General features: G+C 47.5%; 4 protein-coding genes across 6 annotated transcripts in view; 2 read left to right on the forward strand and 2 right to left on the reverse strand.

Annotated features, from left to right (window-relative positions):
• HMBS (hydroxymethylbilane synthase) overlaps window positions 1-10,503 on the forward strand; it is a 16,036-nt gene extending 5,533 nt beyond the window's left edge. For all 3 annotated transcript variants that reach the window (XM_065417277.1, XM_065417276.1, XM_065417278.1), the window contains 11 exons: window positions 169-218; window positions 306-361; window positions 2,144-2,221; window positions 2,783-2,860; window positions 4,634-4,709; window positions 6,574-6,687; window positions 7,292-7,330; window positions 7,798-7,917; window positions 8,165-8,218; window positions 9,795-9,881; window positions 10,115-10,503. In XM_065417277.1, coding sequence (XP_065273349.1) covers window positions 169-218; window positions 306-361; window positions 2,144-2,221; window positions 2,783-2,860; window positions 4,634-4,709; window positions 6,574-6,687; window positions 7,292-7,330; window positions 7,798-7,917; window positions 8,165-8,218; window positions 9,795-9,881; window positions 10,115-10,288 — 926 coding nt within the window. In that variant the 3' untranslated portion in view covers window positions 10,289-10,503. The remainder of the gene's footprint in view (window positions 1-168; window positions 219-305; window positions 362-2,143; window positions 2,222-2,782; window positions 2,861-4,633; window positions 4,710-6,573; window positions 6,688-7,291; window positions 7,331-7,797; window positions 7,918-8,164; window positions 8,219-9,794; window positions 9,882-10,114) is intronic.
• Window positions 10,504-13,805: 3,302 nt separating this feature from the next.
• LOC135889292 (histone H2A) lies at window positions 13,806-14,237 on the reverse strand. Its single transcript, XM_065417141.1, has one exon. The coding sequence runs from the start codon at window positions 14,235-14,237 to the stop codon at window positions 13,806-13,808; it is 432 nt and encodes a 143-aa protein (XP_065273213.1).
• A 978-nt stretch (window positions 14,238-15,215) lies between these two features.
• DPAGT1 (dolichyl-phosphate N-acetylglucosaminephosphotransferase 1) lies at window positions 15,216-21,976 on the reverse strand. Its single transcript, XM_065417096.1, has 9 exons — window positions 21,310-21,976; window positions 20,026-20,146; window positions 19,564-19,777; window positions 18,806-18,952; window positions 18,397-18,481; window positions 17,783-17,971; window positions 16,593-16,680; window positions 16,020-16,175; window positions 15,216-15,427 (listed from the first exon to the last, which is right to left on the reverse strand). The coding sequence occupies exons 1-9, from the start codon at window positions 21,462-21,464 to the stop codon at window positions 15,362-15,364; spliced, it is 1,221 nt and encodes a 406-aa protein (XP_065273168.1). The 5' UTR covers window positions 21,465-21,976; the 3' UTR covers window positions 15,216-15,361.
• A 6,628-nt stretch (window positions 21,977-28,604) lies between these two features.
• On the forward strand, window positions 28,605-52,112 carry C2CD2L (C2CD2 like). Its single transcript, XM_065417174.1, has 14 exons — window positions 28,605-28,922; window positions 34,696-34,791; window positions 35,340-35,459; window positions 36,728-36,838; window positions 37,798-37,914; window positions 39,764-39,878; window positions 40,089-40,212; window positions 40,673-40,737; window positions 41,428-41,555; window positions 42,219-42,390; window positions 43,653-43,754; window positions 48,827-48,960; window positions 49,732-50,014; window positions 51,889-52,112. Exons 1-14 carry the CDS (start codon window positions 28,605-28,607, stop codon window positions 52,110-52,112), a joined length of 2,109 nt encoding a protein of 702 aa, XP_065273246.1.
• Window positions 52,113-69,919: the final 17,807 nt, after the last annotated feature.

Below are 69,919 nucleotides of genomic sequence, written 5' to 3' on the forward strand. Positions count from 1 at the left end.
TGCAGAGTACTGCTAGAATACTCCTGCTACATGGAGCTTGCATTCACACCTGCACTAGAATGCAGCAGCCATGTACCCCTTTGCTGCATACCGCACAGAGACTTACAGAGTCTGGGCCTATCCGATCTCTCTGTATCGCTGCTCTTAAAAAGCTCTCTCTTTGAACAGTTGCCATGTCAACAACTGGAGACAAGATCCTGGACACTGCTCTTTCCAAGGTAAATGACCTCTTCCTCCTTTGAATTGAGTGAGGCTATATGTGACTACGTTGGTAATATGCTTCATGTTCCTCCCTCCCTATTTAGATTGGAGAGAAGAGCCTCTTTACCAAGGAGCTGGAAAATGCACTGGAAAGAAATGAGTAAGAGCTCTGAACCTTTCTCTTGCTTACTGCAAGCCATGGAATGGCCCGGGCAGTGCTGCAGATTCTGTCTGCATCTGAAATCAAGACAAGCATTCACACTCTAGTGCAGGCCTGCACAACTCGTAAAGCGGCGAGGGCCATATTACTCCAAAGAAAACAGCTGAGGGCCGAACCCCCCCGAAACACAACACACACACCCCCAGCGCTGCCCGCCCCGCGGAAACAAACCCTCCTTCCCCAGCGCCACCCCACCAAAACAGCGGTATTGAATCTTTGTAATATGTTATAGCGGGCTCCTAAGGTAGTATAATTAAGGTAAAAGAAAAATGTCTTTTTGCTAGAAGTAGAATAAGATCTTCCCCCCCACTTTGTAATCAATTGCCCTGTTGAATGAATGAGGTGTGAATGTGGAAGGCAGGCACCTCCAGACAGCTGCAACCCTTGGAGAGGGGATGGGAGCCAGACCAGATCAGTAGACCAGGTCAGCCACCAACTCACTGCTTGCCTCCTCAGCCCCCCTCCCCCACCGCCGGCTCACCTGCACCTCTGCCACTGCCTGCCCGCTCGCCTCCTCAGCCCCCCTCCCTCACCCGCCACTTGCCTACTCACCCCCCACGGGCCACACAGTGAGCCCACGTGGGCCGCACGCGGCCCCTGGGCCACATGTTGTGCAGGCCTGCTCTAGTGGCTTGCTTGTAATTCAAATTTATTTTAGAACATTTTAGAGAATGATAGGCTTGTGAAATGTGCTATCCATAGTCTCTGTCTCCTTCCCCTGACTGTTTTAGTTGGGCTTACATGGCTGAAGGAAAAATGTCATGTCAATCAGTAATGTTTGTGTTGGTTGAACCGATTCCCTGCAACCTGTGGTATTTTTAGAGCAACAGTATTATTTGTTACATACACACCACTGAGTGGCCACATACACTTTGAATTCAGACATTTCAGTAGATGCCTCAGATTCACAGTTAGCATTAAACAGTCTCCAAAGCCCCCTGCCTGTTAATTGTACTCACTACCAACAGTGCAGGAGAACTGGAAGCATTAGGGTTAAGCCTCTTTTGGGGTAACTTATTTCTGTGGGAAACCTGGGTTCAGATGTCAGTTGTGACTGAGGGAGACTGCTGTTTTTTACCTCATGTTCCAGCTAGGGTATGGGATGCACATGGATCAAGGGACTTTTCTCAATTTGGATTAAAATTAAAGATTCCCCTTTGGGTCCTCGTCATCTAAGGGCTGATCTAATTCCCACTGAAGTCAGTGGAAAGACTCCCAGTGAGTTCAGGCTCTAAGGATTCAAGCCCTTTTTTGATGGCCATGTCAGTGGTATGAAGTGATGCAGGCAGCTCGAGCTCTGGGCTGCTGCCAACTGAAAAGTAGTTATTTAAATCTGACTGGGCTGTCGGATCCACTGAGCTCTGTGTCCTGCAAGGGTGATGGGTGTCTGTGCAATGTGCCCAGGGGTCTTCAGCACCCACACCAGGCTCTTCAAATCACTTTGCAAATATTTATGATGTAGCACCCCCGGGAGATAGATAGACATAATGTTACAGATGGAAAAACTGAGACACAGAGAGATGAAGTGACCTGTCTAAAGTTGCACAGTGAATTAGTAGAACTGGGAATAGAACCCAGGATTCCTAATTTCCAGCCCCCCTTTCTAGACTAAAGTCCAGTGTGGAATTTTTATTTCTCAGATCATTTGCAGGCATCTTGCAGGTGCCCCATGGGCTCCTTCACCCACACCATGCTCTGACTTTTCTCTCCTCTGACTTGTAGAGTTGACCTGGTTGTTCACTCCTTGAAGGACCTGCCAACTTCGCTCCCGCCTGGCTTCACCATTGGGGCCATCTGCAAGTAAGTGTGCATTGAGAGGCCTGACTTCCTGAGGGGTTTTAAAATCCCCAGAAGGACCATTTCTTTACTGTTGGCATCCTGTGTGATGAGTTTGGTCGGTCTCAATCTATTTCCCTTTGTGTAGGTAACTGTATTGCACAACTTGCCACTGTGCTTGTCATCTTGTTGCCTGTCTCAGGAGAGAGCGAGAGCCCAAATACCATGGGCTGTGAAGACTGAACCCCCCCCTCTTTTTCTTAAAGAGGGGTTGGGTGGGCTCCAGGTCAGGATTAAGCATGTTGACAGAGGGTGGTGCCTGTGGGAAGCTTGCCCTTCCGCGGCTTGTGCTGTGCCTGCTCTGTAGATGAGTAGAGAACCGACTGTCTAGAATTGTCAAACCAGCACCTTCACCAGCTCTAGATTAATTGGAAGGAAAAATGGAAAAGGAAAAAAGAGGCTCCCCTGTATTGGACTAAGAATAAGGAAGTTAGAGGCACCTCCACTAAGGACCATGAGCAGAACTGTTTCCATTTAACCACATCCTATGGAATGATGTCTTGTCTACACTGTATTTCTTTGTAGAAGGGAAAACCCCCATGATGCTGTCGTTTTTCATCCCAAGAACTATGGGAAAACCCTCCACAGCCTTCCTGAAAAGAGGTGAGTGGATGGGAGAGTTGTTATTGAAGAAATGGGGTGGTGAAAAGGGATAGGCTTAGACTTCTCAATACCAAAACTGCCTGCTCTTCACTATTTTTTGTGAACTCCCTGTGTTAATACAGTTAACATCCAGACTTTCATCTGTCCTTTGCACAGATTAAGAGGTGTTTTCAGTGTGTGTTGTCGTCTTTTTTTTTTTTTAAAGTGAACCATTTGTAGGAATTAGCAATAAAGGAATAAAAACTTAATAAGAATCCCAGGAACCATAATTATCGCTATGGGAAAGAATTGCTGCTGTTGAATAAATGAGCGAGAGCTGACCTCTCATCTCTCCAGTCATGCTTTGAGGTCTGACATTTTCTAAATCCTCCACAACCCCCAGAATGAATTCTTAGTACTTCATATCTTCAAAGCACTCTGCACACTAAAATCCTCCTCCCTCTCCTGACTGACACAGAGGACATTCAGCTTTGTTGGATCTCCACTGAAGTCAAGGGACTTAAAGCAGGGTGAACTTGGCCCAGTGTTTTTGTGACCCACACCACAGCCAACTCCCTCTCCTCGGTCTTTTGGCTTCTCCGGTTGCATTCACCTACTCCACTGTGATGGTAACACGACTCAGTGGGAGCAGACTTTTCTGTCCATGCTTCTTGACTCAGACTAAGGACTAGTCTACACTAGAATCACTATAGCAGTGCAGGTCTACTGATGTAGCTGCACCGCTGTAGCGCTGCTAGTGCAGACAGTCTATGCCGATGGGAGAGAGCTCTCCCGTCGGCATAATTACTCCACCTTCCCAAGCAGCAGTAGCTGTGTCGGTAGGAGAGTGTCTCCCACTAACATAGCACTGTCCACACTGGTGCTTAGGTCAGTGTAACTCACGTCGCTCAGTGGGGTGGCTTTTTCACACCCTGAGTGACTTAAGTTATACCAATACAAGCACTAGTGTGTACAAGCCCTGAGATGGGGGGCTAGTTCCAGAAATTATTTACTTTTCAGTCCCTCTCCTTAGAGGTTACAGGGTTCCTTTCTCTTTGGGGATGTCTGTGTTGAAATTACCCAGATGTCCGTAATCTTAATTAAAAACACAGAAAATAGAAATAAAAAAATAAACTGTTTGCTTCAGATTTAGATTTACACAGATGTAGATTTACACTTCACACAGGCTAAACTAGAGATGACTTGTCATCTTTTTTTATGGGATAAAAAGAAAAGTGAGTAGCATACATCCCTTGAAAGTAGTCCTCTCTCTGGTCAGACTGGCAGCTCCCCTTGCTGTCCAGATATACACGGTGCTGTCCAGAGCTCTCCCCCTGCACTTTCCAGGACCTATTTATCAGACCTCACCTTGCACACCCAGACATGTGTTCCGTGATCCAGGACTGCTATCCCTGCTTTCCAAACCAGTTTATTCCAGTTATCAAAACAGAAAATAGGGCTTGGGGATTGCTACATTCTGTAGATGGTGACCCACTGAGGAGTCAGAGATCCGTAACAAGGATTAATGGCTGCTTTGCAAAGGCCTAACAACCTACCACAGAGACTGTTTCACCGACTAGGTAGTCTGGTTATATCTAGATTTAGTTAGGCCTCATGTTAAATCTCTCCATTTTTCCTTCTGCCAATATGAATGATGGATAGATCCCCAAATGCTCTGTGACTAGTTTAAAAAGGTAGTGTGTGTTTCCCTGGAAGCTCCTAACCTGTCCCCAGCTAAAGGTGAGTGAATGAATCCAATTCTGTTTCACTGGGTTTTTTTTGTTTCCTCTGAAGCGTGATTGGAACCAGTTCACTTCGGCGAGCAGCTCAACTCAAAAGGCGGTTCCCTCAGCTGGAATTCAAGGATATTGTATCCTTTCCTGGCAGAGTGCAGGCGTGGTATCTCAATAAATAACAGTTGGCTTTTCTCTAGCACTTTGGTGCTATGATTAGAACCCAGGCTTCCTGACTTCCAGTCCTCTGCTCAAACTAACTTCATGCTGCCTTCCTAAATCACTATGAGAGAGGAGTTTACTCTCCCTGGCCCATTCAATCCCTGTATTTTCCGCTGAGAAAGGGCCCAATATTAGTCTAGCTTCTCAGAGGCAGATACACTTCACAGGAGGAACTGGCATAAGAGACACAACTCATTCCAATTCAGTCACTAATGGCTTGGGTGGGATTCAGACCAGCAGTGAAAGGCTCTGTTGTCCCAGTCTCTGTCCCTTTAACTTATTTTTTAATTCTGCACAATTTTTATTTGTCAGCTGCTGACATGTTCAGTGCTACATGAGACATGTCCACAGTCCCAGCCCCAAAGAGCCAGTGTCCAAATGATTACTTCACAGCTCACAGCAAAATTCCATCTGCCACCATCTGAACAAGTTTTCCAGGATAGTTCCTCAACTCAATTATGCAAGTGACTGGAGACAGCTAGGGCCCCACAGGGCCTGTTGGCACGTTCTGGTGAATGGTACTATTTTCAGGCTGTTCTTAGAAGTCCACTCTCCTTTGGCTCCTGCCTTCCTCGTCCCATTTTGTTACATCATGGTGTTGTATCGGTACCTGGTGATGCTTTTGCCCCAAACTGAAAAACCCTAGGAGAGCACAAATATGCATCAACCTTGGGAAAATCCATCTTACAGCAATGCTGGGAGAGCCCCAAATGTTCTTGAAAAGCAAGTTAGTGTGGCGTCTCTCTGAACTTGTGGAGTCCACTGCTTACTCTCCTCCTTCCCCCCCCCCACCCCCCCACCCCCACACCTCAAACTCCCCCTAATCTGTTGGTGGCTTCTTTAGGTCTGGAGGAAATCTTGGTGGCTTCCTTCTCTTCAAGTGATCAGTACTTATGCAGTATACTGTGTATCAGTACTTTTGCAGTGTACTGCAGCAGTCTTGCTCCAGGAGCAGATGGCAGGCCTGCTTCCCCCAGCCCCACCTCTCTTGAGTTCTCATTCTTACTAAAGTTCCCCCTTTCCTTTCATTCTGTGGGGGAATCTTCCCCTTTTCCGTAGTGCTTTGCTGCATGTTTGGAACACTGTTATACTGCTCAGCCAGTAGGTGGCCCCATGCATAACATACCTTGTTTAAGCTAACCCAGCCATACCTGGCAGTGTATTTAAAGGATCTTTTTGGAAGACACATCTGTGGTGTCTCTCTCAAGGCAGGTCTACAGTACAGCAGGGATCCACACTCTGAGATTGATCCACTGGCGGTCGATTTAGCGGGTCTAGTAAAGACCTGCCAAATCGACTGCAGATCGCTCTCTAGTCGATCCTTGTACTCCACCCCCAACGAGAAGAGTAAGGTAAGTAGACGGGAGATTTTCTCCCGTCGACCACCCGCGGTAAGTCAACCTAAGGTATGTCAACTCCAGCTACGTTATTGACGTAGCTGGAGTTGCGTAGCATAGGTCGACTTACGCGGTAGTGTAGAGAGCCTCAGAGAAGGAAGCTCTGTAGTTGATCTATGTTTGATCCAGAAGCCTGACCTACTTGTATATGACACTGCATGCCCCATCCCCTGTGGGGAGTAACTGATGCTGCTGGGGGACGAGAGGTAAGGGAGGAAAGGCCCAAGCAGAGAGGAAGGGAGCAGGCTGATTAGCTGCAGGAGTGACAGCCTTTGGTGATTGCAGCAGTAGCAGCCTCTAGTGGCTGAGTTAAGATCTGCAAGCAAAGTGTCCCAATTTGGAGATTGCTGTTTCTGTGCTTCTCACTTAACCCTTTATGCAGAGAGGAAATTTAAACACCCGCTTGAAAAAGCTGGATGAAAAGGAGGACTTCAGTGCCATAATTCTGGCTGCTGCTGGACTGAGGAGGATGGGTTGGGAGAATCGTATTGGTCAGGTGAGGAGAAGCACAGTGGGAAATTCGACTCACTTCCAGATCCTTAACCCATTCCCTTTCAGAAACCTTAGCTGCCCCATCATGGATGAGCATAACATCTGCTCTGAATCCATATATGCATTATCTTGAGATTAGGCTGCATTGGAGTGAGGGTTCCACTCACTGCATTTCCCTTCCAAAGATGCATTCAGCACAATTCTTTCCATGTGTCAATAACATTTGTCCATCTGAAAACTTCAGAGCCCTTTATAGTGCCCAAATCCTTCATGAACAGGCACTTTAGAAACATCTGATAATTTTGATAAAACATTACAATCTCCAATGAAATAAGTACCATTATACCCATTTTATGGATAGGAAAATTGAGGCACAGGGCTGGGGCATGACCATCCCCAGATAGTACATACAATAGCAGAGTTGGGTATAGAACCCAGGAGTTGTTACTTCCCAGTTCCTTGCTATAACCATTGTACTGCACTTCCTTTATGGAAATCATTTCCGTCTCATCCTGAATTGCTGCTCTTTGGAGCATTTTAAATAAAATTTTTACATAATCTTGGATTTAGCACTGCAACATATTAACTAATCTTTGCTTTTTCTCCAGATCCTAAACCCTGAAGATTGCCTTTATGCTGTTGGGCAGGTATGCGATGAAAAGCCAGCTGAGTAGCCAGTTGCTGTGTTACAACCAAACATTTCAACTGTGTTTTCAACTCTGCACCTTTTCTGGCTGCTGTTCTGTAGGCATGCTGCATTTGGGAAGCGTACTGTGGTTGTTAATTAAAGGCTAGCACGTCATCACTGTTATAAGTGATCATTCTACTCCTGAGACGTGGCCTTTCAAGAGCATACTAATGAAAGTAGGAGTCAGCATCTATATAGAACAAGCTGATAAGAATCAGTCTGAAGCTGTGATCCTGCAGCTCACTTGTTTAGTAATGTGCAACTTTTTCTTTCTGCTTTCATCTTGTTGCCATGTGTGTTATAGCAATGGGATTTGCGTGTGTATAGAGGGTAGAGCACTACAGTGCAGGTTTAGTGGTTTGGGACTAACAGACTGCAGACTAGAGATGCATGAAGACTGAGGACAGTGTTTCTCTCTTCCTTCAGGGTGCCTTAGCAGTAGAGGTCCGAGCTAGAGACGAAGAGATACTGGATATGGTATCTGCCTTGCATGATGGGGAAACGGTGCTGTGCTGCATTGCTGAGAGAGCCTTTATGAGACACTTGGTAGGTTTGGTACCATCACTTTTCTGTCTACTTCCTTCCTGGGAGAAGAAGTAAATGATTACGTAGTATTGTTAAACACCATGGTATCAGAAACCTGCTAGATTTCGTTACCTCAACTGCTAAATACAGACTAGATTCAAGTGTCTGTTAACTGATTATGTGTGTACGGATATTCTTCTGTACATGGCTGACTCTGTGTTCTACAGGCTTTTCAACTTTTACCTGTTTGCTGTGCTTTTTGTTTCAGGAGGGTGGATGTAGTGTTCCCGTAGCAGTCAGTTCCATGCTGAAAGACTCCCAGGTGAGAACTTAATGTATTTTATTTGGGTTCATCACTGAGCATTTTTCCAACATGCACTTTTTCCCTGCCACATGAAAATAGTTCCAGCAAGCATACTTGGCAGCTGAGGATAGCCTTGCTATCTCCACGCTGAATCCACCAGAACAACATTGTGTAGGGCAGGGTCAAACAACCAAGGCCAACACAAGTGTAGCAATAACACAGCTAAGAAAAAAAAAAAAAAATCCCTGTGTCAGGGAAAACATGATGGAACTTTGTGGACAAGGCTTAGCAATCTTCTAATTTACCCTCTCAATAATTACGAGTGGTGATTCTCATCCCCTCTGTAGATAAAACTTTTTCTGGGGCTATTATTCCTTTGATAAATAATAGATAAAACTTCCCCAAGATTAAATATAAACACTATAGAAAGGAAGCCTGACTTAAATAGAGGGCGCTGACATGCAGGAAAAAAGTTACTCACCTTCTCATAACAGTTGTTCTTTGAGATATATTGTTCGTGTCCATTCCAATCAGGTGTGTGTGCGTGCACACGTGCACGGTAGCTGGAAGATTTCCCCGTAGCAGCAACCGTAGGGTCAGCATGGGCACCCCCTGGAGTCACGCCTTCATGGCGCCCAATATAGAGCCCTACCGAACCGCCACCCCCTCAGTTCCTTCTTGCCGGCTACTCCGACAGAGAAGGAGTGTGGGTATTGGAACGGACATGAACACATCTTGAAGAACAACAGTTACGAGAAGGTAACCATTTGTTGCCAGGATACAGAGTGTCGGCCATTTATGCACACTGGAGACTTAAGAAATGCAGGGGAAACTGAGGCACCCACACAGTATTCAGAGGAAACATTAAGAACAGTCCCACATCGTCACAACAACTAACTATACTAAATTACACTACACTATCTGAATAAACAAGGTGAGTACAACAGGAATCAAACTGCTAGGTCACTTGCCGGAGCAAGAGCAAGGGAAGTTACAGCTACCGTCACTGGCAGTAAGAAGGAACTGAGGGGGTGGCAGGTCGGCAGGGCTCTGTATTGGGCGATATGAGGGTGCGACTCCAGGGGGCTCCCAGGCTAACCCTATGGTTGCTGCTAGGGAAAAATCTTCTGGCTACTTGCACGTACGCACGCACACACCTGATTGGAATCAACATGTACAAGCACTAGAAGAAGAAATCATGGTTTCAAACAAATGGTACTTGTCTCCTATCTCTTGGGCAAGGAGGGTTGTGGAGGCAACATGCTTGCAAGCTTCCCATGCCAGAACAGCAACCCTCTTTGGCCCATTAAGGAATGACAACAATTGGGTTACATGGATTGCTCTGCCATGATGATCAATGTGATATGACTAGCCCCTTTAAGCATAGGATCTTGGTAAGCCCCAAAATACACCTGTAGGCCTAAACTGAGCCAGAAAGGAAGCATTTTTTCCAACGGCACATGGGAGTTAATGGCAGAATGGTTTCCCCAACTCTTACTAGTTTCCTCCTCAGATCAGAAACCTTAATTTTTAAAAAGGGGATGCTTGGGTTGGTCATCACAGATGCCACGTACCTTTATTGTGTTTTGCCCAGTTGTATTTGACAGGAGCTGTCTACAGCTTGGATGGATCAGATAGCCTGAAGGACACTATGCAGACTGGTGTTAACTACCCACAGCAGGTAAATAAATAAATGCCTCTTAATTTCAGTTGGTTTTAACCTTCAAACTTCAAGTCAAATGAAAAAGACAAAACCAGGCCTTTTTACCATATTTTTTTCAGTCCAGTCCTTAATCTTTAGTCGTCTTTACAATATTCTCTGATAAGGCTTATAAAAATGTATATGGCAACCTACTGTTTAACCCCAGGTTTTCCTGCTGTTTTGCCGTCAGTATCTTTTTTTTTTATTTTTAGAATGAAGAGGGACCCAATGATGATACACAGTATGTTGGCATCACAGCCAAGAACATACCTCATCATGCTCAAGAGGCCGCAGAGAACCTGGGTGTTGAACTAGCCAGCTTACTGCTGAGCAAGGGTGCTAAGCGTATCCTCAATGTTGCAAGGCAGCTCAATGATGCCCGATAGACACATCATTCCCACCCACCAGCAGCTCTTGCAGTTGGCATGATTCCTGTACGGTCAGAAGTTTGACAGAAAAAACATGGACTTGGCTGCTGCACTGTTATCCTTCCTTAGGTGGAGTCTCTTAATTTACACTCGCATCCCATTTTCCTTGTGGATCTGAAAACAAAACTTAAAATATTAAACTCTGTAATTTGAGTAGTTATGCCTGTTCAGAGGATACAATCCTATTTGGAGTTTCTTCTGTGAGCTATCTCTTTGGGTGGTTTGTTTCAGCAACTTGTTTACCCAAAGCGTATAAGCAAGCTCTTTTGAATACAGTAACAAGAATAACTCAATACAAGAAATAATGCTAAAATGGTAAGGGATATAAGGTGCCCTTGTCTACACTTACTGGGGATCAATGTATGGTAATTGATGCATCGGCGGTCAATTTAGCAGCTCTAGTTAAGCCCCACTAAATCGACTGCAGATTGCTCAACTCCTGTACTCCGCCTGGCCAAGAAGCACAAGGGGAGTGGATGGGAGACATAGTGCAGTGTGGACCCCCTCGTAAGTAGATCTAAGCATGTTAACATCTGCTACATTCTTCATGTAGCTGAACTTGCGTAACTTAAATTGATTCTGCCCCCCTCCCCTCCCCTCCCCCCCCATATAGTGTAGACAAGGCCTGAGTTTAGTCTAGCCTACACATACCTCCTTTGGGCTTAATCCTGAGCCCTTCAATAACTGGCAATTGATTAATAGGTGCCAAATAAGGCCCTTAGTGACTCCCATTGTATTTATATTTAAACAAAAGAACAAACATTTCCGCAAGTAAGGAATCTTCTGGATGACGCTTGGACAAGTGTTTATTCACTGCCATATAAATCAATACTAATTGAATTTATTTAAAAACTCATTAGTATATTCATTGCCAGACTCAATTAACCATAACCAAGCACAGATGTCTATAAGTGTAACATAGCATGAACTTTCCTTATAAATATCAACTGTGACTTTTTAAAATAGGTTTGAAATAAGATGTTCCCTTACACCAGTGTGGGCAAACTTTTTGGCCTGAGGGCCACATATAGGTATGGAAATTGTATGGCAGGCCATAAATGCTCACAAAATTGGAGTGGGGATGTAAGGGCTCTGGTTGGGGTGCAAACAAAAATGAGTTAAGGGTGCAGGAGGGGAGTTTGGGGTGTAAGAGGGTGCTCTGGGCTGGGACTGAGGGGTTTGCAGGGTGGGAGGGGGCTCAGGGTTGGGGCAGGAGGTTGGCTCAGGTGTGCAGGCTTCAGGCGGTGCTTAGATCAAGCAGCTGCCAAGAGAAGTGGCATGTCCCCACTCCAGCTCCAATGTAGAGGTGTGGCCTGTGGGGCTCTGCTGTGCACTGCCCTGTCCACAGGCACCACCCCTGCAGCTCCCATTGGCCATGGTTCCCAGCCACTAGGAGCTGCAGAGCCCCCTTTGCTCCTGACCCTGCTTGCTGGTGGGAGAGCCAGAGCAAGGCAAACCCCAGCTTCTGCTCCCTAGTGGGAGCTTGAGGGCTGAATTGATGCGGCCTGTTGTTTACCTACCCTTGCCTTACACCAGGGATGGGCAAACTGCAGCCCGGGGGGCCATATCCGGTCCTCAAGCTCCAGCAGGGGAGTGGGTGTACTCAACTCTGTGTGCCCTGGCTCCCAGACACAGTGGCATGTCCCCATTCTGCATGGGGATAGCCAGGAGGCTCCTCATGCTGCCCCTGCCCCAAGTGCTACCCCCGCAACTCTCATTGGCTAGGAACCACCTCCTGCACCAGGCCTGATCCCCGTCCCGACCCAGAGCCCTCTCCTGCACCCCATCCCAGAGCCCTCACCTCCCCCCTTCCCCAGCCTAGAGCCCCCTCCCACACCCAGAACCCCTCACTTCTGCTCCCACTCACCCCCAGTTTCATGAGCAGTCATGGCCTGCCATAGAACTTCTGTACCCATAGGTGGCACTCGGGCCAAAAAGTTTGCCCACTCCACCTTACACTCTAATCCGTTCAAGCTCAATAGCCCATTCCTTTTACATTAGTAGAATATTCATTTGAACTAGTGATTCATCCCCTTCATCTTTCAAGCCAATACTAGTGTCCCTTTCAATTGTAAAATGCAAGGGGGTGTTTTGTAAATGAAACAATGGGTTGTTTCAATGTCTATACAACACCCCTTGACTATTCTTTACTTATGAAAGGAATTGTTTCCATGCCCATTTAAATCCTTGTTCTTCTTTAGGCATATACATATTAACAATTTCTGGCCACTGAACTAGCAGTGCAATGAATATAATGCTACAGAAATAGCAGGTCACCCCATATTTTATTCCACAATATCTACATTTTCTGGGATGAGAGGAAGTTACAAAGGCTACTACAGCAGATTTAGCAGTGTCCAAGTGAAAGAACATAGCTGAAAGAGAAATGGTTGCTGTTTTGTTAACTAAAAGTTTATACTAACCCTAGAATTTTCTCTGGTTTGATCCTGCAGTGGCGGTACTGAGCTTCTGGCTGCAGATGCTGTCTGTTGAAACAGGTCAAACAAAGTACGGCTTCACTGCAGAATCAAACTAATAAATAGTTAACATTTTAGACAAAGAATTTTACAGCACATCAGTAAAGAGTCACACCACTGCTGAGATAAGTGAAAGCCGCCTTCTACTCAAGAGGGTGAGGGCTTATTAGTTTACAAACAAGATATGTAGATATACATCTTTCAAAACAGTGGCACTTTGAAACAGGTAATTAAACAGCAAGCATGGGCTCCTTTAAAAAAAAAAAATTCGGGAAAGTATACAGTGAGGCAGCTCCACAATTGCATTCTGATGTGTTTCCTTTCAGTCCTCTGTCGGTACCACATGAACAGTTACTTAAAAGGATCCAGGGGCAGTTTTTTTAAGCTTCCCCAGCAAAGCTCAGGGGGCGACTTTTGAAGCTATAAAAAGGTGGACACCGCTTGGCCCCCGTACGAATCTTTGTTACGGGTCAGTTTGCACTGCTAATGTTGAAGCATCTCAGGTAGGCAGGAGTCAAGTGGGTATCAGCGGAGGGCCAGGAAATTGCAGAGCAAAAAGGACCCCGCAGCAGCTTCCTCTGCCACTAGGGCTTTGCACACAGCAGCTTCACCCGAAGGGCACAACACTAGGGTTCGAGGGAGCAGCTGAGCTTACTATCAAGGCACGAGTTATGCTCTGTCCCGGGCACGTGCGCAGCGTTAGGCTGGGCTCCCCCCGATTCGTACAACGGGCAGCCGGGCGGGAGGACCCCAGGCAGCTTCCCCACTCGAGCCCAAGGAAATCTTCCGCCCCCCACCAGGCAGTGACTGTTGCGCCTCCCCGTGCGGGAAAGCCCGACTCCCTCAACCCAGCTTAAGGCGCCGGGGGCCTCGCGCTCTCCCCGCCCAGGAGCCCGCTTTTGTCTCGAGCGGGCCACGGATCCGCAGCTCCTGCGGGCGGCCCTGAAAAGGGCCTTTGGGGTGGGGGGTGAGTCTCCGCCGGCGGCGCGTGGCCGGCCCTAGTATTCCTGCGATTGCTGGCTGCTACCCTTCTTGCCGCTCCTGGCCGGCCCGGCTCCACCACCGCCCGCCTTCTTGGGCAGCAGCACGGCCTGGATGTTGGGCAGGACACCGCCCTGCGCTATGGTAACGCCGCCCAGCAGCTTGTTGAGCTCTTCGTCGTTGCGCACCGCGAGCTGCAGGTGCCGCGGGATAATGCGCGTCTTCTTGTTATCCCGCGCCGCGTTCCCAGCCAGCTCCAGGATCTCCGCCGTCAGGTACTCGAGCACGGCGGCCAGGTACACCGGGGCGCCCGCGCCAACGCGCTCCGCGTAATGACCGCGCCGCAGCAGCCGGTGCACGCGCCCCACCGGGAACTGCAGCCCAGCGCGGGACGAGCGAGATTTAGCCTTGGCGCGGGCCTTGCCGCCGCTCTTACCGCGGCCGGACATGGCGGGAAAGGGGAGCGACGCACGCGGCTCGGTGACCCGCTCTAGCGGCAACGCTGACACCGCTGTCTGAGAGCGAGGTGAAGCCCGCTTGGCTTGAACCGACCCTACACCTCGCACGTTTTTGGTTTTTTTATAGTCTCCGGCGGAGACCTAGACCCAGCCCCCTGGACAGTGACGCTGCGCTCTGCCATTGGTTGGCCGCCCAGACGAATGTCTCTCCGGGATTGGTTAACCTCACGACCCAGCGAAGTTTTATGCGTGTATTGGCTGCTAAAATAAGCCAATCGGAAGGCAGGGCGCCAAATTCAAAGGGGGCACAGAGGCCAAGGCGCCACTAACGGAACGGAGGAGCCTCGTTCTCGCTGCTTCCCCAGCCCCTTTCCCCTAGGCTGGGTAGTAGCGGCCTTAGGCCTTCGCTGCTGAAGGGGCCGGTACAAAGCCCCCCCCTTCCCTCGGGGCGGAGACCCCACGCCATTTATCTGCCCCATGAACAGCCCCCGCCTATTGCCAATGCTCCTCCCTAAACTCCGTGCTTGGGTGAGAGCCAGCAGGGCCAGTGAACGCCAGCTAGTAACTCCATTCCCCCCTCAGCCCCCGCACAGGGGTCATTGCCTGGAACTGGTGGTGTACCTGCCCCCTGAGCAAAGTGATGGCAATGGATAGACAATAATTATGCGAAGTAGGATGCTGGGGGAAACAGGCTATATCCCAATAATAAATCATTTGAATGAGAAAACAAAAATATATTAGGGGCAAGGGATGGCAGGGGTGCCTGGGTCCTCTTCCGCCCCTGGCCTCTTTCCCAGCCCCATGGACAAAAGATTCAAGTCATATTTGCATATCTTCTTTGTGCAGATTATTCCCAGTAATGCTAATGTCTACAGGTCCGTGATGCTCATGGAACATTAACACCACTATCAGACAAATTACCTCTGTGCCCAACCAAAGCAAAGAAAAAAAAATTCAGCAGAGAGAGACCACTGTAAGAGTCTTTACTCACATCTGAAAAGGGGTCTTGTGATTCACAGAGAAAGCAGGATAATTGCAGCCATTTGGAGGGGAACCAAAGAAAGTAAAAGGTGGATCACGAGGTGCTGGCATTTCCCTCACCCCTGGCAGCTCAGTCAAACATCATAGAACAAGCGTACTAGCTGGTACCGGATCAAAAATGCAGTGGTGCTGCCCACTACCTAGAGAGGGAAAAACAAGGAAGAGAATTGGAATCCAGCTGTGCTAAATGCTTTACAGAGTGGTATGAAGACAAAATCCCTGTATCAAACAGCTTACTGGTACTTCTGCATATGACCAACCTCTGTAAGTAACACAGGGAAATATTTTAAATTAACTCATGTCTTTACTTACATGGGAGGTGGGGTGGAAATGAGAAGACTGGGCAAGATTATTCTCTCTGAGGAGCATAAAATCATAGAAGATTAGGGTTGGAAGAGACCTCAGGAGGTCATCTAGTCCAACCCCCTGGTCAAAGCAGGGCCAACCCCAACTAAATCATCCCAGCCAGGGTTTTGTCAAGCCGGGCCTTAAAAACCTCTAAGTAGGGAGATTCCACCACCTCCCTAGCAGCATGGTTCTTTATAGCAGAGCATAGCTACCCTGGGGAGGTGAGAATCAACCCAGGCAATAGCAAGCTAGTTGGTGTGATAGAAAGGAAGAAGTAAAGATAAGTACAGGGGTAGAATCAAATGTTCCCAACCCCTGAGAATTTTAGTGTGGATCCACATCCCCTGCGGATGGTCCTCCTCCCTGAGCGAGCGGTTGCCTGACCTGGATGAGCAGCAGCAGGACAGTGAGGGTTTGCTCTGGAGCTGGTCCAATAAGCTTTATAACAAAGTTAATGAGTGTCATGTTATTGCACTCTGTGTATTCTTCATCTTCATCCAATTCCTGTCTCACATCCACTATACGTAAGGTCTCTGATACCTGGGGAAGAGAAGTGTGTTAAGCACCATTTAATTAGATGCATTAGTTGTTTACTACTTAGAGCCTAATATGGTGTAGTCAGATGTACTGAAAGCTTCTTCCACAAAACCCTGCCAACAATGCCTTCTGTTGTTCCACTCCTATGTTCTGATCCAAAACTCAGTGAAATCAATGGAAAGACAGATCAGGCCCCTGGCAATCACTGCTAATCATGCTTCATTTTGCAAGGTTTTAGTAATGTGGACAAATGTCCACCAGAGATTGGGATGAGACTATACTGAACTTGTTTCTTTTTACTCAGGACTTGACCCCAGGTGCCCAGAGGCATGGGGTGGAGAGGGGGTTATGCACTGCCACCAATTCCCGAGTGTACGGTTGCTATCGGAAGGCAAATTTTACTTGTCTTTCTCAGGTTACCTTTAGAATATACTTTCCCAGTGCTGAAAGACTTTTGGTTCTGAATTTAGAGTAGCTCATCTCCAACTTCCCTGTACCAGGATTGAACCTGAAAAGAACATTGAAATATTAGTCCAATTGCAGCAAAGAGGCAGCTTAATCTCTGTATAAAAGAGATGGGGTTGTTTAAAAAGTGGATGGTGGAAAAAGCTGGAGTAATTGTATGCACGTAATAGTCCCAGTAACATTGGGAGTCTCAGGTATGTTGCCACTCAAATAAGGCAGGGGCAGGAGAATTTGGGGGGGGTGGTAAGGAGGGGGGCGTTAGTTGGTTGTATTTAAATTGCCACAACAACATTCTGCAAAGTAGAAAAACCACACACACACACACACACACACACACACACACACACTGCAAGAACTGTCAGGATCTTCTGATAACAGCACCTCAGGGATGGTATAAACACTTCAATCTCACCTGTGCGGTTAGGAACAACCATTTTATAACATTGTTAAGGAACAGTGTTACAGCTCTGGTCTTTACAAGGCTATAACATTATTTGTTAACGTGGTTATAACTCAGCCTACAAACCATTACCCAAGCATATTAGGGACAGGTGCTTTGTAACTAGATCCCCCAGCATGGTTGATTTTACATCACAGACAAACTTGGTGTGCATTAAGCCATGCTAGTAATAAAATATGGCCACATCAGGACTCTGCAGTTTCTACCTTCTGGGAACCAGTAGGAAGGACATTACTATTGAGTATCAGAGGGGTAGCCGTTTGGTGGGAGACAATTTTCTGCTGGGCTGAATTTACAGGGCAGCAGCTCCTCTCTTTACACCCTGCTGTTTGCAACAGGAAAGTTTAGATTTTTTTGTTAAGTTTAAATGTTGTGGAAAACACTGGAAATCATAAAATCATGGTGTCCACAGTTTTCTCCTGTCCTTGGGCAAGAAGATGGCAGTTGTTGCCAAGTGAAATTCCCCACATAGTTCTGGTAAAGCCTTTGTCCCTAGCTGATGACTACGGTCTACATTTCACTTCTCATTCCCTCCTCCAGCCACAGCAGATGAGGCATGTATTTTATCCTTTAGGGAAATCTGCAGACACCCTCACCCCATTTCAGACCCAAAACAAAGCCAGATCCAAAGGCAGCTCCTTGTTCCAAATACATTGCATCTCACAGTCACTTACACACTTGTTACCTGGGAAGCCGATGACGAGGACAAGGGATGATGTGGAAGAGCTGAGGCAATGAGTAAAGGAAGTTGAGCACTTGAGGGATGAAGAAAAGCAGCATTGTCTTACTGAAGTGCCCAAGGATCCCCACCACAGCAAACGTCATACCAGCAAAATAGCAGAAGGTGTCACCTACAAACACGCTGGATGGATACCTGCAACCCAGATAGAAAGAATGGGGATGGGGCATAGTATTAGTGTTGAAGATCACGTATGGGAAAGCATGGCATTCACAATCTTACTGCAAGATTTTAAATCTAGTGCCTGAGCTATTTGTTGGAGAGATTATTAGTGAGTAGGGGATGGGAGGACAGATTGTCTTGTGATCAAACCACAGAACCTGGAGTCAGAAGTCCCTGTTATTGTGCAGTTTTCTGGTGCAGTCAAAGGCTTCCAATGGATCAATGCGCCAGAATCTTTGTGCTCCAGCCAGAATATATAGAATACTTTGATCAGCCGTCCATTGTTCTATTTCTGAGAGCTTGTGAACGTCTCATTACTTGTCTCCTCTCTAAGTATAAGGGGGAGGAGGGAGACTTATGATACTATGAACGCTTGTTTATTCCATGCAGTCTCTTACCAGTTGTGGTAAAGCAGCCCCAGAGTAGTAAAGAAAAAGGGAATCATGAAGTAGAGAGAAAAAATGTGATCAGCTCTATAGTCTCCTGTAGAAAAGAGAAAGAACAGATTACTGACAACTCAACATCAGCCACAGTGGTCCAGAAGTATGTCCTGGAGTCAGGGTGTGGATCTGTCCATCTTAGGTTTGTATACAGTGTCTGTCAAGAAGGTATCTCAGGAGAGTTACACTAATACAATGGACCAGATACAAATGGGTGTCATGGCCCCACTTGGTACATAAGCATTATCCTCATCTGAAGATCTGTTCATCTTTCTAGACATCAAACATTTCCAAGTACAGGCACCTAGCTCCCTTGAATCTTTGCACTGATTCAGAACCCCAAAAAAGACACACACATTTTCCTTACCATTTAATTCAACAACATTGAATGTGATGATGGAAGCAGCTATCACCAGAGACTGTCCTGCCTCAAGCCCATTAATTCCAGCAAGAATGTTGATGGCGTTGGTGCAAAACACTGCTAACATGCCCATGTACACATAGTACAGGATACCTGCAGATCAGACAAAGAGAAGGGCCTTCACATCCAGTTTTAAAGGGGGTCTAGATTCAATTTAGTAATATGTACCACTTTGCCTTAATTAATGATCACAGCACATTTCACAATAGTTTAATAATAAACATCTCTTGCTCACAAGAAGTTGGTATTCCATACACACACGCACACACGCAAGCACCAAACACAGATATGGAAACAGAGGCAAAGACAGATGATGGTGCAGAGGTCACAAAAACAAGTCAGTGACAACACTGAGAACAGAATCCAGGCCTTCAGATTCCTAGTTCTGCGCTTTGGTCAATTTGCCATCCACATTTAAGCACCAACAGCATTTGGCACTCTATGAACTTAGAGCCTGATCCTGTAAAAGTATTGAGTGCTTCTCTGGGCAAAGCTGAGAAAAATGATAAATTGCTGAACTTGATAAGGCTATTAACCCAGTTCTCTGGTACCACAATCTATGTTCCAAATAATGATCTGCATTGGAAGGAAACCTACAACTGTGCACAAATTGCCACCTGCCACCCTCAGGAACTGTGGCTTTGGGTCGCCTGTTTACCCTTGTGGCTAGTGTTAAGCTGATGATCTTGTGCTCCGTCACTCACCCAGGTCCAAGTGCATCCCCAACAACACCCGGAAGGGCTTGGGCACCACAATAGTTGTGTTCCCAAAGTTAGTGAAGTAGACCATAAGCAGAGGAAGGGAGGCCATGGTAGGAAGTAGCAGCTTGTGTCGCCAGCGCAGGTTCAGAACATCATCTGCAAAGCCCAGGAAGATCATGCAGCAGATGGCAAGAAGGGAGCCAATGAACTCCACAAACTGCAAGACAGAGAGATGACCTGACCATGGTTATTAGATACATAGCCACCAGTCCTCCTTTTCACATGCCAAGGAAATCACATTTGGCTTTGAGATATGATACATTTGAAGACCCCCAACAAAATACGAGTGTATTTCACGCCAAGTCTTAACTACACGCAAGCGATCCTCACAGAGACTTGCAGGTCCTCATCCCATGGTGGAGAGCAATACAGGCTTTAAAGAGCATCATGGAGGGAGACACTTACCTCATGGTGTGGAAATGCCTTGCACTGCTCCTCTACAAAACAGCTCAGAAAGGGCACGGGAATAAAGCAGAAAAGGATGATCAAGAACACAGCCCCACTGATCACACCTTGGGATTCAGGACTGAAACACAGAAGGGGGGTGGGGAGGTTTAAAAAGATAATCACTTTATACCCAAGTACAGTATTGAGAACTTTGCAGCTAGTCCTGCATTCTCACTGCTTCTCCACTGGAATGTCATAATACAGGGAATATCCAGCTGTAACAGTGCAATGTTTTGAGCCCAATACTCCTGATATCCAACAGCAACAAAGCTATTAAACCTCACAACAAATTTTTAGCCTCTTAACATTCATTGTATAGTAGCCGAGAATGAAGATAAGCCCATCCCCAACAAGATAGCATTCAGGTACTGACCTAGCAATTTCCCTTTACCGTATTTCTGCATTCACTAAATCTTTCCTATTGATTAGAATATAAATTCTCTTGATAAATGCCAGTGCCCATGCTGCTGCTTAGCCAAGCAGCTTGTAAGTGACTGTACAATAAATAAGATTATAAACAGAGATTGGGTTGAACCAGAATTTCAGATCCTAACTCTCACAAAATATGAGGAAAGTCAGAGGTCCAGAGCAAGAGAATCTATTGGCATAGGTAGCATCTTCACTGAAGCACTACAGCAGTGCAGCAGCAGCTGTGCCGCTGTAGTGGTTTATGAGTATACAAGCCCAATGTGGTGCCTGGATTGGTTTATGTTTACAGAACAATTAAAGGGAAGATAGAAGTGATTAATCAACACAGGAACATAAGACAGTCACACTGGCTACTGAATATAAAGCACAGGATTTCACACAGTGGTATGAGATCAGTTGCTGGATTTGAAAGAAGTATCCTTTATAAAGCAGGACCTACTTCTGACAGGTCTGAATATTGTTACTAGAAAACAGAGGGACCCAAATACCACTTAATAAATAATATGTGTACAGTAGTTTGGACTGCTCTGGCACCTTCCAGCAAATAATTTCAAGGTACTTTATTGTTTAAAACTGAATTAGTTAAGTCTCACAACAACCCTATGAGGTACAGAAATATCCTAATTAAATGGAAGGAGAGACAGAGGCAGAGATGTGCATAAGAGCATACATCAAAATCAATTCCCTTTTCATGCTTTAATCAGTAGATTATGCTTTCTCTTTATTTTAGTCATTTTAAAATGTCAAGCAATTTGTAACTACCATGATTATTACCACACAATAAAACTTAACGAATCAGTAGATGTTACTCACATGGGCTGTTTAGAAGTTTTGTTCAAGTCTATCCCGAAGAGCTTGGCAGCAATGAAATGATCCTTGAAGGCTGGGATCAGCGTCAGGGTAGCCACGAACCCCAGGAGAGCACCACAAAAATTAATCAGCAAGGGGATCACAGGTAAACCCCACATATCAGAGACACCCTCGAGGAACAAGAGGATTTTTAGAGGGGGGGGGGGAAAGCAGCAGCAAAACCGATCACAAGAGTCACTCAGTTGCTAAAGTCAATGTACTCACTCTGTATACATGTGTTTATATACTGGTTACAGTATGTGTGTCTAGATATACGTTCCACTGTTTGAATGTGGATGTACAGCTCCAGGATCAGCTGCATTCAAGTCTGATTCTGAATTTGACTACTGAGCCTCATAGCTTAAAAAAAAAAATGTAAATAAAAAATGCCTCCCCTGCTTCAGGAGTGCGGTGCTTCCCAGAGGAGGGCGTGGGTAAATCTTCTCCTTCAGGTTGGGCCAATCCAAGCTCTTTGCTTTCTGATAAAATATACAAATAATAATAAACCACAAAATAAAATCACATTAAAATACTGAGCTTCTTCCCTTACCCGGTTGGCTTTAAAAAAACAACAAATCCGGAAGCTTTTTTTCTCTCAAGGTCTTCACTTCCCTGAAGATGTTTCCAGTCGGACTCTATATAACATGGCACCAACCTCTGCCCTTTCACTACGCGCTCCCGCAGAGAGCCGACCGAGTACCTGACCGCCATCTTTGATACTGGCAAGGGAGGCTAAACACCACTTTAGGATTCTGACTAGCGCAGCTGTGGATCTGCGCCCGCACTGCCTCATCCGTCATAGCCGTTCAGGTGCTGGGACTGGATTGGCCTAATCTAGGGCAAGGGGTGAATCCGAAAGTCCCCACTTGGCTCTGGGAATTAGTTCATCAGTGCCTCTCCAGATGCAGCTGGGTTGAGGTTTACAGTGAGAAGAGCTGCACGAGGTAAGTGCCAAATTTGGGGGTTAATGTAAATTAATTGCATTCTAATAGATGCCCGGACTCCCATTACCCACATCAAAGATGGCTACCTGCAAGCGTCATATGATGCCTGGTTGGCCATGCTCCTGCTTTTAACTACGCGTCATCTTCTTCTGATTGGACCCAGTCTAAGTGCACCGACCCCAATGGCAATTCGAAGTGTCAGTGACGTGCTGATGAAATACAGAAGAGGGTTCTGGTCCCTTAGGTGCAGTATTACAGGGGTTGATCCTCAATCCTATTGTTATGAGCCGTCCCTAGTTTTCTCCAAAGTGGTTTGTGTTTAAGAGACTTTCAGGATCACTCTGTGGGAGTCAATGAAGTGACTCTTTGCTGCACTGTAGCATTATGATGATTTGCTTCCTCTTATTGCAACAGCCAGGGTAATTCTGTAGTGCTGCAGAGGGTAACTAATATTATTGCTACTGTAGAAATATTTAATTATGGTACTTTTTTTTCCCCAAGCGATCAGCAATGTATTTGTGTTTAATTATTGTCATGCTGCCAGTCAATATTACCTATTGTCTGCCTAACTGGAGGGCTTTGCCTAGACTCACCTGTTTCTCTGCAAGATACGTCTGTTTTCCGTCCTTTCCTGAGAAGAGAGATGGTGATTGATAGGGGAAATATGTCAAATGAGGGTTGCATGGGTAAAGTTGTTTAGGATTAGGAACTTTGGGGGTATTATCTTTAAGACCCATTAATATATTCCTTTTTCCTCTCTTTCTAATTTGTTCTGTAGTGGAGTGTGTTTTATATAAACTACACTATGCTTTTATCATGAAGCTTTTAAATCCATAAATATGCTGACAACTAAAAATGGTATTTTCAACTATACTAAGTGTAGTAAGATGAGGCCCTGAAACATAAACTCTTGTGTCAGAGGCCCAGTCTGAGGCCTGAAGCCTGAACCAAAGTACTTCCAGGCATTGCTAAGCAAAAACTGGGCTGTGAGCCAGAGGCAGGCCCCACTCACAGAAGTTGGCAAGAAGAGGGCTGCTAGAAGCAGGTGCATCTTAAAGGCAGGGTCAAAAGGACAGCATGATGGATAGATCTGTTTGAAACAACATGATCAAAGGAGGAGACAGCCCCCAATGAGTCAAGGGGCTGTACTTCAATACGTCAGTAGGGATGAGTAATCTGTCCTGTAACTGTATAAAAGTAGGTCCCGGAGTGCACATCTTTGTCTGGCCTAGGGGGCAGTGGAAAGTCCCGCCACTGATTGAGCTGGTCCATTGCCAAGGGGCACAAATTCGTAGTATGTCTTGTAGAGTCTACGGGAAACTATTACTGTGCTTCGTTTGACAATAAACCTGTCTCGGGTTCCTTCGTACCTTACTAGAGTCTGTGGTCATTGGGGGGTTCTCTCGGGGTTTGCTGTGTCAGCTATCTGCACAGAGCCGGTGCAGCACACAGAGGGAACATGCACGCAGCCGACTGTTATCATCATCAAACAAGAGCAGAGCACCACACCGGTAGCTACTGACAACACTGAGTTAAAGCTTCCTCCTTTGAAAATCCTAGTAAAAATTATTGCATATTGTACTTATTTTCGGTTCTCTGCTAATTCTTTCAACTCCTGGTTATGAGTTGCCACCTTTGAGTTCATTCCACCACAATAAGCCATTCCCTTAAGAGACCATGATGCATCACAATTACATCAGCACTGTGTGATGACTTTGTATTAAAACTTCAAGATACCCTGACAGGGCATCATGCATTAAGTCCCAGAAATTACTTCAGGACCAAGAAATTCCTGCAACTGGGATATGGGATTGTCCTGGTACTGTTAAACTCCCTATTAGAGGGAAATGGAGCAGGATCACTACATGCTTTGTGATTAAGTATGTCCTTCATTGGTTTAAAATTTACCTACTATTCTTGTCATTGAATGACCCTTTTTCCTCTTACTATAGGACAGTGTATAAAAGAGTATAGCATCTTCTTTATTGGTACAGTACCTAGCACAGTGGGGTCCTGGTTCATGACTAGGCCTGCTAGGTGCTATGATAAATAATAAAACAACCAATGTGACGATACTCTGTGATTTTGTTTGTGATTCTAGCAATTGTCAGAATCACTGAACTCTGCTGCAGCAGGTGCAAGGCAATGTTCTGTGTAGTAAAGTGTAATAGAGGCTGAATTTGATATTGACACACTGCACCAATCCAGAGATTTAGGTTTGGGCATTTTATAGGCTTACCCCTTTCCAACCCCCTCCCCCCCCAACTATGGGCTGGGTGAAAGGCAGTCTTACCACCTCTCAGTATCTGGACTGGAATGACAGTCATGATTTGGATGCATCTCCTAAGTGGGAATTTGTGGCTGCTCAATCTCTGGAGACCTGAGTGGCTGAACTGGAGGAGCTAAGGGAGAGAAAAAGGTACATAGATGAGACTTTCCGGGACACAGTAGAGTGGTACCACCCCAGTCTGACAGACTATGTGTTGTTGAGGAGGCTGAAAGTCTCAGGGAAAGAGAACATCAAACTGGAGCAGAGAGAAACAATCCCATAGTTGGGACCCTCCTTCCAGATGATGTTGTGGTATCCTCTCGCACTGAGGATACCTCTCTGGGGGAAAGAATCCCAGTTATTAGGAAGGTAATAGTAATGGGGGATTTGATCATTAGAAATATAGATAGCTGGATTTGTGATGACAGGGAGAACAGCATGGTGAATTGCCTGCCAAGTTCAAAGGTTACAGATCTCTTGAGACAGCTAGATAGACTTATGTACAATGATGGGGAGGAGCCAGTGATCATGGTACATGTTGGTACCAGTGACATAGGAAAAGATAGGAGAGAGATCCATGTGCAGGGCCATTTATACAGGCAGAACTGCAGGGTCTCAATGCATGGATGAGATGATAAACCTAATGCCCTCCTACCTACCCTATTAGGAAGTGGAGAACCTTTTGGGAAAGGAGGAGCCTATGCAGGAATGATGTGCTCCACCCAAACCAAAACAGAACCAGATTGGTGGCATGTAAAATTAAAAAGGTCAGAGAGGAGTTTTTAAACCAAGGGCTGAGGGAAAGGAGACAGGTGTGGAGGGGCATATGGTTCGGACAGAGACATCCCGTAGAGTAGGATAAGTTAACAAGGATTTTCTATATCCTAGTAAAGAGAAGAGGATAGAAGTTGATAAAGTACTGGTAGGAACTCAAGAGAAACAGTCAAATGAAAAAAAGTCCCATTCAATTATATCACATGAAGGCAGGCAACTAAAAAGTGAGAGATTTTATAAGTGCTTGCATACAAATGCTAGAAGTCTAAATACTAAAATGGGTGAACTTGAGTGCCTGGTATTAAATGGGGATATTGATATCATATGCATCACAGAAACTTGGTGGAATAATGACAATCAATGAGACACTGCAATATCAGGATACAAAATACATAGGAATGACAGAATAGGTCATACTGGCGAGGGAGTGGCACTATATGTGAAAGAAACCATAGAGTCAAATATAGTAAAAATCTTAAATGAAGCAAACTGTACCATAGAATCTCTTTGGATAGAAATTCCGTGTTTGAATAATAAGAGTATAGCAGTAGGAATATACTACTGACAACTTCACCAGGATGGTAATTGTAAAATGCTCAAGGAGATTAGAGAGGCTATAAAAGTACAAAACTCAATAATAATGGGGGATTTCAACTATCCCCATATTGACTGGGTTCATGTCACCCAAGAAGGGATTCCGAAATAAAGTTTCTAGACACCATTAATGACTGCTTCTTGGAGCAGCTAGTCCTGGCATCCACAAGGAGAGAGGTAATTATAGATTTAGTCCTAAGGGGAGCACAGGATCTGGTCCAAGAGGTGAATATAGCTGACTAGACCATTATCTAATTACATTTAACATCGTTATAGGAGGGGAAATACCAAAGAAGCCCACTGCAGTAGCATTTAACTTCAGAAAGGGGAACTACACAAAAATGAGGAAGCTAGTTAAACAGAAGTTAAAAGGAACAGTCACAAGAGTGAGATGCCTGCAAGCTGCATGGAAACTTTTTAAAAAAACACCACAATAGAGGCTCAAACTAAATGTATACCTCAAAATCAAAAGAATAGTAAGCGGTCTCAAAATGCCACAATGGCTAAATAGAGTAAAAGAAGCAGTTAGAGGCAAAATGATACCCTTTCAAAACTGGAAGTCAAATCCTATTGAGGAAAATAGAAAGGATCATAAACTCTGGTAAGTCAAGTGTAAAAGTGTAATTAGGCAGGCCTAAAAAGAATTTGAAGAGCAACTAGCAAAAGACACAAAAGCTAACAACAAAAAATGTGTTAAGTACATCAGAAGCAAGAACATTGCCAAAAAATCACTGGGGCTACTGGATGAGCCACAGGCTAACGGAGCACTTAAGGAAGACAATACCATTGGGCCATACCCGAGCCATTCTTTGTAGGTTGAAGGAGAGTCTCATACCCGAGCCATTCTTTGTAGGTTGAGTTTTCCCCAAACTATCCCACCAACATGGGAAACATAAAGAAAAGGAGGAAACCGGGATCTGGGCCTGAGGATTTGTCTGTTCTGGAAGACCACTGAAGATATTGTACATAATAATACTTCATTATATAACTCCTTTTGAGGGTCTGAAAGGCTTAACATACATAATTCATTCAAGCCTCACCCTTCTCCTCTTCTCCCCATAAAGAAAGTCAGAATCATTTGTTTCACAGATGGGGAAACTTAGGTGTAGAGAAGTGAAATTATTTGCCCAAGGTCACACAGTGAACAATGGTAGAGTTGGTATTAGAATTCAGAGGTTGTAACTCTCAGCCTTCTGTTCTAACCATGAAACTCTCCCTGTAAGCCGGATCTGGTACACCCTTATGTATGTGCTTAATTGAAATTACATGAGTAATCAATCCTATTTACTAATCCCCAATTAATTAGGCTTTTCACCATATTTGAAGCTGAGCATATACATACTTGTACATTCAGTGCCTGTATCTCCTTTTTTAAGAACGGGTTTGCCATTTTCCAGAATTTCCCCTCCCCTTGTACTTGCATGTTAGATCAATGACACCCAGCACAGACGTGATTGCACTTCAGTGGCGCTGTCTTTATATTGGTCCTGCTTATCTACGCTCAGGTATCTTCTGAAGGCACTTACAGCTGATTGGTTGTAAAATGCCTCCCAATCACAATTCTCCACTCACATCGCAATAGCATTTCACATCCACAGTACATGACTATACAAAATGCAAGGCTTGGGAGAATCAGACTCTAAAGAACTGTTGTATAGAAGCCATTATATAAATATAAAATCTTATTTCTCTCACTACCACAGTACTACTACCTGTATGAATTTGAGCAGTTCCCCATCTCTGCACTTCAGTTTCACCACCTGTATAACACAGGGATAATCAAGTATGACTACCAGCAATCCAACATGCCAATATCTGAAGCTCCCAGAGGGAAGGGACCGTCTCCTTGCCTATCTGCTCCCACTTGTACCAACCCCTGATTATTCGAACACATCAGTTGAGACAGTGACACCCATCCGCCCTTCTTTGCCTCTCCTGTGCTGGAGGGGCTGCAAGATCCTGTCAGGGACGAGGCTTCTTTCTCATTTGGCCTCAGGTGAATGAGTGGCTGGGTTTGCAGTTTTGCAACAACAAAAACAAACGCTGCCGCGGGGGTGGCAGGCACCTGCTGGTATTGCGGCAGCAGAGAGGCCGGGATCCGTGCTCTCCGTGGCTTGTGGCGCTGTGGGGTCATTGAGCGAGCGCAGAGGGAAGGCATCCTCATTTCCTCTAGAGGAGGCGGAGCGGCGCCTTGAAGGAGCCAGCCCTGCAGGAGGCGGGGCGCCCCAGTTCCCTTGTCAGGATTAGCTCTGCGCACGCAGCCCCGGTTGGTTTTTCCCCGGCACAAGCTCGGTTCCGCCTAGGTCGGAGAAGCAGCCCCAGGGAGAGTGCAGATCCGGGGAGTATATGGAGCCGCGCAACATCGGCTCGGCCAGCGTGGAACGCGGAGCAGATACAATGTAGCGAGTGGAGGAGCTGGGGAGAGACCGGGAGCCACAACCCCCCCCGTATTACAAGGGAGACCGGGAGCGTCTTTCCTTCCGCCCTTTTCCCGGGAAATCAGTGTTTATCCCTGGAGTAGCGACTGAGATTTGGGCAGGCCCCGGCCTTTAAGCTGCTCCCGTACAACTGCCGGAGCTCGGGGTGAGGCCCTGGGCGGCTCCCCTCCCCCAATCATGCCTCCCGGACCCCCGTGAAACCCTGACTGGCCTCCCCGAAGTTGCTAAGCAGAGAGCACCATGGAGCTGGAGCTGGGCTGGGCGGCACTGGTGCTGCTCTTCGCCGCCTCCCTGCTCACCGTCTCGGCCTGGCTGTTGCAGTATTCCCGGGGCGTGTGGAGCGGCCGGGGAAAGCCGGAGACCTCGGGAGGAGCTCTAAGGGAAGCCGGCATCTGGAAGTCCTTACTGAGGCTGCGGGTGGCCCGGGACGGAGCTCCTGAGGAGGCGGTAGCGGGGGCCAGAGGGCTCCTTGCTTCGCTCTTTGCCTTCAGATCCTTCCGGGAGAACTGGCAGCGAGCTTGGGTGCGAGCTCTCAACGAGCAGGCCCGCAGGCACGGGGTAAGAGGCAGGGAGGGGGTGCCGGTCCGGAACCGGTCATGGGGCAGTAACTCCAACTGGATTATGGGGTCAGCGTTTAGGGGGTGGGGTGTTTGGGCACCTCACAGAAATGCCACTTGAATAGCTGCTAATAGTTAACCCCATTCTCTTCCTCCCCCAGCTTTTGTGAATTTGGCCCCCAAAGAACAAAATCGGGGTTGCCTATACAGTGGCGAGTGGAATGAAGGGGGCGGGGGGCTTTCATCCCTCTCAGATTAACTTTAAAGTGCTCTGGAGAAGAGAAATTGCTGTGGATTTCCCTGACTCCTGCCCAAATAGTCTTTGAATGGACAAAGGGGGAGGACCCTTCTGTAGCCCGAGTAAACTGGGACATTGGAAGCTGGGGTCTTGGCTTGTCCTTAATCATGCAATGTTAATAATGAGAATTTAAATGCACTGAAACCAGAAATGGAAAGTAAAGTTCTCACACTTACTGTAATGGAAGTTAGATATGGAAAAGACCTTTCAGCTCATCCACACATTGTGCCAGGTCTCTTCCTTGCGGGACATCTGACCACTTGTGTATATGAAGTTTTTTGTGCTATCATATATGATCTGTTAAATGTAGTGGGATATGTCAGAATAAAATAATCTACAATAGTCACTTTCCTACTAATGCCCATAATTACTAAAATTGAGCATACTTTAAAAATGAGAATTTTTACCCTTAACGTTTCTGTTTTTACATTCCACCTTTTGCTCATCTGGAACAATGATAATAGACTGGATAATTTCATTTTCTGGCTTTCATGCACTAGCCTAATATTACAATGCTACGGTTGTAAGCACTGCAAGCATTTAAGAATACTTAAATATAAACTATTTTTGTTCTAAAAAATACCAAGATTTCTATTTAACAGTAAGTTTTGTAAAACTATTTTTCTAGCCCCCAACTCTAGGTAATGTAAAATTATCTGACATTGCCACTAGAAGGTTTCCACAGTTATCTTAACTTCTGAATTTCCTAGCCAATGTTCACTTTAATCTTTAAGCCTTAATGTTGCATAATACTAAAACCTATGATAAAATGTCCTAAAAAGAATATTCCCAACTGATTTCTCATGGAAACAAATGTAGCATCCCACAGTACCTGCAATGTGATGACTTCCATCCTGCAACCAAAGAGAGTACAGGTATAGTGGGTCCAGTATTTGAGGCTGCCTCCTGTGGTGGAAAGGTTCATGGACTTCCTGGCCTTTCTAGAGTGTTAAGAGGTTGCTATAGGCTTCTAAAAGGCTGAGACAAAATTCCCCGAAGGCTAGTTTGAAGTCATGTTCACACCAAAAAAGGAGATTGACAAGTTTATTATCTTTGTCACATCCAGGACTTTGCTGCCTCAATGAGAGGAGAAGATGGATATAAAATGTGTGTGTATTTTTTGGAGAGGGAGGGAATGTTTTATACAAGGGGGAAGCCCCATGTTGTTGCTGATTGCATTTGAAATGATAATGCATAACTATGCTGTGTGGAAGTGTAGCCTGATCAGTGGAGGTTTGAGGCCTAAACTCGCATGTTTCCATAATTATCTTCCATAGCATAAAACAAGTAACTTTCCCCTGTAATTCTGTTATTAATTCACTTGCTTCAATGTAGATCTCAGGTGATTAACCTGCTGACATACACAAAACAGACTGGAGGGAAGGCAAGTTAGTCAGTAACATTGAATGTAGCAAATCCTGCACAGCACAGGAAGAAACACTTGTCTTGTAATCTCTCATTTACATATAAAATTACAGTAATATACCACTGATTTTTCAAATACAAAGTGAAACACAGAAATTCAGTGTTCAGAAAGACAATCTCCTGATAGGATAATGAGGCTGACTGTAGACTTTGTATATGTTTTAGCTTATTATTTATGTATACAGTATATTAGGGCTACACAAATGTGGCATATTTTTTCATGGAGGAAATGTTACAGGAAGTGATTAAAATGACTTTGTTGTCTAGACAGTAACGGTTAGCCGAATAGGGCTACCAAACTCAGTACTGACTGCCTTCCACAGTTTATGTAGCTGAAGTAGGGTTTAACCTGGCCAAGAAGCAGAATGGAATAAATGAGAAAGCAATGTTATGAAATAAGGAATATGATGAAAGTTCAGACCACATAAGTCTCTCTCAGCCTAACCACAAAAGATGATGTCAAAGTTGCTATCCAAATTCAGGGTTTGTGAAGTCTAACTTTCACAAATGCTAAGTTGAATAGAAACACTCCATTGAAAGTGTGTTGAGTAAATATTTCCTGATGTTTTTTCAATCTAAACATTGCACTTTTTAGTGCAGTGATGCACAACCACTGGCAAGGAAACTCATTAGCAGCTACTACTCTTGCTTGCCTTGTCCAAGCTGAAAGAAACACAGAACCTAAACAAGCAGCATGACTTAAAAATTCTTTCTTTTAATAATCTCAAGTGTTACTAGGTAAGGAATGTTAAAAATAATATATTTAACCCAGCAGTGCCCTAGCAAGAGATGGTAAAAAGCATTTTATAAAGGTTAACAGCCTTAAAGCAGTATGTTCCTGCCCATTAACTGCCCTGCTGGGCATTTGGACTCTGCATCACAGAGGATGCAAGTACCTGGTGTGGATACCCATTCTGTTGCTGTGTTGTGGGTTCCTGATGTGGTTGCACGGCCTGTCATATGATGCTATATCCAAAGGGTGAGAGAGAAGATATTATCTGTCGGGGGAATTGTATGTTTCGACGTCTTCAGCACTGGTTTTAATCTTGTAAGATACCTGTGGAAATGTAACTAAAAGTGCCTGGCCTCCTCCCTTTAGGTTTGGGGGTCTTCCCAGCCCTTCCTTTTGGGCTGGGGATTGTCTGTCAAGCAGCTCCCTCCTTGGTGCAGAGGCCCAGGGCCCCTCTTGTGGCTTTCAACCAGCTTCTCCTCCAGCAGGCCTGCTTCTCCAATTAGTCCCCAGGCTCTGAGGAGTCAGCAGGGAGGCAGCCTTCTCCTGCTAATGTGTGTGTCTGCTTTGAGGGAAGAGGCAGACTATATACAGCTCTCTTTCCAAGACTAACTCTACAAGACTCCTGCTCGTGGGCCCTTAGAAGAATAGCAGCACAAGTTTTCCCCAAACACAGACTGTTTCTCAGGACCACTTCCTCTCGCCCCATATCTACCTTTGTGACTTTCCTAGATCCTTGGGTACCTCACCTTAAAGGGGCCACACCATGGGACAGGAGTAGGATGCCTCTAGTCCCTACTACCTTTAAAGGGATGGACTACCCCGTCAAAGAGGTGTTTTGATGGGAGGGGGGATTAGCTAAACAGAGACAAAGGGTGGAAGAGGGACACCAAAAGGCCTCCATGGTGCAAAAGAGTTAAAGCACCAGCTTTTCACCTCAGGACACTTTGGTTCAAAATTAGGTCTCAAGTGAAAATTACTTTTTCACTTCTTGTCTTAAACACTTGTTCATGTTTCAGATTGGCCATTTGCATCACAGCTATGGCTCTTGGTTGGATGAACTCAGAGCTGGAATTGCAGGGCAGCTCCAGGTTAGGACAGAGATGTGTCAGCAGACTAGTGTGTCGGGAGCCCATGACTGAAAGAGCAGGGGGACTCTGGGTTAGGATGGAGGAACACTGGCAGAATTTTGCCTCAGATCGCAGGACTGTTATAGCAGATGGTCTGCAGATTGGAACTCGGGGAGCATTTGGCTCATGCTCAGGTACCTTTATAATTGGTGAGATTCTGCTGAGTGTGAAGGTTGCATCACGATTAGGTAGCTGCAGCTGGAATCATTTTTTTTCTGAAGCTGCAGGAAAAGCTGCAGTTTGGCTCTTGTACTCTCTCCAGTTTTTCATTCCCCTTATAGGGGGGACATGTCCAGCCTCATGCTGACCTCTGATAAGGAGCAGCATCTGAACCTGCCTCCCAGCAGGTGAGCTCCCATGACACTGTAATGCCCAGTGTTTTATCTGCTGTGCTGTGAAATAGAAGCACAGGTCTAGGCATCGTGCTTTCTGTCTGTCCTCTCTTCAACCCTTGTCATCTCTGCAGGCCCAGAGGGGGATCACTCCAAAAGCACAGAGCAGCTCACCTCTCTCACCCCCAGATAGGCTGCGGATGGAAATCAAAGTGAGGCATCTTTCTGAGTGGCAAAAACAAATGCAAGGACAGGGATGCTCAGGTTTCTCCTGAGAAGACAGAAATTAAGGTCCAGAGTCCCCTCTTCTGCAGCAAGCTGGGGGTGCCATAGCTTGGGCACTAAAATAGTGGGATGTTGATTCTCTGGGGAGAGGAGAAGCAGAACTTGAAGGTGGTGGCTGCCATATTTACTCAATACGGTGAGATGTCAGACATCCTGAGGGTATACTGCAAAATGCAGATACAGGTCTAGCAGCTGTGCTTGTGTGACAGCATGCTTCCCAGAAGCAGGTTGCAGCTGTGGAGCAGGAGGTACTTGCCTACTGCCACCTGGAGGCAAAAGCTCTGGGAGTGGTGCCCATTTTGTTATCTCAGTACTGGACCCCACCATCACTTGTCTACTCCATATTTTGCAGAGTTCTCCCTTGTGGTTGGAGTATCGTCTACATTAAATGATCTGGGTTCATGAACTTAAAGCTTTCTCAGATCCTTTTTTTTTTTTTTTTTTTTTCCCCTTCACTTTTCCAAATCTGGAGACAGGCAACTAAACTAGAATTGATGCGGGGGGCGGGTAGAATCAAACCCAGCTTGAAATAATTTGGCCCCAAAACCAAATTGTTAAAGCAGATTGGTATCAGCCACAACCCCCCCACATGATCTGACACTGCCATCTCTGTCATTGCAGTCCCTCTGTCTTTGACACAGGTTTCTTTCACGTGATTTGTGTATTCAGGAGGCTCATTTCTCTCTGCCTTCTGCCACTTGGAACCTGTCTGTCTTAGTTCTTTGCCCGAAACCCTCCTAGTGTGAATGCAGCTCCTATCTGTTTCTTGTTTCCCTAAAAAATCTTTGCTGCTGCCCTTAGTGAGTTCATGGGGTAACAAGCAAAGAACTGAGCAGATGTTCTTGTTGATGCTATTTCTTGAAAGCCACTTTGCCATGTGAGATGTTTTGGGATTTTGAAGTGTCTCTGGCCCCAAAGAGAACTATGTGGGGTAACTTTGTAGCTGAGACTGGGTTGCCAGACTCTATTCTGAAATATTGGTTTTGGGGATGCAGCAGCCATGGATGCTTGGGTTCAGATATCATGGGTTGCTATAATTTCCATCCCTGCTGAGATCTGTGTTTAATGGATACCTCCTGAGTGATACCTTTATGGTCCTTTTATAACACCCTAGGGCTGACTGCATAAGGAGCTGTTCATAAACAAAGCCTTTGTACCCTCTCCCGAGGGAATTCCTCTCCCTATGCTGTGTGCGCAGCGGGGTAGTGATTCCTATCTGAGCCTCCAATGGTGAACTTGTACCCTTCAGCATGACGCTGGCATAGCTACAGATATTATTTGTCATGGAATCCTCTAGCCCTCGTTTAAATCTACCAGGGCCCCCTCAGGCTTGGAATTTCACAAGCCAACTCCATGCCATGCAAGGAAGGCTTTCCTCTTACTCATTCTGAATGTGCCTCCTCTCACTGTCACCCACTTGTCTTCTTGTATGGCTGCTGCTCTGCACTCACTGTTCTCATGTGACTGCCATGTAACACTTCTGGAGGCCTCTTGTTGGAATTGCTATCATTCCTTGAAATGGCTTTGAGATCAATTGACCTTGTTTGGGGACTAACTAGATTCTCTTACCCCAGAGTTCAGTCCAAATCACGTTTGAAGAGAGTCCTCAGCTACCACCAGCGGTGAATATAAGTCACGTGACCTGCACAGACCAGGCAGACCACAGTATGGTAAGGCACTGCCATTCTGCATTTTGCTGTGCTCTGTATCTTTTCACTGAGTGCTAGTGTATATTCTACAAGGATTATCTTGGCCTTTAAGACTTGGATAATGGATGGGGGAGTGGGGCTGCAGGCCAGGGTTGAGATGTCAGAGCTATGAGGAGAGGGCCACTCAATACTGGAATAGCTGTAGGGGCAAGCTCCAGTCTGGGATAGTAGTGGGGGTGCAAGTCAGGAGTTGACAGAGCTGACTGGGGAAATTGACACAGTGCTTGCATCTTGCACTATTCTTGGCTCTGATCAGTGCTGTTGGACTCTCAACATCATGGCTTTACAATTCAAAACAGAGGGGACCTTGTAAAACTGAGGAGATTCAGTAAGCATACATCAAAGACTTAAGCAGCAAATTATTGAGGTAACTATGGTCACACCATGAGGACCCCTTGACACTCCACTCCAGTCATGAGTATTTGCATTCCCCTGACTTCTCTGTTTCCCGTTCAACCCAATTCTCTCAGGGAGGCTGCTGCAGACTGTCTCTTCTCTCTTCTGTCTAGGTGTTGCACTGCCATCTGGCAGCTGATGCTGTGAAGTTCCCAGTCTCTGTCACTCAGCAGTCTCCAGCTGCTGTTTCCATGGATACCTATCATGTCACCTTAGCTCTGCTGCAGGCCCAGGTAATAATGCTAAGTTGCTGGGTTAAAGACTTCCTCTTTCCCTGTCCCTTAGCCATTCTTCCAGTCTGCAGGAGGAGGGGAAGGGCTGGCATGAGAGTCATGTTAACAATCCTCCTGTCAAAACTGTGGGGTTAGCAGAATTTCCCTGAGCTGTGTTGAGGGAGCTGCTGTCTGAGAATCATGCTATAAAACTTGCTATAGACCGTGTCTATGTAGGCATAACAAAATCCAGTGACTGGATTTCTGAGGCATGGTAATGGCCTATTTGTGTTTTTGTAACATGCTGTTTTTTTGCCAGGCTGGACAGGAAGCATGGAGTCCACATAGTCCGGCTCTACTGCAAAATGTGAAAGAGCTCTGTGACCCATCTGTGTTATAAACAAAGGATTTTCTTGTCTGCGTGAAAAGAAATCCATAATTGGGAAACTGTGTGTTTAGCTCTGTTGATCCAGGGTTCCTTACCTCACTCATAAGAAGTTTTCTCCCTTTTGATTGTTTCATTTATTGGGCATCTCCAAACTTTTCCCAGAGAACAGCCCTTTTAATCCCAAATTAATTTAAAAGAAAAATAACTCCCAATAGCTTCCCGCTGAGTTGTTGTTTGATCCTTCTTGAAAGCCTCCAAGGTCTGGGCTCCTTCTGAAGAAAGCATTGTTGGAAATGAATTTTCACTGAGACTGTGTTGCTCAGTGGGATTGGGGAATGGAGCAATGGAGCCTTCTGCATTGAAGTTACAGATTCAAATCCAGCCCAGGTTGTATTTGCCCATTTCCAGGCTATTTGGTGGCCCAGTTGGTTCTCAATCTAGTACCTCCTAAAAAGTTATCATTGCTATAAATGTCCATGCTCAGAACTGGCAATGGTTGGTTAATTGGTCTCAGTGGAGGTCCTGTTTTAATAGCCAATTTGTTCTTCGTTGTGTCACCTGCCAGGCAAATAATGAGACCTGTTATAGGCTTGTTCTCCTCTCCCCAGTCTCTGTGCTTCACATAGAGGTGAGAAATCAGGATGGCTATTACTGATCTTTCTTTGGGACAGTGAGGTTTTCTGGGATGGTTCTTACCTCTCTGAACTCTGGATATCATGCTGGCATACCATAAGCAAGCCCTCTGTTTACAAAGTATTTGGCACAGATTGGTTTGTGATGGTCCTCTTTGCCCTTTCACCGTACTAAGTTACATGAGGCCCTGTTGGTGATTTAATCCCAAATCAATAAACCGGGCATCTAATAAGTTGATTCTTAATGGTCCTCTTTTGGCCTGAGCCAGGTGGAGATCCGTTTGGAGGAGCTGCAGAATGAGGGCCTGCTGGTGTCATGGACATTCAAGGACAGACCAGACTTGAACCTTTCAGTTGTTCCGAAACTTCAGCCTCGTGAAGTGAGCAAACTGGATGAGCAAAGAAGTGGGGCTGGGGCTGAGAACAGGCATGGTGGGCTGAACCCAGTACTGGGCTGTTACTTGGGAAAGGCGAGGAGCTGTCAGCCTTTCCTCTCTATAGCCTTGTCTATATTAGTATCTTTTGAATGATTGATGAAAGGGTCAGGGGTGGGATCTTCCACTCTTGAACTAGCATTGGTGTAGCACCACCAGTGGCTGAGACAGTGGAAGCCTTGCGTCTGATGAAGTGGGCATTCACCCACGAAAGCTTATGCTCCAATACTTCTGTTAGTCTTAAAGGTGCCACAGGACCCTCTGTTGCTTTTTGAAAAAAGTTAGTGGAGACACAACCCACAATATTAACCGCTTAATGAAGTGGACTCTGGCGCACTTGTGCCCCCTACAGCATTTCCTGTTTAATCCCTCCAATCCCATAAATCTTAATTGTGTGATGTGTGTGTATTGAGAATCTGGCTTCCCCCAGCTTCTTCTTTCTGACTCAGTGTAGCAATCCAACTGCTGTCTCCAAAGTGCAGCAGGTTGGTCACCCATCTGTCTCACACACTTGTGATGGTGTGGGAAGCTCTAATGACTATTGTCATGATTTGGAGTGAATGCAGCTCTTAGGGAAATTGCAGGAACTTGGCCTTAACCCATTTGCTTTGAAACACTGAGAGAGTGTGGATGTATGTGTATGTACACTGTATATAAACTGTACTGTGTACGTAAGATGTGAGTGAGACACCTGGCTTACCCCTTTTTAGGAACCCTAGAGGGAATGCAAAATAGACAAATGGAATGGGCTGAGTATGATTCTATGGGAGGTGGACTGGGGCCACCTTAATGGCTTTGATGAGAAATCAGGACAGCAAATTATCTTCTATGGAGGAAACTATTCCAGTAACTTGTCTTGTTTGGTTTTTTTGGGGGGGTCTTTTTCATTTTGGTTTGCTGGGAAGAAGAATGATGGGAAAGTGGATCTGTCCACCATAAAGGACCTGATTGAGGACTCAATTGTCAGCACCCAGCCTGCCATGATGGTGAATCTGAAGGCATGCACTGCTGGTAGTAATGTGGTAAGGCTCTCCTCATTTTCAGCCTGATTAGCCTGTGGAAGTCACTGCAACAAGATTACCAAGGTTGAGAGCATGGCAAGAATCAAAAAGCGTTAGATGTGTTTGGAGAGGGTAATACTCTCCATTATACTACTGGGATTAAAACTACATGGCTTTTAACTCATTTTTCAGGACATAAAATGGCTATTAACTGCCAGGAATTAGGAAGAAACTTCCCCTATGGGTTAAATGCATAACGGTCTATTATAGGCTTTTTCTACCTTCTTCTGAAATAGTGGATGCTGGCCGCTTTGAGATGGGAAACCAGACTAGATTAGAACATTCGTCTGATGTCTGGTAATCCTCTTTTCTTTCCCTGTATGCCTTGAAAGCAGTGGGAATTGAGGAGGATCACTGGCAGGCTCACAGATCTCTATTAGAGCGGGTGTGGGCAAACTACTGCCCCCGGGCCGCATCCGTCCCACCAGTCATTTTAATCGGGCCCATGAGCTCCTGCTGGGGAGCAGGGTCTGGGGCTTGCCCTGTTCTGGCGCTCCAGCTGTGGAGCAGGGTCAGGGGGCGCTCTGCAAGGCTCCCAGAAGCAGCAGCATGTCCCCCCTCCAGCTCCTATGCGGAGGCGCAGCCAGGGGGCTCTGCTCCACATCCTGCCCCCGCCCCATGCACCGCCCCCGCAGCTCCCATTGGCCGGGAACCGCAGCCAATGGGCGCTGTGGGAGCGGTGCCTGTGGATGGGGCAGGACGCAGCAGAGCCGCCTGACTGCACCTCCACGTAGGAGCCAGAGTGGGGGCATGCCGCTGCTTCCGGGAGCCGCATGAGGTAAGCACTGCCCCTGAGCCATCCGCCCCCCCCTGCCCCAACCCCCTGCCCCAACCCTGATTTTCTCCCCCCCTACACCATCCAAACCCCTTGATCCCAGCCCAGAGCACCCTCCTACACCCCAACCTCTCATTCCTAGCCTCACCCCCGAGCCTGCACCCACAGCCGGAGCCCTCACCCCCAACCCTCTGTCCCAGCCCTGATCCCCCTCCTGCCCTCGGTCCCTGCCCGGAGCACCCTCCTACACCCCAAATCCCTCATCCCCAACCCCATCCCAGAGCCCGTGCCTGCAGCCAGAACCCTCACCCCCCGCACCACAGCCCGGAGCCCCCTCCCGCATCCTGAACTCCTCATTTCTGGCCCCACCCCGGAGCCCGCACCCCCTCCCACACCGCAACCCCAATTTTGTGAGCATTCATGGCCTGCCATACAATTTCCATACCCAGATATGGCCCTCGGGCCAAAAAGTTGCTCACCCCTGTATTAGAGTGTTAAAGGAACAGAGGAAATGGAATCTGGGCTGAAGAGTGGGGACTGGATGTGCAGGTGAGTGCAGAGGAGACTACACAGAAACAGTAATTAACAAGCTAATAGGATATCCGACTTATTTCACCCATCCTCCATAGGCAGTGCAGACTTGTTCCCTATAGTCAATTCCTCTGTTTGCTTACAATGTCTTAAGCAATGGTGCTCCCATAATCACTTCCCTGTGCAGACTCCTCCACAGGTTAATAGGCTGTGGGCTGCTGTGGGACCAGCTCAGGTTCATGAGTGGCTTCTCTGCTGTATTCATGCCAGATACCATGAGTTGCCACAGGGCAATCAGGGATGCATATCATAATCGTCAGCACTGCATTTTGTTGATTGGGGTTATTCAGCCTCTTCCTTCTCACTGGGCTATGTCCTCTCTTTTAATGTTCCCATCTGGCCTGCTGTGGCCCCTTACTCCAATCTTATGGTTGGGGAAAGGGATTAGTGGGGGTGTTTCAGTTGGGCATCGTTGATCTGTCTACCTCCCATTTTGTTCCTCAGATGTCCTGTGAAAAACTGTCCCAAGAGTCCCCGTCTAATATAGTGGCCCCTACGGTGTCCAAGTTGCTTCTCCGGCATATGCAGGTGCTCAACTTGAGCTGTGAGGAGGAAGGAGGTAAGAAGGGAGAAACCAGTCGACCTTTGGGGAAGGGGGTGTAAGTGTGTTTGACTTCAGAGGATGAAAAGACACTTTGCTCTGATGGTCTTCCAGGTTTGGGCTGGAGGGATGCCAGCATGCTGAGCAATATCCTAATAATTCACACTGTAGAATTCCAGTCCTCTCGTCCTCATTTCCATTTCCTCTGATCTGTTCTCTCTATCCTAGGAGGTGGGAAGCTATGCTGTGTAGCCGAGCTAGACAGTCCTCTGCAGCAGAAATGGACAAAGCCAGCGAGAGCAAGCATCTCCAGCGCTGCAGCAGCGGTGCAGTGGAATGAGGAGCTCCAGCTGTAAGGAGCTGGTGTTTGCTTTTTCAGCTAAGAGAGGGTTGCAGCCAGTGTGCCAGGTCTCTGGGGTTCATTAGGGATGGGTATGTTTCAGATGCCAACTATCCTAGATGCGAATTCCTTTGTATTGAGAGAAGTTAGTGTTCATATCCCTGCTCTTCCCATCCTGAGTACCCATGCTGTTTTCCTAGTGCACCCCAATCCAGATAATAATTTCACTTCTGATTTGTAGCACTGCTGCTCCACCTCCCCATGTGTTCTTTGCAGCTGTGCGAGTGCACCTCACATTTGGAGCAGGAGCTCTCTTCTATCCTCATCCACACAAAAAAATGTGCGCTAAATTCTGGGCCTTGTGAAGAGGTGGAGGCGGGTGAGGAATAGGGTCAGTCAGAGGAAAGGAGTTCTTGGATGGAAGTCTTTTGACATGTGCCGAGCACCAATCCTTCTGTTTCTATCTTGGCAGGGAGCTGGGGCCACGAAGTAAAGAGTTGAAGCTGAGAGTACTGGGGAACAGCAGTAGTGGGGAGAGTGAGTATGATCAGCCATAAACAGGATCCAGTAAGGCTCAAAATCACAGAATTCAAGAGTAATTCCTGGTGTTACAACAGCCCCTGAGATCTTTACAAGTGAAAAGATCATGAAATCGTCTCCTTGGAAAAAGGCTGGTCAGTTCATAAGACCCACATATTGAAAACAGAGTGTCTTAGTGCAATGCCAGAATGTTTGGGTTGCAAATTCTGCAGGGAATGTTCACATACCAACCCAACCTTTGACTTCATGAAAAACACTTACTATAGTTCTCAGGTTTGACATCTTCAAACCTAGATTTTGGGCCAGATGCTTTCCTTTTCACCCTTCTGATGCCCAGACACCACCAAGCCATTGCATGTTCTGGCTGAAACGGGGAGCGGGGCATGCTACTCGATGCCAGATGAGTATTACAGAGAGCAGTCGGATTTCGGATCAGTTGCACTAAGCTATGCACTAGTTGCAGGACCTGAGTTTGAAGGAACTTGCAAAACTCCACCTTATTTTCACAGAACGAGGAGACTCTCAATTGGTTTGTGGTGTAGTACAAGCATAAGGCCCCATTGAGCCCTCCTGTGGTTAAGGAGCTACTGCAACTCTGAGGTGCCTTGTGGGGGCATGGAGTTAAGTCCCCAAAGGCAAAAGGGGCTTTGGGGGGTTTCTGGGCTGAATTTGTTCTCCCTCTCACAGATGTGCTTCTGGGACATACTGCTGTTTCACTTGACTCCTGCAGCAAACAGCCATCTGGGAGGCTGATCTATTCCCTGACCCCAGGAGCTGGGCAGCTGCTGCCACCTGCGGCTACCCTTACACTGGAGGTAAACATATGACCTATGAAGAGCTGTGAAGTGTTCTGCCAGGGAAGTGCTGTCTAGATGACAGGCCACTCCACAGGGAACTGGAATTCAGGATCTGGGAATGATACAGTGGCACCAAACGAAGCTTCTAGAGTGAAGAATGGTATTGCCTTCTCCTTTACTCTCTAGCTTCCCTACAGCTGACTGAAGGAGTAGTGGTAATGGATGGTGGATGGCTGGCCTTCCTGGTTCGAGGACAATGTGATATAACAAGGGACATATTTTCTTTCTGGCCTGATGAAGCTGCTTATGCAGCTATCACTTCCCTGATAGTGATGTTAGTTAGGACATTCAGTGCACAGCAGTGGGATCCAGACTCTCTCTCTGATTTCGACACTGTAGGCTTAGCAGCTAAAAGAGGGGGCTTAGAAGCTGCTTGTGTGACTGGGGATGAAGGAAAAGATGCGGGGGGGGAGGGGGATAGTGGGTTGTGCCTCTCGGTTAGTAACCGAAGAGCAGTCTAAAGCTCTGGGGTCACAGATTGCTGCTCTGTGCAAGCTCACATGCTGAGTCCTCTTACCACGTGAGCTCTGAGTGGAAGTCAGGCCTTTACAGCCTTTCTCACCTGGGGTGTCGCCAAAGGTAGACTCTCCATGACTTATTTGCATCCTGTTCTCTTTTAAGCTGCTCTACCACGAGTCTCCTTTGTCCCCGAATCCCCAGTATGCTGCATCACTGCGCACCAGCATCACCCCCACCAAAAAAATCGAAATGGACCGTACCATCATGCCTGATGGCACCATTGTGACCACTGTCACCACCGTCCAGTCCAGGCCCAAGGTGGACTGTAAGCTGGGTAAGGACCGATTAGGACTTCAGACAGGGGCAGGTGTCTAGCTCTGTGGTACATAGCTAAATTTTGTTGCAGTCAGATCCAGCAATCCCTGCAATCTGCTCCTTTTGCAGCAGGGAAGAAGGGTTGCTGTCGGCATCGCAAGTGGAGATGGTGGGGGTAGCACTGCTATTTCACTTCCTACGAGCTACTTAAGACTGTAAGAACGGCCATACTGGGTCAGACCAAAGGTCCATCTAGCCCAATATCCTGTCTTCTGACAGCAGCCAATGCCAGGTGCCCCACAGGGAATGAACAGAACAGGGAATCATCAAGTGATCTATCCCCTGTCACCCATTCCCAGCTTCTGGCAAACAGAAGCTAGGGACACGTGGGGAATCTCACTGTACCCTTGGAGGACGCTGTTGACACTTTGCTAACACTGGGGAGGTAAATGTAAAATGATAAGCCTCTTTGACCACACTTGATAAAGGCCGTCTGGAGATGTGGGTTTTAATCCCTGCTCTGTTTTTGGCTTTTGATACGACTTTAGTCAAATCACTTTTCCCCCTCTCTGCTCCAATTTCCTTGTCAGTAAAATGGGGATAATACTGAACGCATGTGTTTTGGGAGGTTAATTTGTCAGCACAGAGCACAGGGGGGGAGGGATAGCTCAGTGGTTTGAGCATTGGCTTGCTAAACCCAGGGTTGTGAGTTCAATCCTTGAGGGGGCCACTTGGGGATCTGGGGCAAAATCAGTACTTGGTCCTGCTAGTGAAGGCAGGGGGCTGGACTGGATGACCTTTCAAGGTCCCTTCCAGTTCTAGGAGATGGGATATCTCCATTAACTACATATTATTATTTGACAGACCCAAATCCCCTCCACCCTGCTGTGGGATGGTAAGAATCCCTTTGCTTGGCACATTTCTTGGCTGGGATTCCAGGTGGATTGAAGAGGAGATCTGCAGTTTGCTCCCCTGGTGTCACTGTTTCAAAATATTTCATGGGATGGTGTGGGGAAGCAGGGTATGCTAGGTCCAGTGTCTGGGCTGCTACATTTGCCTCATCTCTGGTGGAGATCACCCCTCTCAATGTGTGTTTTTTGGTAATCAAGTCCTGCTGGATGTAAGGGGTCCAATGGAGTCCCCCAAAGAGTTCACCTCCCTGTGTCTGTATGGGGAAATGGTGAGTTCATTTCATCCTCCTCAAAAGGCAGGTGACCTCAGCTGTGACCCGGCTCCTCTTCTTCTTTCTTAACTTTGTGCCTCTTTCCTTTTTGAGTCTAGATTCACCGTCGAGGTCCCCATCCAAAGTGGAAGTGACAGAGAAGACGACAACAAGGCTTTCAGAGAGCAGCTGTCCCAGCAGTGCCTCACCCAGCAACAGCTGTAAGTGCACAGGAAACTGAGATCTTAATCTGGAACAAAGGAGCTCTCTCCTCCTTCACAGGATTGAGTTGGTGAGACTCATCAGTAGTGGCCAAATGCAGCTCATCCTCATGGCCCCACTGTATCCACTGCAGGAGGAGCCTCTTGGATTAGAATGTTCCATACGGTTCTACATTCCAAACCTAGAATTCTTCATGATCATTGAAGCAAATTTCCTGAGTTACTCTAAGGGGAAGAGTGGATTAGTTAAAAACCCAACCCTCTATTCCTTGTTGTCAATTGTTGGCTGCATGTGTACATGCTGTCCCAGCTCTGCGCAGATAGCTGACACAGCAGATCTCGATCGAACGGCCAAAAAAGACACAGACTCTATTCTGTAGGAAAGACGTTCAGCCAGGTTTATTGTTGATGAAGCACAGTCCTAGTATCCCATAGACTCTACAGGACCACTAATGCATGTATTCCTGTTACAATGGACTAGCTCAGTGAATGGCGGAACTTGCCATTCCCCCTCCTCAGCCAGACAGACACCCCTTCTGAGACCCCCTCTCTTTATACACTGATACAAACAAGTTACCTATTACCCTTCTGACTTGGTTAGTTACCACCCTTTACCTTGTACATGTTGGTTAGATCAAAGCATCTCTGTCCATCGCTGCTGTCGTCCTGACCTTATCTTTAAGAGGGCCAGTGTGTCCCTGTGCCATCTTCGGGGAATGTGTTTACACCATATCTTGGTATTGAGGTGTTCTGGCACTAATCTTCTGGAATATGTTTACGTGAATACTTAGTGCCAAGAAGTGCTTGTGGTTTTTGCAATACCAGCCCTATTTCTGCCAGGTTTTGTGAACCTGACTTCTGCTCATAGGTTGACTCTTGCAAACTTTGTTTTCTTCGAGTGATTGCTCATGTCAATTACAAGTAGGTGTGTGTGCGCCGCGTGCACAATCGTCGGAAAGTTTTTCCCCTAGCGCTACCCACCGGGTCGGCTGTGGAGCCCGCTGGAGTGGCACCCTTATGGCGATGAATATAGGTCCCTGCCAACCCACTGCCTCTTCAGTTCCTTCTTACCGCCAGTATCAGGGGGTAGCCGTGTTAGTCTAGATCCACAAAAACAACAAGGAGTCCGGTGGCACCTTAAAGACTAACAGATTTATTTGGGCATAAGCTTTCGTGGGTAAAAAAATCTCACTTCTTCAGATGCACCAGTGACGGTCGTTGGAGCTGCTTTGTTCTCTTGCCTCGGGCAAGCTCTTCTCCTAGCGAACAGTTGTTCTTGTAGCCTATATAGTTAGTTAGTTCATAGATAAGTTTCTGTTGGGGGTTACCCCCTATTTTCCTACTCCCCTCTGGGGACTGGGGCATGCCTCGGTCTCAAGGCTTCAAATCCTGCGGGTCTTGCCAGAAATCTATGCCCAGGGAGATCCTCACGACTCCTGCTTGGGGGAAGCCCACCAGACCTACAAGTGCAAGATCTTTAGCACTGAGTAGGAGAGGGACTTCAGACTTAAGCTTCTTATGGAGTCGGCTGTCCATCCCCAGCTGGCTCAGACTGCGTTGGGATCCAAGCCCAGCACTTTGGTGTGGAGAGCACCGGTCCAGAGACCCGGGGCACCAACACTCTCCGGCACCGAAGACAAGTTTGGCAACTTCTCAGCACCAATCTCACTTGCCGGTGCCGCATAAGAAGCAGAGAAGAGCCGAAAGGGGGCCCTCGCCAACAGTCTGAGCAGGGCAGTGCGAGGGTGCCCGCAGACTGCATCCCATGTCCGGACATTCAACTCCTGCTCAGGGGCAGCTGGTACCATTGACTCCGGCCGCCCAGGTGGAACCATTGAGTCCATTTCTGTTGGACTCCCTGGGACGGGAGAACTAAATCGGGGAGTTGAACATGCCGTCCATTCCTGACACATTTGAGGCTGCCAGCACTGATCACCGGCACTGTCCCACATGCCACCGCTGTGGAGCCCGAGATCAGACCTTGAGCCGGAGTCGTATGTCTCCAGATGCAGCCAGCACCGGTCTTGTCGCTCCAGGCATAACGAGACCCAGCAACTTTTGATGATGCCCTGGCCACCACGGTGACAGGCACCCACTCAGTGACCCCATGGGTGTATCATCAAGCCCAGGGGCCAAGCTCCAGGTCTCTTTTGGTTGCCTCGGACAGATGGGGACCTCCATCTGCCTCCATGGTGAGGGAACCTCCAAGGGGTTCCGAGACCAGCACCCGGACCGGCACCAAACTCGGCACCAAGTTTGCGTCCAGCATCGCATCTGCTACTGCACAGGAAGTACCTGCATGAGAGGACCTCCATGAGTTGGAAGGTCAGGAGGACCCCATGCCAATGAGGGCTGCTTCATCCTCCTCCCTGGACAAGGCAGTAGCAGGCTTGTCTGTCTCCTTACCGGCTTTGGCCAATAGAGCCCCTCAGGAGCTGCTCAGAAGAGTAGCCCAAAATCTTGACCTGCAAGCGGAGGTGGTGTCAGAAGAAATGGACCCTATTGTGGACATTCTGATGCCAGAAGGTCCTTCCAGGATGGCCTTGCCATTGATCAAGACCATCCACAATACTACCAAGACCCTGGCACACTCCTGTTTCCATTCATCCCACGGCTAAAGGGGTGGAGAGGAAGTACTTTGTACTCTCTAAGGGGTACGAATACCTTTTCACCCACCCTCAGCTGGGCACACTGGTCGTGGATGCAGCCAACGCCAAGGAAAGGCAGGGTCACCAGGGTCCCAGTCCAAAGTCTATCTAAAGAGGCAAAGAAGCTGGATCTCTTCGACCGTAAGGTCTATTCCACCGGGGGGCTCCAGCTTCAAATCGCTAATGAGCAGGCGGTTCTTAGCTGCTATAGTTCTAACTATTGGAACTCCCTGTCCAAGTTTAAGGAGCTACTTCCATCTGATGCCCACTCTGACTTTTGGGAGGTCCTGGAGGAAGGCAAGACCATTGCAAGGACTTCCTCACAGGCCGCATTAGACTCAGCGGACTCTGCCACCCGTACAATGTCCACAGCCATTGTCTTGCCGCACAGCTCGTGGCTACAAGTCTCGGGCCTCCCCCCGGAGGTCCAACAGACTGTACAGGACCTGCCCTTCGATGGTGCGGGTCTCTTCACTGAGCAGACGGACTCTAAGCTCCATAGACTCAAGGACTCTAGAGCAGGGGTGGGCAAACTTTTTGGCCCGAGGGCCACATATGGGAATAGAAATTGTATGGTGGGCCATGAATGTTCACAAATTAGGGTGGGGTGCAGGAGGAGTTGAGGGCTGTGGTTGCGGGTGCGGGCTCCGGGGTGGGGCCAGCAATGAGGAGTTCAGGGTGCGGGAAGGGCTCCAGGTGGGGGGGGGGGGCAGGATGAGGGCTCCGGCTGGGGTGCGGTCTCTGCGGTGGGCCTGGAGATGAGGAGTTTGGGATGTAGGAGGGTGCTCCGGGCTGGGACCGAGGGGTTCGGAGGGCAGGCGGGGGATCAGGGCTGGGGCAGGGGGTTGGGGCGCCGGGAGAGGTTATGGGGCGCAGGCTTCGAACGGCACTTACTTCAAGTGGCTCCCAGAAGCAGCAGCCATGTCCCCACTCCAGCTCCTACGCGGAGCCCCGGCCAGGCGGCTCTGCGCACTGTCCTGTCCACAGGCGCCACCCCTGCAGCTCCAATTGGCCACTGTTCCTGGCCAATGGGAGTTGTGCAGGCAGCAGCAGCGCGGAGTCCCCTGGCTGCCCCTACATGTAGGAGCTGAAGCGGGGCCATGCTGCCGCTTCTGGGAGCTGCGTGGAGTGGCCCCCGACCCTGCTCCCCAGCTGGAGTGCCACAGCGCCGGAGCGGGGCAAGCCCCAGACTCCACTCCCCAGAGGGAGCTCGAGGACCAGCTTAAAACGGCTGGCGGGCCGGATGCGGCCCGCGGGAAGTAGTTTGCCCACCCCTGACTAGAGCGACCTTAAAGTCCTTGGGGTTTCATACGCCGGCCCCGCAAAAGAAGCATTTTAAGCCTCAGCCCCTGCCTTGCTTCTACCCCTCTCGGCCGAGGCAAGACTATAACAGGAGGTGGGGTAGGAGTAATAGGAGAAGGCCTCTCCTCCTTTACCCAGGGCCAAGGCTCGGCGAGACAGTCGCCGGCTCCTAAGAATGTTCTTGAAAAACATGTCTATTCCAAGACCCACTTGCCTCCCCTCTGTCGGAGTGTCGGGCAAGAAGAACTGAAGAGCGGCAGGTTGGCAGGGACCTATATTCGCCACCATAATCGCGCCACTCCAGGGGGCTCCACAGCCGACCTGACGGGTACCGCTAGGGGGAAAACCTTCCGACAATCATGCATGCGGCGCGCACGCACCTACTTGGAATGAACATGAGCAACACATCTCGAAGAAGAACAACAGTTACGAAAGGTAGGTAACCGTTTTTTATCTCAGCAGGGCCTGACTTTAGTTCAGGCTTTAGACCTTACACCAAGCCCCTCATACTAGGCCTCATGTCTCAGGCTCTGTTTCTACTACACTCCCTAATTTCCTTCCACACCTCCAGACACCCTGTCATCCATCTTGCATGTCTGTAAGATGTCTCATCCCAAAGTGCTTCACAGGTTGTATGCACATGGATTGCTTCTCACCTCTGAGATAGAACACACCAGTTGTTTAACAGTATACAACAAATCTTCAGGACAGTTTAGGACAGGAAGTGAAGCAGAATCTCACATCCATTTGAAATTGCATGGTGGATTTAAGGAGGCAAAGTGGAATTACCAGAGTCAGTAATTTGTGCCAGGGCACAAGCAACCAAACTCCTAATAATTTACAAAAAGTTCTAGGGGAACTTTGATGCCCATGAGTGGCTGGGACTCTTTTAAGTCTTTCAGTTCAGCTGTCAACTCTTCCAAGACTTCCTTCTCCAGCGTCATGCAGGTCATTCAGGAAAGGCTGTGGTAACTCTTCTTCTTGGGCCTGTTTTCCCTCCCCCTCCCCCCCCCCCCACCATACACTTTGTCCACTGGTAATGCATCTCAGTCTGGAGGTGACTTATCTCAGCTCAGGAGCGCTGCAATCATGTCCGGGGGTTGTTTCCTCTTTTGTGTTCAGGGGACAGTCATATGTCCAATGGCTTGGATCCTGTGGCCGAGACAGCAATCAGGCAGTTGACTGAAACGAATAACAAATCTGCCAAGAAGACCCCTACAAAACGCAGCACACTTATCATCTCAGGAGTTTCCAAGGTAACAGGTGATCTGGGAACTCTCCCCCAAAGTTGTGCACTGAGGGTTGTTAATAGAGGTATGGGTGTCATGATGCTTGGCCCTGCAGGGGACCCCATATACAAAGGAATCTATATGTGCTGAATAATGACCTGCAGTCATGTAGCATCACCCCACAAAGGATCGCAAAGCACATTGCCATCACTGAAATGCAACTGTCTTTGGGGGTTCAGTAGGTCACAGCAGTAGGATAGAAAGTTAGTGAAGATGATGCAGTGTCCAGTTGAAACTTCATGGCGGATTTAGAGACGGGGAATGGGATTTAGCCAGATGTCCCTGGCTGGAGGATGGAGGAGGAGAACCATGCTGTGCTATGAGATCCACGCACGTCAAATATCTCTCGCCAAATAATGGCAACTATACAAACATACACTCTCCTAGCACTACACTGGGGCATTGGCTCCTCTGAGGAAACAGAACTTGAAGGCTTGAGAATCAAAACATGGGGTTTCACAGTGCTTAAGAACATGCGCAAAGCCCATCCGTCCTGAGACTCAGAGTCCCACCTGATGTTCCTTTCATGGGGCAGTTTAGTGTTTTGAAATATAACTCTGTAGCTTCTCCTCTCCTTCCAGGCCCCAGAAGCTCATTTTCCTCTAGATGGGAGAATTAGTAAGAACGGCTTGAGCTCTTTATTTTTAAGGAGGGGAGGAGATGGCCCAATGGAGACAAAGGTAATTTGTGAATTTTAACTCTCAACTTCTGTCTGTTTGACCTTTGCATCCCCTTCAGGTACCAATTGCCCAAGATGAAATGGCACTTTCTCTTGGTTATGCGGCATCTATGGAGGCCACCATGCATGGATACTCCATAATGGCAGGCATGTGCGACCACCCGCAGAGCTCCACTGAGCCATCCCAGCTGCTGGAAGCATCATTCTCAGGACAGAGAGCTAGTCAGGAGCTGGATGAGACAACACGATCAGACATCTCTGAGAGACCCTCGGTGGAGGACGTGGAATCTGAAACTGGCTCCACAGGAGCCCTCGAGACCAGGAGCTTAAAGGATCACAAAGGTGAGGCTGAGTGAGCAATGTTCAGCACAGCAGGGCCTGGGGGATGACATGATAGTCTCTCACTTTGGTAGTGCAACATCCTCCCTCTAGCATCCGATGTGCGGGTCACGTTAACTTCACTCGTGTTCTGTGTTGCTGCTTTCATAATGGGGGGCGGGAGGGAAATGTTTCAAATGAGTAGTTATGGCTATTTCCATAAGGGTTTGGGTGGTGGTGTTTTTGTAAGGCAGTCACTTCTTGTGAGCAAATCAAGATGAACTGTGTACTGTAATTCACGCTGCTAGCTAGGAGATCTTGCTAATTACTCAGCTGAGTAAGTGAGCAAATAAACAAGCAGGATACATTACAAAATACCAGGAAAGTATAGTGTAATTTTTAAGACTAGCTCGCTAGTAAGTATTCTGCAGGTATAGCTCATAAGTTACAATGATTATATCGGAGACCTTGCTATAGTGTCTGTTTGAGCTTTGATGAGAATTGGAGCTGGTGTTAGGTGTATGTGTGTGAATTATGTGATGGAGGTTCTGCTGTAGTTAAGGTAAAAGAACCAAACACTTCTGCCTAAGCTAAATATTGATTGGCAGTCTGCAAATGAGGCAGTAAAATTGTGCTGGAGCCCCAGTTTAGACATGAGAAAATAGTCCTGAACTCATCCCTAACTTCCCCAGACCGATTGTCATGGATGCAAGACTAATGAGTTGAAATTCAGCAAAATATGAACCATGGAAAAGTTTATTAGGAGAGAATCTTGCCCCCATATTGATGAGCCTGAGAGAGAAAGGTGCAGGATTGCATTGAGGTCACTAGCAAAGAGCTAGCTCCAGTGATCACCAATAAGGAAATGGAGACAGAAGGGTGAAAAGGATAAGGAAGAAATGGCACACTAAATCATTGAGCTGATCTCTTGCCCACTCCCCCTTGCTCAGAGGTAGGTTAGTGCAGTGGTTCTCAACCAGGAGTCTGGAGTCCTCTGGGGGGTTGCGAGAAGGTTTCAGAGGGTCTGCCAAGCAGGGCCTATGTTAGACTTGCTAGAGTCCAGGGCAGAAAGCCAAAGCCCCACCTCATGGGGCTGAAGCCTGAGGCCCTGAGCCCTGCCACCTGGGGCTGAAGCTGAAGCCTGAGCACCTTAGCTTTGTGGGAGCCCCCTGTGGCGTGTGGCCCCAGGCAATTGCCCTACTTGCTACCCCCTAATGCCAGCCCTGGCTTTTATATGCAAAAAAATAGTAGTTGTGGCACAGGTGGGCCATGGAGGTTTTTATAGCATGTTGGGGGGGCCTTAGAAAGAAAGGGCCTGACTTCAGTTCAGGCCTTAGGCCTTACACCAGGCCCCTTATACCAGGCCTCATGTCTCAGGCTCTCCTTTCTACTACACTGAGATTGTGCAAAACAAGAAGGAAGTCTTTAAAAAGTGCTGGATCGCTGACCCTCCCCAATTCAAACCTAGGCCATCTGTCTCATCCCAGGTATGGAGAAGGGGTATTGCACAAATTACCACAAGACCCAGCTGAATGGAAGGACTTCCAGGGAGGGGCTAGATCTGCCTTTCATGTTTGGAAGCTCAAGGATAGTAAGAAATAGATGACTAGCACCTAGCTAAGTTGTGACTCTTCTGCTGGCCTGTGGATGTCTCATTCTTTCTCCAGAGAATGTGGCTAGAGCAGAGGACTAACTTCAGAGTCCCTGGTTCTAGTCACAGCTCAGGCACTGACTCTCTGCATGTCCCTTTTCTGCTGTACTTCATAAACCTGTAAAATGGAATTGATGATGGCCCTTCACAGGGAGGTGTCTGTGAAGCACAAAATCATTTTGTTGAAAGCTCCCAAGGCAGGGCATCATTATGTCTGTCTTCCTCTTCATTTTGTCTTTTTCTCCAGTCAGCTTTCTCCGGAGCGGCACCAAGCTCATCTTCCGGAGGAAGAACAAGCAGAAGGAAGCAGGCCTGAGCCAGTCGCATGATGACCTGTCCAATGCCAGCACCAGCTCTGCCACCAGGAAGAAAGCCAGCAGCTTCTCCCGGCGCCTCATCAAGCGCTTCTCCTTTAAGTCTAAATCAAAACCCAAGGCCAACGGCAGCACATCATCAATGGGCGAGAACTAAGGGTGGGATGAGCCAGTCTGAAAGGTTTCATTGAAGCCCCCTTTGTCTCTGTGTCTTTCCCACCCCAGGTATCTGCGAACTACAATCCAATTCCTTCCTCCCTCAGCTGAGGGGGACACCTCCCCTCCCCTGGTGCTTTATATTGGTTGAGGAGGTAAGGGAGTTATGAACCCAAAGTTTAGGTTGATTAGCCACCATGTTTCTGCCTCTTCTGGATATCATGACCCATTTGTTCTGGCATAAGACCAGATAGCTTGCTAAGCAGTCATTCTGACTGCTCCCAGCACTTGTGGAATGACTCCATGTCCTCCTGATTGCCTTGCACCTTTGATTTCTCCAGATGACCTTCTAGAAGGGGGACAGGGCCTCTGAGGTGTCTGCTCCAGGGTTAAGACTTAACCCCTTAGTTCCTGAAATCTTTAACTGTATGGCAAAAGAGACCCTTGAATAACTTTTTTGGGGAAAGGGGGTTAATCTATGGAAGATCAAGGCTCCTCCACGATCTGCAAGACAACTGGGTCCTTGCAAAAGTCCTCTTCTTATCACTACTGCAGCAGCTGCTAGCCAGACATAAGGCTCCCTTCTATTGCCAGGTGTGTATAGAAAGATGGACTGATCCATAGATGTAGCTCCCCCAAATGTGGCGTCCACCACATCTAGCTGTCTGGACCAGCAGCTAGTCTTTGTACATATGGCCCCTTTCCCTACAGAGATGGTTGGGGCCACTGGAGAAGCAGATGATGTTTGATCTTGTAGAATGCAAGCACAGCTGTTGTGGTCCATGGGTGCTCTACTCTGAAGACCAACATGATGCTTGGAAAATGAGGGGTAGATTTGCGCTAGAGGAGTGTTTGCTATGTAGCTTGAAGTTTATTTTAGCACCCCATGTGCCCCATTCTTTAGTGGAAAGAATGAAGGTGAAGTCCTCCACAGAAAAGATTTAACTTGTTAAAATGGACCTTTACCTAGTGGCTCCTGATGGCACTGACTCTTCCTCCTGCAAATCTGATTCTGACTATGTATCTTTCTTTCAAGTAATATGAATGTCCTTGATTTGTCTTGTATTGGCAGAGGAAGTGATGCTAAGAAATGCAGAGGCCTTCAACTTCATTGCATGGAAGAGAATCTAGTAGACAGCTAGGCAGACTCTTTGCCCTGAATGTGACAGGGGGTTAGAAGTTGCTGAATTTACTTTGGTTCCTTCCAAAATGTTCTGGTTTGACTCAGTGTCCTATGAGAGTATCGTGTGGGGATAAATGGTTTGAAAAGGAGCACCTGCTCTTCAGCAGGATGTAGAAGTGCGGAGAAGGGAGACCAGAGAAGAAATCAGCCTAAAAGATGAGGTCACCTGGGACTGGTCTTATTTTCCTCCTCCCTAAGTTACTAGGGTGGCTTCTAGGATGGGAAATCATTTCTGCCTAGAAAGGGGATGTGGTGGTGGTGGTTTTTTGTTTTGTTTTGTTTTTTTGTTTTTTTAAAGGCAGCTTGTATGTGGAAAAAATTATTCCTGGGTGATTGCAGGAGGACAATTATTAGGTTTTGCAAAAATTACAGAGGAAGTCCGGTCTATAGGAAAATCCTTGAACAGTGATCGTGGGGCACATCAAAAGACTAGAAGGGGGTTAGCAGTGTATAACTGTGAGGAGTTTAGGGCCAGGAACTATTCATGTTCCTGGGCTCAGGGAAGCACTAGGTTCTGGGTAGGATCCAGAGTGCACAGCTATGATTTGAAAGCTAACAAGTGGAACACCTAAGTTAGAGGTGCTCTTTAGCGTTGTCCCGCTCACCCCAGCTAGACTGGGGTGTGCACAGTATAAAACAACTGGTCCTGCTGGCCAGTAGCCTCCTCTTTCCCCAGCTTTTGGTCCTGAACAGTCTGTTCAGTCTCAACATCCTTTCTATTTTTCTCCCTTTTCCTTCCTTACTGAGAAACCATCATGCTTATGCCACTCCTTCCCACATGTTATCGGCCTACAGCACCTGCTATCTGTCACTGAAACATGAGCTCCTTGATGGAGACTGTGCCAAGATCTCAGTTGGGGCATGTTAGCAGTTTTGGATGTCTCATAGAAAGACGTACCACCCACCTTTCTGTCACAGCTCACCTGCCTCTGTGGTCTCAAAGCTGTAGCCTTTTCTGACTGGAAATCCTCCACCTGCCTCATTCTTGGTTTTGTTTGCTTTTCTTTCTCAACTTTCGGGAGGTAGTTTGAGACTAAAAGTGGTTAATGTTCTGAAGCCAGACGACATCAAGATTTCTCCAACAGCTACCTGTGAAACCCTGCAGTGGACACTATAGCAGCTTCTCTAGAAGGCTGAAGATAGTGAAATACACATGTTTGAGGTTAGACTGAACATAAACTATAATCTGAACATGACTTTGAATAACAGAAACAAGCAACTTCTGAGCTGGAACTTAACTGTTTCATAAATTTGATTTGAGCTTTAATTCTTCTTAAACGACAAATGGAATGGGCTGGCTTTGCTGGAGAGGAGCTGGCTGTGAAAATGCCAGTGCAGCTCATTGTATACTTCTTGAAATGTAAAAATCCAGACACTTCAGTACGCCCAGATAGCCCTTTGCAGATGGCTGTCTCCTTAGCAGGGTTAAACTAGGAGTCGCGTCTTTACTTTCTTATGAAGTTTTATTTAAAGTATCTGATAATTGGGTGATCGTATTCTTAGAGCAGGGTTGCTCAGTTGTATGGTCTTGGTTAAATGACACATTCTTCTCCTTTCTGCATCTTCATATCTTTACAGAGTAATTTTTCATGTACAGCTGCTACCATGCACAAGCAGTAGATTGTGGGACTTCTGCCCATGCTTTTTGTGTACTTCTGGGTACTTGATATATAAGGAATGGTGATGCTTCAGCCTCACAATTAGGTGGGATTAGGTCAAGTAACTGATCTACCTTTGGCATACTTCCAGGTGAAAGAGGCCATGTACGTCTTTAGCATCCAAACATTTCTAGAATTTGATGTGTTTAAGGAGCAGGTCCTACAGGATTTTATTTTCAAAATTGATCCTTGAGTCTTAAAAGATCTAACTTTTTCTTTCTCTACTTGTATTTATTGCTTTGAAATGTTTGCTGTGTAAACTACCTTTCACAGAGGCTGCAGTACCCTCATGGGTTATTTATTCCCTCAACCACTTGACTGCTCATCTTGGTGCGATCACAGTAATTGTGGTATAACCACCAGGATCCACAAGGATGAAGATGGCAGATTTTTCTGCACTCTTTAGATTAAAGCTGCGGAGCATCTCCTTAAAGGGTCACTGGGGTCAAACACTTAAATTTAATAAAAACTAGTTGTTTACCAAATATCAGTGTGTTGATGTGTGTGGGAGGAAAACTGAATGTAAAGTTAGGGTTTGCTTTTTTTTTTTCTTTTTTTCTTTTGCAAGAATTGCACTCTTTTGGCACATCTGCTGTGCATATAGTGCAACATTCTGCTGGCCGTTTGAGAACCAAAAAGTGAAAGTGATTCTAAACAAAATGAAACTGCAGTGTCATTGCCTAGGCTGAAGCTAATGCAAAAAATACACAATGTAAATGAATGTTAGTCTCTAATGTGATGGTAATAACACACAGCTAAAGAAATGCATTTTAAAAATAGTTTTTAATTTGAATGTCCTTTTCTAATTAGCCGTCAGAGCTGTTCTTTAAGCCTATAGATGAAAAATTAAAGTCCATTTTCTGTCCTTAGTCTACAGGCAATCCTATCTCATGTCAATAGAAACTGCATGCGTAGATAAGGGATGCTGTGCAGCTTTAAACGTTAAGAGAGACACATACAGGCTTAAGTGCAAAAGGCAGTGTTATGGAGATCTCTCTTTCGAAGGATATTTCAAAAAGCTGCTTGTTAATGGAACCTAATTGTGTGTGTGTTGGGGGGCGGGGTTCTTTGTAAACATTTATTGTTTGGCTATCTTTTTACAGGCTATGATATGAACTGATTGAAAAGGAGAGGTATGATCAGTAGGTCTGGTTACTAGCCTTTACAGACTTTGTGGGGTCCCATACTGGCAATCCTCCCTATTCCCATAGGCATTTCTTGTAATGTGGTATATTTAAAAAAAAAAAAAAAAAAAAAACTGCTTCTTTCAAATATCTGTTGAATACACTTAAGGATTTCACAGTCAGATGAGTTGAGGTAATGGGAAAGGGGACTACAGCCAGGCAGAGAATGGGACAAATAACAGTGGGGTGAAGTTGGGGATACTGAAAAGTTTTATACAGACCTCTGCAAATTGTTCACTCTTTACTCAGCTAAGTTAATTACTTCTTTTCAAATTAGAATATGCATGTATGTACATACAGGGTGTGTGTGTGTGTGGGGGGGGGGTGTATATGTATGTTTACGGAAGTTTTCTTCTGTTTCCTCTGAGTTAATCATTACTTAGGGACTTGTTTCCTGTGAAAACATCTTTGTTTGGGTTAGATTTCAAAATCTATAGAGCTGGGGGCTTGTGGGCAACTAGCAAGCCAATCTGATCCCAGATGGGACAGCAGCTGTGACTTAGATCTTATTTGTTCCTTTCAGCTGTCTTTTTTTCTTCCCTTCATATACATAATGAATATACAGTGAAGGTGTCATATCCTTGGTAGCAGAGATTCAGTGAAACCTCTTGTAAAATAAAAAGCTGGTGTGTACCCTGTGATATTGTAGCTCCTTTACATGAGTGCCCCTCAACTCAGGACTCCTTTCACAGGTATCTGCTTGCTTTGCTCACTTGCACAGGTTCTGGAGCAAACACCCACACTGAGCCTGAGCTAGTGCCCCACACTTGTGCTCTTTTGTACTTTGATGCCTTCTTTGTGGGTGGATTATTTTAACCCCAGATTTCAGTACAAAGAAAAATAGGAACTGTTTAGCTATTTAAGAGATTAGAGTACAATGATTTATTTAAAGATGAAATGGATGAAATTCTGCACCTTTGTAAATGTTTAAGAAGAGTTCCATTGCTGTGTAATGGCCTGAACTTGTTAACTTATTAAACTAAATGGGAGTTATAAACAGTATCTTGTGTCCTCACTTCACGCGTCTTGGAGTTGGTTGAAAGGGTTTGAATAGCCAGAAATCCCTGGATTTTTGTTGTTGTTTGTTTTAAAAAAAATTGTTACACTTAACAGCTTATGGAATTTGAAATGTAGTGTAGTGGTGGAATAATAGTTAATGAGAGATGAAGCCTTCAGCAGTTGCTGTGTGTCTAGACTAGTACTATCAGTCCATCTCTTCTGCAATATACCGTTTTTCAGAGAGAAGCAATGGGTGGGGGGAATGCACCCATACAAGTTTGTGGTGTGGGTGATGTAATACTCCAGCAGTATTAGTGTCAAGGCTGCTTCCCCACTCTGAACTTTTGGGTACAGATGTGGGGGCCTGCATGAAAACTTCTAAGCTTAACTACCAGCTTAGATCTGGTCCGCTGCCACCACTCCCAATGTGCTAATTCCCTTCCCTGGGTAGCCTTGAGAGACTCTTCACCAATTCCCTGGTGGATCAAGATCCAACCCCCTTGGATCTAAAAACAAGGAAAATCAATCAGGTTCTTAAAAAGAAGGCTTTTAATTAAAGAAAAAGGTCAAAATCATCTCTGTAAAATCAGGATGGAAAATAACTTTACAGGGTAATCAAACTTAAAGAGCCCAGAGGACCCCCCTCTAGCCTTAGGTTCAAAGTTACAGCAAACAGAGATAAACACTCTAGCAAAAAGGTACGTTTACAAGTTGAGAAAACAAAGATAAAACTAACACGCCTTGCCTGGCTGCTTACTTACAAGTTTGCAATATGAGAGACTTGTTCAGAAAGATTTTGAGAGCATGGATTGATGTCTGGTCCCTCTCAGTCCCAAGAGCGAACTCCCCCAAACAACGAGCACAAACAAAATCCTTCCCCCCACCAAGATTTGAAAGTATCTTGTCCCCTTATTGGTCCTTTGGGTCAGGTGTCAGCCAGGTTACCTGAGCTTCTTAAGCCTTTACAGGTAAAAGGATTTTGGAGTCTCTGGCCAGGAGGGATTTTATAGTATTGTACACAGGAGGGCTGTTACCCTTCCCTTTATAGTTATGACAATTAGTTACCTCGGTTAAATAGTTAGCTCTGTTCCTTCTTGACTTTCTCTGGTGTATACCTTGTGCTCTTGGCTCTTCCTTTCCACCTGCCTCTGCAACAGCTTTGGGATACCTTTTAACCTGTTAAGTGATGCAACTCATTGGACCTCCCTGTGTGGAAACTTAGCTCTGCTGGATATAGGACGTAGCCTATGCTGAGGCATGTCTTATTTCTAATCTAGTGTCCCATCTCCTGTATAGGATACATTGTGTCCTTGATTCCACTAATACTAAGGTAAAGAATCCTACACTTTCAGCATGGTTATGATTATACATAATAATAAACGATACTCTTAATCTTTGTATGGTTGTTTCCACATATCTGCCCTTCATTGCTTTGAAAAAAATAGGAAACCAGCTTCCTGTGGGGTGAGCAGGCCACCAGCAGCTGTGTGACCTTATGTAAAAATGTCTTGTATAGTGATAGCTATATAGCAAAAGCCACTTGCACATCATGCAACAACAAATTGGTCCTAGAAAACCTATAAACAATGCTACATATTCTTGAGCCTCATCCAGTGGCCCATTATCTTTTAACCAACTACTTACGTATGAATAGATGGAAAAAAAGTGCCGTATAAAAATTCATATTGTTATTCCCTGGAACATAGAGGGAGGAAAGAGGAAGGATGTCTGGGGTGGGAGCATTCATGAACAACTGACGGGAATGGGGGAGTGTTTAGAGCATCTAAGGAGCTGTCAATGGGGGGAGCAGAAGGAGAATAGTGTAGGGAGTGTTAAGGAGACAGACACACCTGGAGATACTTGCAAGAGGAGGCATGGTGGCAGATTGGAGGGGGTTGCAAATGGAGATGGCTAAGATGAGTTGAGGGTAGCACATAGGGAAATGATTAAGGGAAGCCCTTAGCTCCCTCCTGCACCACTAATCTTCCTGAGCTCACACCCCAAAATAGGAACTATCTAGTATAGCAGATGAAGGGAAGAGGACACTTGAATGTGTATAGAGAGACACATTGAAAATGTCCAGCAGGGGTAATGAGGGAGACTTGGTTAGGGAGGGCTTGAAGGGGGACTTGTTTTAGGGGGTACATGCAGGGATGAGTACAGGGTGCTGACAGAGACTTGTAATGGGGAGAAGTTTGCAAATGTTCTCAATAGGGACTTGCTTTTGGGTGAGCAGACAGGGAGAAGTTTAGAGTTTGCTTAGAGTTTGCAGTAAACCACTGGGACGAGAATATGTACGGTTAGCGTTAGGGATGCAATCAGAGATGGGGAGAAGGCAAGCATGTAGTTTTGGGGGGAATGCACGTGGGAGACTCTGGATGTGCAGAGGTGTAGTTTCAAGGAATATGAATGAGCAAATGGTGTATAGTAAAGGGCACATAAAGGGGATGTGTTTATGTTTGGAGGGAGAATCATGTGGAAAGGTGATAGGAGTAACACATCAGGGGCCTGTTTAGGGGAAGGACACAAAGTAATTGCAGGAAAGGTTAATAGAGTGGGGAGCTGATTAGGATGTCTGACAGGGATGTGGTTAGAGAGAGAATATGTGGTTGGTTTGGCTTTCTGAGGAAGGGAGGGAGATTGGAGAATACCATTCTTAGGCATGTGAGAGCAGCCAGATTATGTGAAAAATGGTTTTATCATTGCTACTAAATCAATCCAGATTGAACCCTGTGCTTCAGTTTCAGCTGGGCTAAGATCTGAATAGAACACAAACAGGAAACACATTTTTTTCAGATTTTGAAAGAAATGTACTGACGTGACTAGAACTGACCTGGAGGGTATTTTTTTTAAGTTATCATTGCACAATCAAAAGTATCACTTTTTGAAATATTTTAAAATTAAAGCTAGCTTAAACATTCCATGCTCCTTAAAGAGAGAGAAAAGTACAATTTATAAATTAGAGTCCAGGACCAAGTTTTGCTAAAATAAGCACCTGCAGCAGAAACCCAGAGAAGTGAGAATGACTTGTCAGAATTCAGTAGCGTAATCAATGACTGTTGGCCTCTATCTCCCATCAGCCACGGTGGGCCCCAGGCTACCATGGGAGACCTAGTGTCCCCAGTCCTCTAGCTCCTATTGGTCATTGCAGAGCCCAGCGGGCCAGGACTTCCCTTTTCCGGGGCATTGCCCTTGCGAGGCCGGAAGGGGTTAGGCTGTGCCCCCATCGGCAGAAGGTTGGAGAGGAGCACACGGGGGCGGGACCTGTAATAGGCGGTGTAGGAAGCAGTCTGGGGAAGGAGCAGTAAGTGTTGGGAGATTAAAAATGCCACATTGAGGGTCCCTGGTCTGGAGCCCAGTGTAGAAGTCTGGCCCAGGTTCCCTTACAAGCCACGGTGGGAGTGGCATACTAGGGGTGGCCTATTTGAGGACTGATAATACCCTGGCTAGGGGGGAAACTTCAGTGCTCTATAAAGCAGGGGTGGGCAAACTGCGGGCTGGATCCGGACCATGGGATTGCCACCCCTGTGGTGCAACGGGCCCCGCGCCACTCCCAGAAGCAGCCAGCACCACATCCCTGCGGCCAGGAATGGGGAACCATGGCCAATGGGAGCTTCGGGGGCGGTGCCTGCAGGCGAGGGCAGCACATGAAGCCCTCTGTCCACCTCCTCCCCTAGGGGCCGCAGGGACGTGGTGCCAGCCACTTCCGGGAGTGGCATGAGGCCAGGGCAGGCAGACAGGGAACTTGCCCTGGCCCCGGTGCACGCCGCTGCCACCCTGGAGCTGTTCCAGATAAGTGGCGCTGGGCTGGAGACCACCCCCCGAACCCCTCCTGCATCCCAACCCCCTGCCCTGAGCCCCCTGCTGCCTGCCTCACCCCTCCTGCACCCCTGCCCTGAGCTCCCTGCTGCACCCCTCCTGCACCTCACCCCCCTGCCACTCCCCTCCCGCACTACTCCTTGCATCCCTGCCCTGAGCGTCCTCATGCACTCCGCACCCCCCCTGCACCTCAATCACCTTCCTTGAGCCCCCTTGCACACCCCACACCCCTCCTCCACCCCAACTCCTTGCCCTGAGCCCCAGCCCTACATTCATGGCCCTGCATTCAATTTCCCCACCCAGATGTGGCCCTCAGGCCAAAAAGTTTGCCCACCCCTGTTCTGGGGTGTTTGCTGTCATCAGTGAGACTGCGCTGGCTTGGGCAGGTGCTTGGCAAAGTGGGGGTTGTAAATTTCTGAAGAAGTATGCGCTGTTAAATAAAATTACCCTGTGACATTTGTCTCTTTTCTTAAAGTGTGAAATAGCAACTAGGAGTCACTGCCCAAATGGGGGGGAAGGGGGATGGATGGACACACATGGCACTATCCCACCTGTGACACCCCAACACCTTGAGTCCCCAAATCCTTGTACCTGCCATCACTCATTAACGGTGCCTCCCTCCACTCCTTACAGCAATCCAAGCTGCAGAAAGTTGACGTGCTGGAGATCACGGTGTAGCACATGGAGGGCCTGCAACAGAGCAACACCCTGGGTAATGATTCCCTGGCACCTTGTAGTCTCCCATGGGCTGGGGAGGATCCATCTCGGGGGAGGGTCTGTCTGCCCCAATGCAACCCAGAGGGAGGGTCCACACCTCCTATCAGGCTCAGTGGGATGCACTCTCTTGCCCCCCGTGGTCTCGTATGGGTCATATAGGATCTGTCTGCCCCAGGGATGGTCCATGCCATGCTGAGGAGAGTTCATGCTGCCTGACAGGCTCAAGGTGTCACTCCTCACACATCTTCATGGGGATTTGGGGGAGATTCTTGTTGCTGTAACGGGATCACAGAGCACGAGTGGCTGGTTGAGTATCTTCAGGGCTATGGGGTCTGGGCCCGAGAGGTGTGAACTCAGAGTCATGGCTTCGGGCTCGAGAGAAAAGGGGCTGAGACTAGAGATGCCCAGAGATGCACTGTCACCCTACAGCTCCACTACTGCAGCACCCAAAAGCCTCACTCACGTCCGGGCCTCATTGTGTTGGGTGCTGCATGGAAAATCAGAGAGAAACAGAGATGTCTGGAGATGGATAGATGAGCATGGGTGGCACCATCTTCTTCCCAGTGGGGGGGCTGAGGTGGGGTAGACAGAAAATTGGGGGGGCTGCACCCCCCCTTGCCACAGGGCCCCACCCATCTCTATGGCTCTGCTCCCTGCTCCTCTTAAGTGCCAGCCCTGCCTCCTGCCCCATCCCCCGCATTGCCCTCCTGCCCGTCCCCCCATTGCCCTCCTCCTGGCCAGGTTGGCGGCTGGAGCCGGCCAGTGGGGGGTGACTGATGCGCTGGCTGTGCCGTGGTATGGGCAGCTGGGGTGCTCCCCTGTCTCCTCCTCCTGCTGCTGCTCTTGGCCCTGGGGCTGCGGCTGCCCCTCAGCTTCCTGCCGCCCTTCGACTGCTTGTGGCCCCCGAGAGTGGCCTGGGTAGGGGAACCTGTCTCTCTCAGAGCCCTCAGGGAGCATCAACCACGGGCAGCAGGCCCAGGAGCCTGGGGCAGAGTGGGTCTGTTTGGGTTGCTGTGGGGCACCCTGAACCCTCTGCCTGCTCAGGACAGCGCATAGTTAAGTAAGGACTTCTGCGCTGCTGCTGCTGGTGGCACTGTCATCAGAGCTGGGCGGCCAGAGAGCTAGCCAGGTTGGCTAATGAAAAGTGTGTTTCTCCCATGGAGGAGCAGTGACACCCGGCGGCCGGTCAAGGTACTGCACAGAGTGTGGTGTTTTCCATGAGCAGCAGTTTCAGAGTAGCAGCCGTGTTAGTCTGTATCCGCAAAAATAACAGGAGTACTTGTGGCACCTTAGAGACTAACTTATGCTCTAATAAATTTGTTAGTCTCTAAGGTGCCACAAGTACTCCTGTTATTTTTATGAGCAGCAGTGACACCCGGCGGCCAGTTGGGGTAATGCACTGAGTACATTTATTTGGAGCAGCAGTGACATCCAGTGGTCACTTGGGGTAATGCACAGAAGGTGTTTCCCTTGGACCGGCAGTGACACCCAGTGGCCAGACGGGGTATTTCACAGAGTGTGTTTCCCGCGGAGCAGCAGTGACACCCAGTGTCCAATCAGGGTAATGCACAGAGCATGTTTCCCTTGGCGCAGCAGTGGCACCTGATGGCCAGTCAGGGTAATGCACAGAGGGTGTGTCCCAGGGAGCAGCAGTGACACCCAGTGGCCAGTCCCGGTAATGCAAATTGTGTGTCACCCATGGAGGCGCAGTGACACCCAGTGGCCAATCAGGGTAAGGCACAAATTGTATTTCCCATGGTGCAGCAGTGACACCTGTGGCCAGTCAAGGTAATGCAGAGCATATGTCTCCCTTGGACCAGCAGTGACACCCAGTGGCCTGTTGGGGTAATAGACTGGGAGGGGTCTCCCAGGGAGGAGCAGTGGCACCTGGTGGCCAGTCAGGGTAATGCACAAACTGTATTTCCCATGGCGCAGCAGTGACACCCAGTGGCCAGTCGGGATGATGCACAGAGGAGGTTTCCCATGGTGGAGCAGTGCCATCTGGTGGCCAGTCAGGGTAATGCAGAGAGTATGTCTCACTTGGAGCAGCAGTGACACCCAGTGGCCAGTCGGGGTAATGCATGAGGTGGGTGTGTCTCCACTGGAGGAGCAGTGACACCTAGTGGCCAATTGGAGTAATGCAAAGAGCATGTTTCCCTTGGCGCAGCAGTGGCAACTGATGGCCAGTCAGGGTAATGCACAAATTGAGTTTCTCATGGCGCAACAGTGGCACCCAGTGGCCAATCAGGCTAATGCACAGAGGATGTGTCCCAGGGAGCAGCAGTGACACCCAGTGGCCAGTCAGGGTAATGCAAATTGTGTGTCACCCATGGAGGCGCAGTGACTCCAGTGGCCAATCAGGGTAAAGCACAAATTGTATTTCCCATGGTGCAGCAGTGACACCTGGTGGCCAGTCAGGTTAATGCAGAGCGTATGTCGCCCTTGGAGCAGGAGTGGCACCCGGTGGCCAGTTAGGGTAATGCAGAGAGTGTGTCTCCCTTGGAGCAGCAGTGACACCCAGTGGCCAGTTGGGGTAATGCACGGGGGGGGGGTCTCCCAGGGAGGAGCAGTGGCACCTGGTGGCCAGTCAGGGTAATGCACAAATTGTGTTTCCCGTGGAGCAGCAATGATACACAGTGGCCAGTCGGGGTAATGCATGAGGTGGGTGTGTCTCCAATGGAGGAGCAGTGACACCTGGTGTCCAGTCAGGGTAATGCAGAGAGTGTGTCGCCCTTGGAGCAGCAGTGGCACCCAGTGACCAATTGGGGCAATGCGTAGACGGGGAGGAGTGTCTAGGGTGACCAGATGGGATGAAGAAAATATCGGGACACATGGGGGGGGTGGAGGGGTCCTGCCCGTGGAGCCAAAAAAAAAAAAAAGCGGAGTCCCAGAGTCCTGCCGGCAGAGGGAAAAAAAAAAAAAAGCCGAGTCCCGCCGGCGGAACAAAACAAAAACAGGAGTGTGAAATATCGGGACAAATTGCGTCCCGACCAAACATCGGTTGGGATGCAGGACAAACGCCTAAAAATCGGGACAGTCCCGATTTTATCGTGATGTCTGGTCACCCTAGGGGTGTCTCCCATGGTGGAGCAGTGACACCTAGTGGCCAATTGGGGTAATGCACAGAGCATGTTTCCCATGATGCAGCAGTGACACCTGGTGGCCAGTCAGAGTAATGCACAGAAGGTGTTTTCCTTGGAGCAGCAGTGACACCCAGTGACCAGTCAGGGTTATGCAGAGAGTGTGTGTCTGCTTTGGAGCAGCAGTGGCACCGGGTAACCAGTCAGGGTAATGCACAGTGTATCGCCCATGAAGCAACAGTGACTGAATGAGGGAGGCAACCTAGTGACAGAGGATGTGGAAAAAGCTAATGTACTCAATGATTTTTTTGCCTCTGTCTTCACAAACAAGGTCAGCTCCCAGACTGCTGGACTGGGCAGCACAGTATGGGGAGGAGGTGACCAGCCCTCCGTGGAGAAAGAAGTGGTTCGGGACTATTTAGAAAAACTGGATGAGCACAAATCCATGGGGCCGGATGCGCTGCATCCGAAGGTGCTAAAGGAGTTGGCGGATGTGATTGCGGAGCCATTGGCCATCATCTTTGAAAACTCATGGCGATCGGGGGAGGTCCCGGATGACTGGAAAAAGGCTAATGTAGTGCCCATCTTTAAAAAAGGGAAGAAGGAGGATCCGGGGAACTACAGGCCAGTCAGCCTCACCTCAGTCCCTGGAAAAATCATGGAGCAGGTCCTCAAGGAATCAATTATGAAACACTTAGAGGAGAGGAAAGTGATCAGGAACAGTCAGCATGGATTCACCAAGGGCAAGTCATGCCTGACTAACCTAATTGCCTTCTATGATGAGATAACTGGCTCTGTGGATGAGGGGAAAGCAGTGGATGTGTTATTCCTTGACTTTAGCAAAGCTTTTGATACGGTCTCCCACAGTATTCTTGCCGCCAAGTTAAAGAAGTATGGGCTGGATGAATGGACTGTAAGGTGGATAGAAAGCTGGCTAGATCATCGGGCTCAACGGGTAGTGATCAATGGCTCCATGTCTAGTTGGCAGCCGGTGTCAAGCGGAGTGCCCAAGGGTCGGTCCTGGGGCCAGTTTTGTTTAATATCTTTATTAATGATCTGGAGGATGGTGTGGACTGCACTCTCAGCAAGTTTGCAGATGACACTAAACTGGGAGGCGTGGTAGATACGCTGGAGGGTAGGGATCAGATACAGAGGGACCTAGACAAATTAGAGGATTGGGCCAAAAGAAATCAGATGAGGTTCAACAAGGACAAGTGCAGAGTCCTGCACTTAGGATGGAAGAATCCTATGCACTGCTACAGACTAGGGACCGAATGGCTAGGGAGCAGTTCTGCAGAAAAGGACCTAGGGGTCACAGTGGACGAGAAGCTGGATATGAGTCAACAGTGTGCTCTTGTTGCCAAGAAGGCTAATGGCATTTTGGGCTGTATAAGTAGGGGCATTGCCAGCAGATCGAGGGACGTGATCATTCCCCTTTATGCAACATTGGTGAGGCCTCATCTGGAGTACTGTGTCCAGTTTTGGACCCCACACTACAAGAAGGATGTGGAAATATTGGAAAGAGTCCAGCGGAGGGCAACAAAAATGATTAGGGGTCTGGAGCACATGACTTATGAGGAGAGGCTGAGGGAACTGGGATTGTTTAGTCTCCAGAAGAGAAGAATGAGGCGGGATTTGATAGCTGCTTTCAACTACCTGAGGGGGGGTTCCAAAGAGGATGGAGCTCGGCTGTTCTCAGTGGTGGCAGATGACAGAACAAGGAGCAATGGTCTCAAGTTGCAGTGGGGGAGGTCTAGGTTGGATATTAGGAAACACTATTTCACTAGGAGGGTGGTGAAGCACTGGAATGCTTTACCTAGGGAGGTGGTGGAGTCTCCTTCCTTGGAGGTTTTTAAGGCCTGGCTTGACAAAGCCCTGGCTGGGATGATTTAGTTGGGAATTGGTCCTGCTTTGAGCAGGGGTTTGGACTAGATGACCTCCTGAGGTCCCTTCCAACCCTGATATTCTATGATTCTATGATTCCATGACACCCGGTGGCCAGTCAGGGTAATGCAGAGAGTATGTCTCCCTTGAAGCAGCAGCAGTGGCACTCAGTGGCCAGTCGGGGTAATGCAGAGTGGCCAGCTGTGTCCCCTTCATCACCTGGCTTCACCCCTCATGGTGGCCATGCCTCTGCTCCTTGCTAAAGGCCAGCTCATCTCCTCTCCCCCCGGCCAGGGTTTACAGCAATATAACCTTTATTAAAATAAAATAGTAAACAGGATTTACTCCAAGTCCATCTAAATAATCTAAATCTGTCCAAATTTTAGTATTAAATCTGAAATCCTCTTAAATATCCCATCAGAAACCAAAAATCTAAAGCAAAATTTGAAACGGCAAACAATGCTTAATTTAAAACCCAAACATTAAGAAAAGCTGATTTTTTTTAAAAAACAAAATATAACAAATGCCATAAAGTATCAAAAAAGAATGCTACAGCAGAATGATAAAATAACATAAAAGAAATGTAAGCAGAGTCAGGATGAGCTCTACCCTGACATCTGGTGGCGAATTGTGGTGAGTTGTGGAAAAGAACTTCAGGGGCTGATCTTGTTTGCATAGGCACACCCACCCCGCCTAGCATGAGACCATGGCAGGCCAAAATGGTCACTTTGGCTGCTGTGGGATCCCCAGTTTATCTGTTATTGGGGCAGGAGGAATAAAGTGTTGTTACCCTGATTGTGTGAATCAAGGACAATGAAACTGTTTTATGACAGAGGGTCTCACCATCACCTAAGTAGCACTCGCTAGACAAGGGACATGGGTTCCAAAACCCAGTTAATTGAGAGTTAGTGGGTTGGCCTGCCTGTCGTCCCCCCTCCCCCCATTTTATTTTATAAAAGGGTCTGAAATACCAATTATACCGTTTTCTCTCTCTACTGTTGAATAGCAGAGCTAATTTTTATTTTATTAAGAGTCTAGTTACAGGCTACTATGCTGAAATCAGTTTGGGCCAATGGTGTACCAGCACTGGGGCTCCCTTACAAGCTGAAATTACTGAGTGCTGTGTTAATTGTGGGGGAGCCTGAACATTTATTGCTAAGTGGCTGGCAGAGTGGAGCAATTTGCGGGATGGTTGGTGTGGCCCAAGAGATGTGGAGTGGACTGGAGCAGTTTGTGGGATGGCTTGTGTGGCTCACAGGACAGCTGGTGGAGCAGCACGGCTGGTGGAGTGGAGTGGCTCATGGTGAAGGCTGCAGCAGAACCCCATGGACAGGCAGGGCAGTCGGCCTCGGACCGCATAAAGTGCCCCTTGATACCCCGCGTGCCCCTTTCTCCCCCCCCCCATTTCCACCCAGGCTAGGGGGTGGGGGTAAGACTCTGCAGATAAACTTTTGAACTCTGGGGCTGCACTGACCAGGGACAGAGACTTTTGGGTGATTCTTGGGTTGCTGGACTCAAGAGACTTTTGGGGTGTTGGACTTTTGAGACTTTGGGGGTGGGTCTTTTGCTCATGGTTTGTGTTATGAATCCTGTTTGTGGTGTTTTCCCAATTTAATGCTGATGTCGTTTACCTCGTGTTATTAAACATTTTCTGCTACACTCAGATTCCGTGCTTGCGAGAGGGGAAGTATTGCCTCTTAGAGGCACCCAGGGGGTGGTATGTAATTGTCCCAGGTCACTGGGTGGGGGCTCAAGCTGGTTTTGCATTGCGTTATTGAAACGGAACCCCTAGATACTGAACCAGAGATCCCTTCCAACCCTGATATTCTATGATTCTAACTCAGATGGGAAGAAGGGTTACATAAGCAAAATTAAACCTGTACCAACATTGGAACAAACTATGTAATTTTCTAATTCTAACTTCTTGTTTCACCCAGGAGGGAAAGTGTTTTGTAGCCCCAGTAACTATACTGTCACTACAGCATTTCTTTCACTAAGTAAGGTTTTTACCAAATATAAATTGCCCTTCAAATTTTCTAACAGAAATTCTAATTGTATCTTTGCAATAATATCCCAAGTATGCAAGTACGTCCCCTCAGAGCAGCACCACATTCCTCAACTGCTAACCCAAGTGAGTAAGTGATATTCTGCTAGAATCCCACATGGTTTATGCATTTGTGAAACCTGGGGCCTGAAGCTGATGGGAGAAAGGTAAGTGAGCAAGCTCAGAGCTCTCAGATGTCACCTGCTGGAGAGCAGAGAGACTTGACTGAGCAACGTACTAGCTAATTTAAATATCAACGTTGTTCTCTGGTGGCAGGCTTCCACTGGAGAGCAAGAGGAGTTGACTGAGGGTGGCATATCTTATTTGAATATTAAAAGCTGGCAGTTTGGGGACACTGGTGTCAAATTTGAGTAAGTTTTGGGGTTGGGACCCATATTTTTAGTGTAGCTTATTGGGAGCCTGCCACTGACTGGGGGTGTGGTCACCCTGAGCTGGAAGCCTGTTGCTCGACGTGGTGAAGGAGTGCCGGGCGCTTTGAATAAACTAGAGAAAAGAAGAGAGATTACACAAGATTACACAAATTTGGTGTTGTGCCAAAATTATGTTTCCTGGTGGTTTTGAGACTAAACCGCTGAGTTTTTTCTCTCTCTTAACTAAGCTGTTGCCTGGCTTTGTTGTGTTATTGCCCACGTCTTAGGCGCGCTATCGTGACGGCAGCTCTGGGTGACTGACCGCGGAACGGAAGAGCGTGGGGGAGCAGTTGAGGCAAGCGGCAGTGCCTGGATTGGAAGGCAGCGTGGGGCCGGTTAGTGCCCGCTGGTGAGTGTGGGAAGAGCTGCTACGTTACAGGGGGGTGGGGTGGGGCGGGGCGCTCGCTGCCTGGTGACTTGAGAAGAGCTGTGGTGCTGGCCTGCCCGGCGTTTTCTGAAAGCTGATCTCCCATTGGGCCCTCACTGACGTTTTCTGATAGCTAATTTCCCATTGGGCTGTGCCTAGGTGACGCTTTCTGAAAGCAATGCTGGGCGGAGCCGCAGGGCCGCCCAGAGGATTCAGGGGGCCTGGGTCAAAGCAATTTTGGGGGCCCCTTCTATAAAAAAAAGTTGCAATACTATAGAATACTATATTCTCGTGGGGCCTGGGGCAAATTGCCCCACTTGCCCCCCCCCCCTCCCGGGCGGCCCTGCGGAGCTGTCAGGACCTTGTGCAGTCAGAGCTCAGCGAACGCCTGCGAGAAACAGGTCGAGGCCGAGTGGCGCCGATTCCGGCTGCCCGGGCAGAG

The sequence above is a fragment of the Emys orbicularis genome, chromosome 15, assembly GCF_028017835.1.
Source record: "Emys orbicularis isolate rEmyOrb1 chromosome 15, rEmyOrb1.hap1, whole genome shotgun sequence".
NCBI classification, from domain to species: domain Eukaryota; kingdom Metazoa; phylum Chordata; order Testudines; family Emydidae; genus Emys; species Emys orbicularis.

What these genes read in the sequence shown, in the direction of transcription:
- C2CD2L (XM_065417174.1), top strand. Translation starts at nt 28,605, where the DNA reads ATGGAGCTGGAGCTGGGCTGGGCGGCACTGGTGCTGCTCTTCGCCGCC. An exon ending in CGAAACTTCAGCCTCGTGAA is followed by an intron (nt 36,839 to 37,797) that starts GTGAGCAAACTG and finishes TTTGCTGGGAAG; the next exon opens with AAGAATGATGGGAAAGTGGA. An exon ending in GAACAGCAGTAGTGGGGAGA is followed by an intron (nt 40,738 to 41,427) that starts GTGAGTATGATC and finishes TCCCTCTCACAG; the next exon opens with ATGTGCTTCTGGGACATACT.
- LOC135889292 (XM_065417141.1), bottom strand. Translation starts at nt 14,237, where the DNA reads ATGTCCGGCCGCGGTAAGAGCGGCGGCAAGGCCCGCGCCAAGGCTAAA.
- DPAGT1 (XM_065417096.1), bottom strand. Translation starts at nt 21,464, where the DNA reads ATGTGGGGTTTACCTGTGATCCCCTTGCTGATTAATTTTTGTGGTGCT. An exon ending in GGGCTGCTTTACCACAACTG is followed by an intron (nt 17,972 to 18,396) that starts GTAAGAGACTGC and finishes TCTGGGTTGCAG; the next exon opens with GTATCCATCCAGCGTGTTTG. An exon ending in TCCTGCTGCTGCTCATCCAG is followed by an intron (nt 15,428 to 16,019) that starts GTCAGGCAACCG and finishes TTCCCTCTCTAG; the next exon opens with GTAGTGGGCAGCACCACTGC.